Consider the following 59054-nt stretch of genomic DNA (forward strand, 5'->3'; position numbering starts at 1 on the left):
ACACTAAGTGGTGTCTCGGTGCTTTTTGCAAGGAGAGCAGTAACTGTCCCATTAAACTTTAATTAGTTTAATGCTTATCAAATGTCCAGTGCGCTTCCGATGCGACAATGTCCCATTACAGCAGAGCATTTCGCACAGCGGCTCAAGAAGGGCTGGAGAGTCAGCATCTTTTCAATAAAGGAATCTTGGAGCAAGCGGTTTGGAACTCAAATAAAAGGTTTATTTACACAAAACAAAAAACCCTGGTGAAGAATCACACATTACAGCAAACACGCCCCAAAGAAAGGTGAAGGGGGAAGGAGGAGCAAACACAGGAGTGAGTTGACTATTTATACAAACTCACATTCCTGGAAGCCTAACAACCTTCAGCTGCTCAGTGATTAGAGCGTCTTGACTAGAGCTTCTTAACCCTTTAATACCAACACCCCCTCTCGCTCGTAACACTGAGCCGTATCAACCTTAATTCAAATTTAAACCTGAACAGAAACATTTATGAGATTGCGGACTCAAAGCTTTTGTAAAACCGTCTGCGAGATTTTCTTGGCTTGGACAATACTTTAGTTCAATTAAACCTTGTTTTACACTTTGGCATACATTTTGATAACGGATATCCAAGTGTTTTGTGTGTGCCTTGAATTGACCTGATTTAGCTAGTTTAATACAAGGTTGATTGTCTTCCCACACTCTGATAGGTAGGGAACATTCTCCAAACAATTCTTGTACCAGTTGTTTATAAAATTCCAGTTCTCTACATACATCTGATAATGCATTGAACTCAGACTCAGTTGAACTTAAAGCTATAAGTGATTGTTTTCTTGATCTCCAACCAATTAGTGCATTTCCAAATTTTATCGCCATTCCTGACACTGATTTTCTATCTGGTCCAGCATCTGCCCAACTGCTGTCGGCCCAACATTCAAGTTGTGTGCTGCCCTCCGCTGATAGTTTTAAGCGAAACCTTTTGGTAGTTTGGAGATACCTTAAAACTCTTTTTACTCCTTGCCAAGCATGCATTGATGGTTTTTCAGCTTGTCTACAAAGCATGTTGACAGCATATGTTATATCGGGCCGAGTCCACTGTGCAATGTGGAGTAGACTGCCTATCGCTGACTGATAAACCCCGGGATTACTGAACTCTGCCTGTTGCTCAGTTTGAGCATCCTTTGTGTAACTTAACTCCATTGGGGTTTTAACACCAGCACAGTTGTCCATTTTAAACCTTTCCAGCAACTGCTGGATCTTAGCTTCTTGGCTGAGCCAATAGTTCCCATCTTCATCTTGCTGTATTTTAACTCCTAGATAAACAGATACATTGCCTAGTGATTTTACCTGAAACCTTTCTCCGAGCTTTGTGGCAAATTGTTGTGCAAGTTTATCGTCCTTTCCACTGTATAATAAATCGTCAACAAATATCAAGACTGCTTCTTGTTCACATCCCGAGCCTTTTAGATAAAGACACGCATCTGCTGCGCTCTGTCTGAACCCCATGCTCTCTAGAGCATCGTTTAAGCAGGAATTCCAATTACGGGCGGACTGTTTCAACCCATAAATGGATTTGTGTAGGCGCCAGACCTGGTTTGGCTTGTCTCCTTCAAAACCTGGTGGTGGCGTCATATAGACTTCCTCCTGTAAGTCTGCATTTAAATAAGCCACATTGACATCAAAATGAAACAGCTTATTTCCCTTCTTAGCTGAAGAGGCTAAAAGCATTCTTAATGACTCCGGTCTTGAAGTAGGGGCATAAATTTGAGAATAGTGAACTCCTTTGCGCTGCGAAAACCCTTTTGCAACTAGTCGGGCTTTATATTGCAACTCCTCAGTAGTTGTGGGCTTTAAACGATATACCCATCGACAACCTACAGCTTGTTGCCCTTTTGGAAGCTCTGTACTTGTAAACACACCGAGAGACTTCATTGAAGCCATCTCTTTTTCCATTGCTTCCTGCCACTTTACGGCTTCTGAGCTTGGAAGCTGTTGTACTTCCATATAGCTATCTGGCTCACACTGTGCCATATTTACGTATACACTTGTCACCTTAAACCGCTCTGGCGGCTTGCCCTTCGTGGCACGTTTTGACCTGCGCAATTGCTCCTCTTGTGCCCCCTCTGACCGTGGGCTGTCAGAATCTGTCTCAGACTTTATGTCTGGACGTGCCTCTAGGGATAAAGACCTCCGTTTAGATACCTCCCTTGGGCTTGGTGTTGCAGGCGACCTGCTTCGCTTTTGTTGTCTGCTAGGCCTACTGACTGGCGATGTTGGAACACTCTTAGATTCTGGCTTTTCTACCTTAGGAGAAGAACCTTGTGCCTGGTCAGAATCTGCATCTGAACCATGTGCACCATCCCCTTCTGGCTCATCACCCTCTGGACTTTCATTCTCAGCATAAATGCCTAAATCATCTCTCAAAATGTCAGGGTTAGCATGTAAGTGAGTCCATCCGGATTGCTCACAAAATTCAGCGCTCCTACTGAGGACCACTCTTGTAGTATCCCCATCTGGGTTCACGAACCTCCAAGATTTGGCATGTGGTTCGTACCCACAAAAGATGAGTTTCCTAGCCCTTGGACTTCCCTTCTTCCTTAACGCTTTTGGGATAAGTACATAGGCTTGAGATCCAAACACCCGAAAGTAATTAACTTTGGGCTTCTTCCCATATAAAGCAAAATATGGCGTAGTATCAATTACCGAATTATATACTCGGTTCAGAACATGAGTAGCCGTCTTCCAGGCTTCCGCCCAGTAACTTTGAGGAAGTTTAGCATCAAACAACATAGAGTTTGCCAACTCTTGCAGAACCCTGTTTTTACGTTCGGCCACGCCTCCTTCTTGGGGGGAATAAGGTGTAGACAGACGATGCTTAATTCCCTTTTTCTTAAAGAAATTCTGCAACACAGACCCGGTAAATTCTAACCCTCTGTCTGTCTGAAAAGCAAGTACTCTAGTACCGAATTCAAGTTCTACTGCATGAACCCAATTTTTAACTGTTTCTGCAGTATCTGCTTTTGTCTTGAGAGGAAAAAACCATGTAACCTTTGTTTTGTCATCTGAGAGACACAGTGCATACCTCGAACCTCCCATGCTAGCAACAGGCATTGGGCCACATAGGTCCATATGCACAAGTTGGAACACTTTGTCAGATTTCCTATTTGAACTGGGATAGCTGCATCTATGAACCTTCGCCCTTTTGCATGCAGTACAATCCAAATACTTAGCACATTTGTTCAATTTGCACCCTTCTGATAATTCAGGTTGTCTTTTAACATACTGAAAATTAATATGTCCCAAACGGCGATGCCATAAATGAACACAAGAATTATGGGTAGGCGAGTTCACACAACCAGCATGAACCTGTTCAACTTCATCTGGACTTGTCTCAAAATAATATAACCCATTTCTGCATTCCACCTGCAAAAGAGATACGTTATTCTTTGAAATAGTGCAAACCCCATTTTCAAACACAGTTTTAAACCCATTTCTATCAAGTTCTGACACAGACAAAATACACCCCTTCATTCCTTTTAACACGTAGGCATCAATTTCTGTTTGCAAACACTTCAAAAACACTGTGCCTACGGTCTCTAAGGAACGTTTAGTTGAATCTGCCATTGTCACAACTTTAAGGGTTTGCAAATGTCTGCAATTCTGCAAACGGACACTAGATGGCGCCACCAGGTGGTGAGATGCACCACTGTCGATCAACCAGCGTAGATTGCTGCCTTGGCCACGCCCTTGCATCAACGCCATTGCTGAAGCCATGTGCTGTGTGCTGTGGGAGTAGCCACGACCTCCTCCTCTTCTTCGACGTCCCCTGGAACTCCTTGTCTGGTAACTAGGGGTAACGGCCTTGGTGCTGTCTTTACCAGGTTCACGTGTACAATTCCTGATTAAATGGGAAGAGGAACCACAGCGAAAACAGTGTCTAGCTGCGAAAGCATTTACTGTGTTCTCAAACTCAGCATCCCCACTCTTAGGCACAGCATAACTCCCCTTTGAAGACAAACCTCTTTCTCTTTGCCTTTTATCCTGTTCATCAGCAAGTCGAGAAGAAATGTATTCAAGGGTTAATTCAGATGAAGGCATAGCTTCCAAAGTTAAAGCTAGAGTCTCATAGCTTTTATCAAGAGAAGACAACAAAATGTATGACTGCTGCTCCATAGAGAAAGGAATGCCCAGCTGTCTTAGTTGATTAAAGGCAGACACCATTTTGGCAATATGTTCTTTCACACACGCTCCCGGTTGGAGACGCAAATCAAACAAACATCTTGTAGCATGGATCTTGGCCCCCGCAGTGTTTCTGGAATTTAGCCGCTGCAGAACCGTCCAGACCTCATGCGTGTTCTTTAACTCAGAAACATAAGGCATTTGCTCTGGTCCCACTGCCAAAACTAGTAGACCTTGGGCTTTCCTGTCGCGTTTCTGTGAAGCTGCCGCTGCTGCTTTGTCTTCTGCAGATGCGTCTGCAGCTGCCTGTAAAGGCGGTGCTTCAGTACAACTCCACAACTCTTTTGCTTGCAACCAAACCCTTACTCTAGCCTTCCAATCTTGCCAATTTTTCCCATTGAGTCGCGTAAAGGGGACAGTAAAACTTTCCTGGGACTCTGCCATCCTCCCTGGGGCTTAGGAACGATACTCACAGACCTGTAGACCGTCTCCCAGCTGCTGAGGTGGCTCCTCGAGGAATAAGGCGTCTTCCAGCGAGTACAAACTGCGCAGTGCCTCTTTAAAACTTTTCCTAGGCACGTTGCAGGACTCAAGCTGCTTTGAAGGCTTTCGTTGTCGGCAACCGCTTCTGTCTTAGCTCCAGTCCTTTCATAAATCACTCTTAACTGCACTCCTTATCTCCTTCTTGACGTACAAACAGCCATAACCTGTCCCATTAAACTTTAATTAGTTTAATGCTTATCAAATGTCCAGTGCGCTTCCGATGCGACAATGTCCCATTACAGCAGAGCATTTCGCACAGCGGCTCAAGAAGGGCTGGAGAGTCAGCATCTTTTCAATAAAGGAATCTTGGAGCAAGCGGTTTGGAACTCAAATAAAAGGTTTATTTACACAAAACAAAAAACCCTGGTGAAGAATCACACATTACAGCAAACACGCCCCAAAGAAAGGTGAAGGGGGAAGGAGGAGCAAACACAGGAGTGAGTTGACTATTTATACAAACTCACATTCCTGGAAGCCTAACAACCTTCAGCTGCTCAGTGATTAGAGCGTCTTGACTAGAGCTTCTTAACCCTTTAATACCAACAGTAACTGCTGCTTTTTTAATCCTTTAGTCACAGGATTCAGTCTTTCAAGAGGTAGGTTGTTGGCCTCCTCTAAGTATTCAGTTTCTGGATCAGTACTCCAGAACTCTGGCTTCCCCCTCCTGTATGCACATGCAGTGGTATCTTGGGTTACAGACGCTTCAGGTTACAGACTCCGCTAACCCAGAAATAGTACCTCGGGTTAAGAACTTTGCTTCAGGATGAGAACAGAAATCATGCTCTGGCAGCACGGCGGCAGCAGGAGACCCCATTAGCTAAAGTGGTTCTTCAGGTTAAGAACAGTTTCAGGTTAAGAGTGGCCCTCCAGAATGAATTAAGTTCCCGAGGTACCACTGTACATGATTCAGTTCAAATGTCTTCAGGGGAGGGGGAGTTCTGACTGCTAGCTTAGGGCATCTTGTGAGCTTTCCTAAACACAATTCTGGGCTCAGAAACCTCCCTCCCCTCCCTCCAAATCTTTGATGCTTCTCATGGAGAGAAAGCTAATGGTGTGGCAAAACGCTGGCTACTTCCAAAAAAAACCTCACACAGCTGTTTTGCCAATGGAACTTCCCTGTATGAAGTTTACAACGCGTTTAACTGAAACACTTATTTGATGTGTATTGATCCAATCCTGCTTTGCAGGGTAGGACTCAATCCAGTGGCTTCATGTTACAAGAAAGAAGATTCTGAAATAAACGCACAGAAAAACTTTCTGACAGCAAGAGCTGTTTGACAGTGTAACAGTCTCCCTTGGCACGGTCTCCCCAAAAGCTGGATACTTCCCAAAAAACTCATGCAGCTGTTTTTACACTGGATTTTTATAGAAAACCTCTGGTTTTTTAAATAAAAGTTATTTTAATCTTTTTTTTATGTATGCAACAACAGCTGCACAAATGCTGTTAGCCCAGAGTTAGAAAGAAGATAAAGTTCCTAATAGAGAAGAATGGCAAATTAAACTGTTGGACTATGCTGAAATGGGAAAATTGACTGCAAAGCTCAGCAACCAAGAAGATCAAAACTTCAATAAGGAATTGGAAGAATGTATAATTAATCTTGGAGACTACTGTAAGCTGTTGAAAACATTAGCAGGATTGCAATAACACTTGTAATGTAACGAGAACTATGGAGACAATGGAGTTATAAAAAACATGGATTACAGATAAAGATGCAGTAGAAAAGGTTTAATAACAGAACCCATGGAGGGGAAGGTGGAAAGTCCAGAGATTTGGAGGAATCTTAATTGTGGATGTGTGTTGCGGTATTACTATAATTTTATATTGGTAAAACCACATAAAATTATTTTAAAAGAAAAAGAAAAAAGGATAGTGGAAGTCAGGGGAACGTCTATTTTAAGCTTCTCCCTCTTTCATTTCTTAGCTGTGATAAAGGATGTGAAGCCTTCAAATATTCCATAGTGCCTCCACACAACCTATTTCACTCCTGATACCATGTCTTGTCCTCAACATGAAGTTCTGGGTTCAATGTACTGATTTAGAAGAGATATTTTATTAACAAGCATACACGTACAGTATCCATCAAAGGAACTTAACCTTCTTCAACTGGACAAACTGACAGTCCTGCTCTTAGTAGTCTGCTCATCTTAAAGATACAATAACATAGCATGGGGGTGTTAGAAGGGGGCTGCAGAAGAGGGAGAGAGGAGGAGGTGTGGGAATGTGTGTGTAAGGGAGATTTGAGGAAAGTAGAGGGGAGGGGGAAAGGGTGTGAGAGTAAGAATGGGGATGCAAAGGAAGTTGTCAAAAAGGAGGGAGTAAGGAGGCATTGGGAGAGGGATGAAGATGAAAACAGGGGCATGAAAGGACCTGAAGAAATGGAGAAGATGGTATGAAGGGGAAAATGGATGCAAAGCAGAGCTGCAGAAGATAAGAGAGAAGTGGCTTCAGAAATGGAGCTGCAAAAGTGAAAAGAGACCTCAGTAGTTGCATGGGATGAGATGGGAAGGGGAAATGCTAGGGGGTTCATGTGTCAGGAGTGGCCAAGGGGTTGCTAAGTGGAGGAAGCAGGGGTGCAGCCCCTAATATTTTCCTATTTTCTTATGCGTTGCAACGGGGAACAGCACAGAGTTTATAAGGATAGGGATGTGCTGTAGCCCCTACTGTAGCCTCTTTACTGAGTTCTTTGACTCCTTTTGGTAGCTGGAAGCTGAATGCCCTCAGCAGGCTGGTCAGGAAGATGAAGATTTCGATCTTTGCCAGCTGCATTCCCAAACACATGCGAGCCCCTGAAGAGGAGACAAGAAGAAGGCAGTAAGTGAGCAAGAATTTACTTTCCCTTGTTCATTGCTTTGTAGTTATAAACATTCTCCTTAATACTTTGGAAAACTAGACATAGATAGGATAGCAAAATCATCAAGGCTCCTGTCAATTTCCCAGCCTGGTCAGTGCTAACCTTTCTTTCTTTCTTCTTATTATACTTATGTTTTGTTTGAAGTTCCCTATTTCCTATCAAAGAAGATACACTGAGGAAGGGGATGGACTGAAAATGAAGGGCTAGAAAATGAGGGAAGAGGGTCTAGGTCCCAAGTGGGAGCTGGGAGGGCTCACTTTTCTGTGTGTAGAATAAGGGTGAATATTTAATTTTGATAGAGGTAATCTGCTTTTCTTCTTTTCTTCCTTTCCTCATCTTTTTTCTATTTTTCTTTTTAGATTGTCATGATGTTTATTGTGTCTTATGTATAAAACATTCACTAAAACTTGACTTTAAAAAATGAAAGGAAAACTTTTCTCAACTGTCCAAATCAGCAATGCAGAAAGGGGTAAAGAGCATAAAGTAATTTTCCTGTCAGACTTACCTCACATTGGTAGGAACTAGATTTCTGAATGCTGTATGGAAAAGCACATGAATCTGACCTTTGGAGAATTTGTAAGTTAGCAGTGATGATGTCTGCTGAATTTCTGCAGGAACAATATTCTTTTGAGTAGGAGTAGGAGAAGTAACCCCTTCATGGATCACTGCCTTGCCGTGGCGAAGGGGCTTGAATAACTCAAACAAGCTATGAACTATGCCGAGCAGGGCACCCAAGATGGAGAGGTCATAGTGGAGAGTTTTGACCAAACGTGATCTACCTGGAGGAGGAACCGCCAAGCCACTCCAGTATCCCTGCCAAGAAAACTCCATGGACAAAGGCAACAGGCATACCAAAGTTATGACGCTGGAAGATGAACCCCTCAGGTCGGAAGGCGTCCAACATGCTACTGAGGAAGAGCAGAGGACAAGTACAGATAGATTCAGAGCTGATGAAGTGGCTGGGCCAAAGCCAAAAGGACTCTCAGTTGCGGATATGCCTGGAAGCGAAAGGAAAGTCCAATGCTATAAAGAAAAATATTGCATAGGAACCTGGAATGTAAGAACCATGAACCTGGGTAAGTTGGATGTGGTCAAAAATGAGATGGCAAGAATAAATATTGACATCCTGGGCATCAGTGAACTAAAATGGATGGGAATTGGCGAATTCAGTTTGGATGACCATCATATCTACTACTGTGGGCAAGAATCCCGTAAAAGAAATGGAGTGGCCCTCATAGTCAACAAAAGAGTGGCGAGAGCTGTACTGGGATGCAATCTCAAAAATGATAGAATGATCTCGATACGAATCCAAGGCAGACCTTTTAACATCACAGTAATCCAAGTTTATGCACCAACCACTGGTGCTGAAGAAACTGAAATTGACCAATTCTATGAAGACTTACAACACTTTATAGAAGTGACACCAAACAAGGATGTTCTTCTCATTATAGGGGATTGGAATGCTAAAGTAGGGAATCAAGAGATAAAAGGAACGACTGGCAAGTTTGGCCTTGGAGAACAAAACGAAGCAGGGCAAAGGCTAATAGAGTTCTGTCAAGAGAACAAGCTGGTCATCACAAACACGCTTTTTCAACAACACAAGAAACGACTCTACACATGGACATCACCAGATGGGCAGCATCGAAATCAGATTGATTATATTCTCTGCAGCCAAAGATGGAGAAGCTCTATACAGTCAGTAAAAACAAGACCTGCAGCTGACTGTGGCTCAGATCATCAGCTTCTTATAGCAAAATTCAAGCTTAAACTGAAGAAAGTAGGAAAAACCACTGGGCGGGTAAGATACAATCTAAATCAAATCCCTTATGAATACACAGTGGAAGTGAGGAACAGGTTTTAACGACTTAGAATTGGTGGACAGAGTGCTTGAAGAAACTATGGATGGTGGCTCCCAGCATTATACAGGAGGCAGCAACGAAAACCATCCCAATGAAAAGGAAATACAAGAATGCAAAGTGGCTGTCCAACAAGGTCTTACAAATAGCGGGGGAGAGAAGGCATGCAAAATGCAAGGGAGATAGTGAAAGATACAGGAAATTGAATGCAGATTTCAAAAAAATAGCAAGGAGAGACAAGAAGGACTTCTTAAACGAGCAATGCAAAAAATAGAGGAAAACAACAGTAAGGGAAGAAACAGAGATCTGTTCAAGAAAATCGGAAATATGAAAGGAACATTTCGTATAAGGATTACCATAATAATTGACAAAAGTGGTAAGGGCCTAACAGAAGCAGAAGACATCAAGAAGAGGTAGCAAGAATACACAGAGGAATTATACCAGAAAGATATGGACGGCTCGTACACTTGTACTTGTCCTCCGCTCTTCCTCAGTAGCATGTTGGAAGCCTTCCGACCTGAGGGGCTCATCTTCCAGCGTCATAACTTTTATATGCCTGTTGACTTTGTCCATGGAGTTTTCTTGGCAGGGATACTGGAGTGGCTTGCCGTTTTCTGCTCCAGGTGGATCACGTTTGGTCAAAACTCTCCACTATGACCTGTCCATCTTCGGTGGCCCTGCACGGCATAGCTCATAGCTTCTCTGAGTTATTTAAGCCCCTTCGCCACGGCAAGGTAGTGATCCATGAAGGGGGTGGCAAATGTAGGGAGGTCCAGATGGAGGCCACATAACTGTATGTGCTTGTGTGGATCCCCTTAACTTGCCACTCCCTGCCCCATTCTGCTGACCAGCGCTGCCACTCCAGCCAGAAAGACGCTGCTTCTGCTCCGGCCCACTCCCTCATGTGCTGCTGCTTATGTCATTTCCTGGAAGCAGACCAGTAAGCACATCTACAGATCACAACATAGCTTGGTCTTCTGCATTTACCTGCACCAAATGGCAGATATTCTTCTCTCTTCACGAATTGTCCATTCTTGTCCAAAAAATGATTTGGGTTGAACTCTGCAGGTGTCTCCCATCGTGTTGGATCAAGAAGAACAGAGCGCAGATCGGGAACAATAATAGTCCCCTGCAAATAAGAAACAAGTGACTTGGAATGCATTCAGATCAACACATTTCTGGATTGTCCCACACTATTCCAAGACTAATCTTTGCAGAGACACGTGATATATATATATATATATATATATGCAGGTTTTGGTGTCTTCGGGTGTCTTCCCGTGTAAGAGTTGGGGTGTCTAGGCGACGTTTCGACGAGGTCTCACTCGTCATCTTCAGGCTGGTGCTTTCGGCTTCTTGTTACTGGAAACAAGTTCCAGTAACAAGAAGTAACAAGAAGCCGAAGTAACAAGAAGTAACAAGAAGTAATATATATATTTGCTTTCGTAGATTTTCACGGGTACAGGAATGCAGGTTTTGGTGTCTTCGGGTGTCTTCCCGTGTAAGAGTTGGGGTGTCTAGGCGACGTTTCGACGAGGTCTCACTCGTCATCTTCAGGCTGGTGCTTTCGGCTTCTTGTTACTGGAACAGAGCAGGATCTCAGTGTTTGACACGAAGCCAAGCCAGAGCACAACTAAGTGCAGTACAGCCATCTTCTCAGAAATACTCTTCACAAGCTCAAGAGGTCAAGACACAAAAGCTTTAGCAACTAATCCACACTTAATGACCCTCCTAAGTGGTACTCAGAATATCACTCAAGAAATCACTCAAGATATCCCTCAAGTAATTAAGGAACAAAAGAAGAAAAGGCACACTAACCTGGGAACTTCCTCTCTGCCCAGAACGTTGGAGGCTATACACCACACCCCCTCAACAGTATTTATAGGAACTCAAACACTGAGATCCTGCTCTGTTCCAGTAACAAGAAGCCGAAAGCACCAGCCTGAAGATGACGAGTGAGACCTCGTCGAAACGTCGCCTAGACACCCCAACTCTTACACGGGAAGACACCCGAAGACACCAAAACCTGCATATATATATATATATATATATATATTTGGGGGGTGGTCTTGTATTCTTCACCTTAACAAAATTTCTGTACAGGCAGGAACACAAGAAGAATTTTCCCCACCTCTTTTAAAATGAAAGCTCACAAGCAGGCTGAGACCTCTGGCCACTACATGCTCCTCCCCTGCCACAATTGCCCCATGGAATGGCACTTGCTGATGGTGAAACATGTCTGCAGATGGAGCTCCTGCTCTTGCCCTTCAGATTTTTGACTAGACAGGAAGTTCCTGTATGCCTGGCAGCATCTCTCTCTCTTTTTTTTTTTAAAAAAAGTTTTTTATTTATACAACAAGAAAAACAAACAAACAAAAAACACAAATACCGTATTACACACAAATTACAAAAATAACCATAGACACTTAATATTCTTAGCAAACAATAAAACATCTATTGGTCTTAACACTAAAGACCCAACCTCCCGTCTATTCCATACTTCAAATTCATATTACTTATTGCCAATACACTTTTTTTTTCATAATTAAACTTATTCTCATTAAATCTAATTTCTTATATCTACCTTGCAACTATTACTGAAGTTCCTCGAATGCTGCAACAGAATTTAAACTACTATATTTATTTTTCAGATATTCTTTAAAAACCTCCCATTTAGAAACAAATTCCTGTTTTGATTTATTTTTTATTTTTTTCTGATAAACCATCTAATTCAGCATATTCTGTCAGCTTTTGGATCCAATCTTGAATAGAGGGGATTTCATTACTCTTCCATTTTGCTGCGATCAAAACTCTTGCTGCCGCCGTCGCTTATAAAAAACATACCCTTCCTCTTTTATGGAATATCCAAATCTGTTATTCCCAGGAGGTAGGTCTCTGGTTTTTTATTGAAAGAGATCTTTAGCATTTTTTGCAGTTCTGCATGTATACTCTCCCAGAATACCTGTATTTTCCTACATGTCCACCACATATGGTAGAATGTTCCTGAGTCTCCGCATCTCCAACAATTACTTGATACATTTTTATACATTTTTGAAAGCTTCCATGGTGTTAGATACCATCGATGTTGCATTTTTTGAAAGTTCTCTCTAATCGTGTAACAATTTGTGAATTTCCAATTGATCTTCCATAAATTTTCCCATTGGGCCATGGTTATTGAGTGGCCAAAATCCTGGGACCACCTCACCATTGCCACTGTTACCTCCTCCTCCTTGACTGTCCAGTCAAGGAGGAGTCGGTAAGTTTTGGAAATAGTTTTTCTTTTAGAATTTAGAAGATCAGATTCGAATCGGGAAATTTCTGTTGAGAACCCCTTCGTTTGTCAGATTTAAATTTTTCAAATAACTGATGGTATTGGAACCAGTCTGAAATGTGGTCTCTTGTTTCCTCAAAGTTTTTAAATTTTATTTGGTTATCTTCATTTTTTAGAAGTATTTTATATGTTGGCCAGCTTTCCTGAGTATTTTTCCATTTTACTGCTATGGCTTCTACTGGAGAAGTCCACCATGGGACTTTAGGCTCCATCAGGTCTTTATATTTTTCCCATACAGCAAAGAGTGACTTTCTTATTATATGTTTGGTAAAGTTTTTATGAATTTTTGCTTTTCCATATATCAGGTAGGCGTGCCATCCCCAACGGTTGTCAAAACCTTCCAGGTCGAGGAGGTCCGAATCCTGCAACGTGCACCAATCTTTTAGCCAGGTGAAACAGACTGCCTCGTAGTAAAGTTTTAGGTCGGGTAGGGAAAAGCCTCCTCTCTCTTTTATGTCTATTAAGATCAGGTGTTTAATCCTAGGTTTCTTCCCGTCCCACAGGAATTTGGAAATTTCTCTTTGCCATATCTTGAGAAAACCTGCTTCGGCCTGGCAGCATCTCTCAATATGCAACCTTCTGCTGCTCTTTGCTCTTGGGCTACAGGAGTGCAGTTGTATCACACTGTTATACCTTGGGAATGAGAAAACCACGCAGCTTCACATCCTTTGTACATTGCCTAGGAATCCCTATAAATAAGGCATATTTAAAGCGCTGCATTTCATGAATCACAGCATTGGTGTAGGGCAGTTTCTTCTTATCTTGATAGCAGACTGAGTGAGCAGAACCTATGACATCTTCTATTTCCTTGTGCATTTTATCTGAAGAGAATGATGGAAACAGAAGGTTTACTGTGAATACTGCATTTTATTTCAGATGGACATTTAATTCCCTTGAACACATTCCATAAATCTCTGTGAATGAGTCCCAGGTTCTTGCATTTTTAGCTCACCTGGTCCTCCAAAGAGCTCAAGTCTGTGTCCATGGTTCTTCCCCACTCTAGATCCCAGGTGCGAAATCTTTGGAAGTGAAGCTTATCTCAGATGCTTCTGCTGGCTGGATTTGCTGAAGGGCTGGGATCAAAGGCTATCTGTAATGTGTGTGTGTGTGTATTCTCCATCCCTGGTTCTCAATATTTCCTACATAGTTTCATTAATCCTCATTTCCTCACCTGATGTTTGGCTAATGTTATACATGTAAAGGTAAAAGTAAAGGACCTCTGGACGGTTAAGTCCAGTCAAAGGAAGGGATGAAGGAGACAGTGTTTGTCCACAGATAGTTTTCTGGGTCATGTGTCCAGTAGCACCTTAGAGACCAACTAAGTTTGTTCTTGGTATGAGCTTTTGTGTGTATCTGAAGAAGTGTGCATACACACAAAAGCTCATTCATACCAAGAACAAACTTAGTTGGCCTATAAGGTGCTAATGGACTATATATATATATATATATGCTTTTCCAGCTGCATTGGCTCCGAGTGGAGTATAGGGTCAGATTTAAGGTGTATTTATTATTGGTTGTTAGCGGCCCTGAGCCCGGTCTCGGCTGGGGAGTGCGGGGTACAAATAGAATATATATATATATATATATATATATATATATATATATATATACACACACACACACACACACACACACATATATTACATCTGGTGCAACTGGACACCATGATGAGTGCCAGAGTGCATGGAAACGGTGTTTATCTTCCCGCCACAGCAGTACCTATTTATCTACTTGCACTGGCATGCATTCAAACTGCTAGGTTGGCAGAAGCTGGGACAGAGCAACGGGAGCTCATCCTGTCACACAGATTTGACCTGCCAACCTTGTAATCAGCAAGCACAAGGGGATCACTGGTTTAGACCACAGCGCCACCCGTGTCCCTCATGTAGTGGAGCACAGAGAGGCAGGAGACCCTTGGGGTCCTTTCCAACCCTACAATTATAGGTTCCATAAAAGTGGAGGGAGAGAATGATCTTTCCAGACATGTAAGTCAAAAACTTTTAGCTTATTTCAATAACATTTGGCTTCCAAAACTTACATCATAAACTCACTTTTAACTCTTTCCAATATGAAAGCTTTAAAGAATTATGCTCCACCCTAGTGATCAAGAGAATTCCTGGCTCTCCTCTCTCACCTTGGATATCTGGATGACTTGCCAGGAGGAGAAGTGCCCACTTCAGAGAACACGTAGTTGAGTCTGACCCTCCTACAAAGAGGTCAAAAATGCACTGGGCCAAGTTTTCTTCATCATAGGTGGACTCTGGGTCATTCTTGCTCTGGTGTTGAAAATGGGGAAAGTGACATGTCATTTACATGTGTTACAATTTGTTCTTCAGCGCTTACTTTATTCCCCGCCCCCCCACACTTATTACCATACCACCCACACAGGCTTCGTGAGGGGTGGGGTGTCCTCTTACACCGCCTGAGGTGAAATGAGAAGATGTTGTCACCACCGCTATACTGTTGCTGCTGCTGCCTGCTTACCTGGGTTGCACAGCAGTGCCCACAAAGTGGCAACAGCAACTGGGGACTAGGTGAGATCTTGAAAGATTTTGGTGAAATCTTGCCAGAAGCTGCCCCCTTTGCTTCTCCACTAGCAGCTGGCTAGGCAGCACATCCCCAGAGATGCCTCCTGTTGGCATTCCACTGCCCAAGGCAGCTCTCACAGCCTGCCTCATGGGTGGACCGGCCCTGTGCATGCATTTGCCTTGCCCCAATTTGAATTACCTTTTACCTTTACCTGTTCATGTGTATTCCATGAATCCTAATCACACCAAAAACAGTTAGTAACAAGTAATAAGCAATAGAAACGTAATTATGTTTGTTAATAAAAACAGTTTCCTCACATAAGGGTTGTGCCTTGGTTTTTCACCAAATAATCGTCACACACACCCCTTTTTTGAAAGGAATAACTGGCATTAAAATGTGACAATTATGGTGAAATATGGTATTTAGCACTAAACATATTTCACCATTCATTTGTCATCATGATAAGCATTGTTCAGAGAGTGAAAGATGAATTTACATTTGTCCTTTCTAGTATATGAAGATAGATGAGACAGGAATTTGAAGTCATACTCTAGTTTAAGAGCATTTTGTTTAGGATTTTCTGTTTTCTCAGTCCACATTTGAATGTCAGATGAACAGCAATCCAAAGAAATTTATGTACCAAGGGAATGCTCCATAGGCAAGACCCCTTAACATACTTAGGCTTCCACCTCTTTCCACTCACATTTTTAACAATGCTAATGGATGGGTGTCAACTCACTTTAGCAACTAAATTGACTATGAGAAATATTTGGGGGGACCTCAATGCCATTTTCAACTGAGATTCAGGAAAAAAGATGCTGGTTTCCAGACAAGAGATTAGTATTCACTTATAACAGGGAATGTAATGATTCCTTGGATGAGCAGTATTTAGCTTCAAAGCTGATACTTACTTTCTCCATCTGAAGTAGATAGAAATCAACGAGATCCTGTGGATCATGCAGAGACTGATTCTCCTTATGCTTCTCTATCTCCTCCTTTGCAAATGAAAGCACCATCTCCACGCAGGACAAGGCCTTCTTGTGGGGTCCTGGGAGATGTTTCATGAGCCATGGGAGAATTTCACAAAGCTAAAGGAAAGATAGCAGAAATGCTGCCATTACCATGAGGAAGCTTGGTCACACCGTCTGTGCTTTGGATTAGCACTTTAAAAAACATGATTTGCATTATTCTTCAAGGCTAGCATATTAGTTTCTCACTAAGAAGAAGGAAGGGTGTCTATCGCTTTTCTGGAATCTCCCAAAGATTGGGTTATATGAATTATCCCTAGCTGAAAATGTAAAAGAAAACTATGGCTCAAAATATTTTCCCAGCTCCCAGGCATCATTCCAAAACTGGGCACAATCAGAGGACCCCTCCTGGAACAAGTTAGTGGCCTTTTATGGTAAGTGGGTGTGGGGGGAATTCAAGTAAGTTCACATTTAAAAGCAAATTTGCCTAATACACAAATGGAAAGACAGCCATTGTTCAAAATGTCCATTTTTTATTTTTAGTTGTATTTATTAAATATTCCAGTTTGCCAGTCAAGTAATTCTGATCTTCGATTACAAAAACTAAACCTTGAAGAAGGATGTTTTTTCTCATTCCTTGTTTTCTCATTAAAGATCAATTACTTACATTTTCTGAATACATAAGGAGCTAGAAAATAAAAATTGGACTAATATAAAGCAATGTTTAAAACTGAGATATGAAAGCTGGAAGTGAGCAGGCAGAAAAAGGTCCTCCTTTCCTTCCATTCTGCAGTTTTAATCTGAAAATTTAGGCTTAGTACTGTGCCCAGAGCTCAGAAACTGCTCACAGTAATAAAATTCCTTTTTGCAAAATGCGCCTTGAATTCTGATTTAAATTTGCCTGTAGTTTCCCAGTCAAGTGATGCTTACAAAAATGGAAATGCAATGATATGGTTTTGTGTGCCTTAAAATGCATACAATAGTGAAAATAACATACAATCCTACTGTCGGAGCCGGCCGTTACAAATGGTGCTTTTTAGCATAAAATAAAGACACAGAAGCCAGCAATATTTCCATGGACAGAGGGCAGCTCATTCATGCTTCTTCTCTCCCTCCAGTCCTTTTATTACCCCTTGTTCTCCCCAGCCGCATGGCTGCATTCTAATGTCTCACGTTACCTCACCCGGTCCTGGCTTTAACCCACCCACAAACCATATAGGGTTACACTGCCCAGAGGGGGGAACATAACTCCTTATAAGGTCAATGCATTCCAATACATTGTAAAGCTCAGAGTGCTGGTCAGCCGAGGTCAGGGGGCACCCTGCAATATTACAAGCCTTTACCGTGGCTATATGACTCCCACATCCTACAATATACTGCTTTGCAGAAATGTGTATATCAGGCAAAATTGCAAACAAATGTGTGCATTAGGATAAATTAGCAGAAAAATGCTGATGAAGTTTCATGAGTCCTTTTTTTTTTTTAAAGATCAGGAATGTATGTAGAAATGTGGAGAACCCAACTTAAGTTTGGAAAAAGGGTTTAGTTGAGTCATACAGAAGGGAGCTGCTTTCCTTAGCAGTAGGGACAGTGGTTGAGTTGCAGGTCTCTCTTACGTTTAAAAAATTCCAGCCAAGGCTGGCTGCAGGGGCCTCACCATGGACACCATCATCATTGTCATTGCTAAGTGGCTAGAGAGCAGATACATTTAGTTTTCCATGATGGCAGCAAAACTATGCAATTCCCACGCGGGGACCCTTAAAAATCACAGGCGGTGAAGCCTGTGAACCTGGTGACTCGGCGGGCACCATTTGCGCCCCCCTGACCCGCGAAGGAGCCTTTTTAAAGGCTTCGGAATGGGGACGGGGTGAGTGGTGTGGTGCTGAGAGTTGACTGCTTCTCCTGCAGAGTGAAGCCACATGCCATGGTCGGAGAGCGCTGACTTCTTCTTGTGAACAATTGGATTTTAAAGCAGCAACCCGTGAGTAGTACAGAAATTGGACTTAAGAAAAAAAAACTTTTTTTAAATTAGGCACGATCGGGGAAGGCGCAAACAGGAAGTCCGTCTCCCCGTCTTGTAGATAATTTAAAGCAAGGACCAGCTAACTATGGTCGAGAGGATTTTTTTCTTTTCTATTGGGTAAAGACATTAATTTCACGATTTGGCAGTTTAAGTAATTTTACTGGAGGATAAGAGCTAATTTTGGGAGCTGAAGTGCCACCCCCCCCCCGGACCCGGGAGTGATCCGCGAGAGAGCCTGTTGAAGAGATTTTGAAGAGTTTGACAGCTGTCAAATTAGCTGTCAAGATGGGAAAAGAGAACTTTGTTTTCTATTGCCTCTGCTGGTGATATTCGTTACAATTTGGCTATATTTTGTTGAAAACAAGGAAAAACTGATACAAACTAACTTGACTTTTGGATTTGAACGGGAAGGAATACTAAGTAACCAAAATCCCTCTAGAGGGGGTTTTGGGACATTACAAGAATGGCTGAAGGAGGGAAAATTCAAGCTAAATTGGACAGAGTTTTTTTTTTTTTTTTCTCTTGGGAAAGTTACAAGGCCAAATTGATGTTTTGGCTATCAACGTTGCAACTCTGGACTTAACAGTAAACAATTTCATTGAATTTGATAAGGACTTGATCCAGGAAGTTCATGCAGCTGGACAAGAGGAGAAATTTGAGAACTTTGAGAGTGCGGAGAAAGAGATACGTGTTGTTTTTGAGGAAAAGGAAGGAGGAGATGTAATGCAGATGACAAAGGAGAGCCAGAGGCCTGACATGATGGCTATAAAGGAAAATAAGAACTTGATGATGAAAACCTGGTCGGAACTGGAGATTGAAGAATGGAGAGATCTTCTTATGTGAAGATCTGAAGACCTAAGGATTACAAATTTGATTAAGGTGAAAGTTGGAGCTCTGGGGACATTTGGACTTGAAAGGAGTAAGAAACAAGATTTGGGCTCCACTTTTAAGTATGGAGGTCTGGCTGGAAGAATCATTGTCCCTATCGGGCCAGAGTGTCTCCGAGATCTGCTGTTTAATACTAAGGACTATCATAAAAACCGGCAGAGAGGAATTGAGAGAGAATTAAGAGCCTCTCCAGGCTGATAGCAGATTAAGACTGATGGACATTTGTTGGGGATTGAAACCGGGAAAGGGGATGGGGTGGGGTTTGGGGATCCAAAGGGTGTATAATTATAATCTGGTTTTTTTCCTCTTTATTCTGTTTTGTTATTAGTAGGAAAAGTGGGGAATTCGTGGAAGGGAATTTGGGTCGACTTTAGAAAAAGGATTTAAGAATGGGCATTGATGTATAAATTTAGACGTTGTAAAATTGGGTTTTTTTTAATTGAACTAAATACAAAAAGGTTAAAAATTGGGGATAAGAACTTGCTGAATTAACAATTCAAATTGGAATATAAGAAGGGGAGGTGTGGGGAAGTCAGGGAAATATGTCATAGAAAAATAAGGATTGTAAACTGTATATGTTTTCTTTTTTGTTTTTTGTTTTTGGTTTGTAATGTACTAAAATGGAAAATTCTCAATAAATATCTATTAAAAAAACACACAAAACTATGCAATTCTCTTCTTGAGAAGATTATTTTGTTCACCTCTGTCCCCTTTGGTGGGCTCTTGATGACCTGTTCTGAAGCTCATTGTTCCATTTTTGTCCCATCTTCCCTCCAAAGAGTCTCCTGTGGTGGACAAATTCTTCCTACTCCTTTTTTTAAAAAAAATCTCAATGGTAAACATGAGTAATTGATCAGGTTGTGAGACAGTAAATGGCCCTTATCTCAGATCAATTTCAAAATACTGAATTGTGGTATTTAGGGAGACCTCTTTGGCATAGTAGAAATGAAAATGACTACTCACACTATGAAAAAAGCTACATGCAAATTTTAGGACAAAATGAATGGCTTCTATCAGCTTCTGGAACCGTTCATCTTCAAGAGCAAACCGGTGCCCAAAAACCACAGCACATATCACGTTGGAGACTGAATTAGAGATGGGCATGGAGGGATCAAGTGGCTGTCCTGCAAAATAAAATTAAAATAATGTTAGTTCAGCTGCTCCTGTTCATACAGGAACAGTGGAATTTTATGGTGGCCAAGAGAAACTGCTAGGATCTCCTTTAGGAACCAAGAAAAACATATCACGTTCCTTTCTAAAATGGACAGAAGTAGTACACAAATAAATCTTCATACGCCAGCTCAGCACCATCACCCCTCCTCACATACCCTTTGAACGTGCAAAAACCTCCACGAGCTGATGGGCCTCCTCTGCTACTTGGTGCTCCATGCCTTTCTTCCCCAACCCCAACTTCCGCATAGTAACTACACCAAACTGTCTCTGTTGCCTCCAGGTGTGACCATTTGAAAATGCAATACCTATGGAAAATCAATGAGAAATTATTACTTGCAGAAATCAATGTAAAAAGTTGCCATCTCAGAACAATGTTTACTGAAGTTCATATCCTTGCATGTAAGAGCTACTTAGTCTCTCTAAAGCAAAGAATTACAAGATGATGCAGAAAGGATTCTGGGTACAAATTGGAGGGAATTTACAGGGGAAATCTATCAAGCTTCTGGTAATGCTATTGGGAAAAGAATGGAAGTGGTAGAAATGGAAGTACTTTTCTTTTTCTCTTGCTAAATTTCCTTACAGGAAATGCCATCGCAAGATATACAACTGGGTGTAAAATAATGAATATACAAATAAATAACTATGGATTATTTTAAAATAAAAGACTACAGAGGAGAGTTTCCTTTTAAAATAAAAATGATGGATTTATTGTTTTTAAACATGGAAGAATGGTTGGAATTTTTTGGGGGGGAGATAAGGTCATCATACAGGATTGGAAGAGTACTATTCGATCCACTTCCATCTGTATCTTGAAGTCTGTGGTTTCAACTACGGGTGCTACCACCAGCTGTAACTGTTCTGGCTTCAGAATATGTTTCAGCTCAGCGGCTGACTCCCCCTCCAGATACTCCAGCTTCCGGGACAGGACATCTGCCCTCTGGTTCTGGTGCTTCGGCATGTATCAGATTCGGAAGTCGAAAAGAGCAAAAAAACTGTGCCAATCTAATTTGCCTCTGGTTCAGATGCCTCACCATTAACCAGTGTTCTAAGTTCTTGTGGTCCATGTACCTCCACTTGGTGTTGTGCTCCTTTGAGGGAATGTCTCCACACCCCCAGTGCTTCTTTTATGGCGAGCAATTCTCTCTCCTAAATGGTGTAATTCCATTCTGAAGCGTTCAACTTTTGGGAGTGGAAGGCACACAGCCTCATATCTCTGTCACAGTCTTCTTGTAGCAACACAGCTCCTATGGCATTTTCTGACACGCTCGTCTCCACCACCATTGGCTGATGTGGATCTGTGTGGTGCAGGTACTCCTCCGCTGCTTCTCAAATGCATCTTGAGCTTCTCAAACACATCTTGTGCCTCCTCTGTCCAGAACAATGGCTTCTTGCTCCTCAAGCAGTCTGTAAGGAAAGCCATGAGCCAAGAATAATTGGGCACGAACTTGTGGTAATAATTAGCAATCTAACACCGCCTGCACCTTGGCTAGGTCTATGTACACCCCTTCAGGAGAGACGTGATAACCCCAAATTCCACCCCCTTGACATGAAACTGGCACTTTTCCAATTTCGCATAGAGGTGGTGTGTCCTTAGTCTATGCAGCACCTCCGTCATGTGTCGCACGTGCTCTTCTGGGTTCTCAGAGTAGATCAGCACGTCATCTAGGTAACACAAAACTGTATTGTCCAATAAATCGGCCAATACATGATTGATGAACACCTGGAATGTGGCTGTGCCCGATTGTAGCCCCAAAGGCATAACTAAGTACTCAAAGCTTCCAAATCTGTTATTCCGAGCCATTTTCCACTTGTCCCCTTGTCTCACATGTATCAAATTGTATGCCCCCCTCAGGTCCAGCTTGGTAAAAAATTTCACCGACTGTAACCTCTCCAGCAGGTCACCAATATGTGCCAAGGGGTATTGACTAGGAATCATGAGGCTGTTGGTTTTTCTGTAGTCCACCATGAGACGTCTTTCTGGGGTGTCTTTCTTGTTCACAAAGAACACTGGTGACCCACCAGGTGCTCATGACAGCCTAATAAACTCACGTTCCAAGTTCTTCTTCAGAAACTCCCGCAAGTTAGGGGGGCCACTAGGGGGCACATCGGAAGATAGCTGACAATAACATCTATCCGACCCACATGAGGTAATTTGGAGGCTATGATGGGGGTAATTAGCCTCCTTAACCCCTCCAGGATTGTGGGGGGGGGGCGGCCCTTGCCTGCTGTGCCCTATACCACCCCCGAATTTGTGGGGATGGGGGCACTAGGCACAAAGCCCTCCTGTGGGATTCCGGCACTCCTCGAAGCCGTCTCTGATCCGCGACACTAGCTGCAAGAATCTTCAAAAGAAACAATTTGGACGAGATAAATTGCACATACTTCAAGGAAAGAGGGGGAGTAAAGACTGCTTACAGAAGAGATCTCTGATAAAACAAGACAAGAATAAAATATGAGAAGATACGTCAAGATACGGTACTGCAAATGACTGAGGGGGGAGGGGGGAAAACCCTCCTTTACTTTTCTATGTGATTAAACAAGAATCCCCTCCCCTAATGAGTCAGAAATGTCGTTTTAAGGACTTAAACTGTGGATTTAAGGCTGTGTGGAGATAAATTTTCGAACCAAAGCAATGTTCCAAGACGAAGCTGGAAAGTTAAGAGTTTTGGAATGACGCAGTTAAAAATGCCGTCGCCATTTTGGGAGGCACTGTCGTAGCCCTTGAGTCTGGGAGGAGAAAGAGAGAAACAGAGTTGTTTACATAGCGTGGATTAACTCCTCAATGGGACTTAAGAGTGACAACTGCCTAATTTATGATGGAAAGAGCGATGTTATCTACGAAGGAGATGATATATGGAAACCATCTGGACTTAGACTGGAAGAACGGGAAACTCACACAGGATTATTACATTTGCTTATCGGCTTAAGGAGACTAACAGAAGAGATCGTAAAGGAAAAAGAGAAATTATATGAACAAGATATGATGTGGAACACCAAGATAAGATTGGATAGAACTATGAATTTTGTTTCAACTGATTGGGACTGATTTGGACATTAATGCAGTAATAAGAAGATGATTTGAATCCCCCTTTGGATCTTGAAGTATGGGTTCCCCCAACAAAATTTAAAAATTTGGCTTTGTAATTTGGAATTTATGTGATGTGATTTAATTTGATGTGATTGGCCAATTAATAAAAATTATTTTTAAAAAAACGAAACAGAAACTCCCGCAAGTTGGCTAATTCTGCTTCTGACATGGAATATAGATGACTGGTTGGCACCAAGCACCAAGTCTGTTTTGCAATCATAAGGTCTGTGGGGTGGGTAACCTATTTGCCTCCTTTTCACAGAACACATCCCTATAGGCCTTATACTGTGGGGGTATGGAGCTCTCCTCCCCCATGAGTTTCCCCCCCTACCTATGCCCCCTTGGCTTCTACCTCTATTGGCACTTTGAACCCTAGGCAGTGTGCTTGGCAGTAAGCTGAATCAAACGTTAAAGAACGCTGCGCCCATGCTATTACTTTGTGAGCTAACGTGGTGATGTGAAACATCATTGTCTCCTTGTGGCCTGACAACTCCACCCCCATGGGCCATGTGGCATAGGCAACTTGCCTCCCCAGCAAATGGCCTGCCATCAATTAGTTGCACTTCCAAAGGGGCTTCTTGTTGCTGTGTGCCCAGCTTCTGCTGCTCTACAAAGTCTGAGTCTAAAAAGTCCAGGGAAGCCCCTGAGTCTATGAGTCCCTAGACCTGCATCCTGCAGCTGTCTGGGAGTTGTAGTGTCACTGGCACCACCATCCCAGGAACCGCCGTTTCAATCTGAGGGCTCTTTACTGACTTCTTTCCCAGCTGCCGGCCTCCTTCATGGACTGGGGCTTCCCGTTTCCCGCCAGTGCTTCCTTAGATTTATTGCTTTTCTTCATCCGGCCATTTCCTCTGCGTCAACTCTGAGAAATACGACCACAGGTAGAAAAACAAATAGCAGAAACACAGCAGTCTTCCGTGTGAGAGAAAAAGGGAGTGAAAATAATCCAGGCACAGCTTCTTCTAACTAAAAGCTTTATTTACAAGCAAAACATTCCATTCCATCGGAGCTTAAACCCATCGTGTCTTTCTCCTCTCGCTCTCCGAGGAAAGTGAAACCAACTCTAACAGAACAAAGAGCTGTAACATGCAGTGCAGCATCAGTGAGACGCTCCTCCCCCAGGGCAGAACACAAGGAGGTTAACTCTATAACCACCAAACTCCACAAGCCCCGGACAGAAAACCCCCAGTCTTCTTGCTTGGACACTGTCTTGCCAAATGTCCAGATCGCCCAACTGCAAAGCAACGTTTGTGACGTTGCCCCCCCCCCGCCATTCAAGCTGTTCCAGGGTTCCCCCTCCCTGCTGAGCCCAGTTGCATCTGCTCTGGAAGGTCTCCCTGTCTGGGCATGCTGCCAACTCTCTGCTCAGGCATGTTAAGAATGTGGCTTCTCCAACTTCCACTGCTGCTGCCTCAGTCCAAGCTTCAGTGAAGCTTGGACTACATCATCCAAAGAGTCCATGGGCAGCATTCTTGCCAGTTCACATGATATCAATTCATTCAACCCCACCCAGTACATGGCTGCCAAAGGCTGACTGTTTGCTTGCCACCCAAGCTTTTGAACTAACAAGTTGAATGCAGTCCATAACGTGGAGACAGAATCACTCCCCTGGTGGAGGTTTAACAGTTGTTGTGCAGAGGTAGCATTCTGCAGGGGATCATTAAAGATTCCATCCATAGTTTCCAAAAACTCCCCCAGGTTTCAGAGGGTGCTGTGCGTGGCTGCCATTAGAGGAATTGTCCATCCTTTAGCATTGCCTTCTAACATGCCAATTAAATATCCACTCTCTTCTTATCCACTGCTCCCACGTCCAGGAAATATAGAGCTTCATTTTAAAGACAAGATACTCCACCAGGTAAGCTACGTATTTAGAGGGGTTTTACTGGCTCTGAGAGTCCTTTCTGCCTCTAAATGCAGTCTTTGTTCGCCCAGGGCCAGGTGAGGGTATCTAGCTGTGATTTCAGCTGCCAGCTGTACTGCTGCAGTTCATTTATGGCATCCCTGGGCTCTCCTGCCCCCACTCCCGCTGCTCCAGCCCCCATTGCGTCCACACCCTCTGGTACTTGCCCTTGCATTCTGCTCTCTATCATCTCTCGGTGTGTGAGAGAAGAGAGATTTGGCAAGCTGTCAGGTTGGTAGGCTCTCCCACACAAGAAGCAGTCTCTGACATTTTTATTATTGTTGTTGTTTAGTTGTGTCCGACTCTTCGTGACCCCATGGACCGGAGCACGCCAGGCACTCCTGTCTTCCACTGCCTCCCGCAGTTTGGACAAACTCATGCTGGTAGCTTTGAGAACACTATCCAACCCTCTCATCCTCTGTCGTCTCCTCTTTGTACCCTCCATCTTTCCCAACATCAGGGTCTTTTCCAGGGAGTCTTCTCTTCTCATGAGGTGGCCAAAGTATTGGAGCCTCAGCTTCACGATCTGTCCTTCCAGTGAGCACTCAGGAATGATTTCCTTCGGAATGGAGAGGTTTGATCTTCTTGCAGTCCATGGGACTCTCAAGAGTCTCCTCCAGCACCAGAATTCAAAAGCATCAATTCTTCAGCGATCAGCCTTCTTTATGGTCCAGCTCTCACTTCCATACATCACTACTGGGAAAACCATAGCTTTTACTATACGGACCTTTGTTGGCAAGGTGATGTCTCTGCTTTTTGGATGCTGTCTAGGTTTGTCATTGCTTTTCTCCCAAGAAGCAGGAGTCTTTTAATTTCGTGGCTGCTGTCACCATCTGCACTGATCATGGAGCCCAAGAAAGTAAAATCTCTCACTGCACCCCATTTCTTCCCCTTCTATTTGCCAGGAGGTGATGGGCCCAGTGGCCATAATCTTCTTCTTTTTTTGATGTTGAGCTTCAGAACATATTTTGCCCTCTCCTCTTTTTAACCCTCTTTAAAAGGTTATTTAATTCCTCCTCACTTTCTGCCATCAATGTTGTGTCATCTGCATATCTGGGGTTGTTGATATTTCTTCCGGCAATCTTAATTCCGGTTTGGGATTCATCCAGCCCAGTCTTTCACATGATGAATTCTGTATATAAGTTAAATAAGACAATATACAGCCTTGTCGTACTCCTTTCCCGATTTTGAACCAATCAGTTGTTCCATATCCAGTTCTAAGTGTAGCTTCTTGTCCCACATAGAGATTTCTCAGGAGACAGATGAGGTGATCAGGCACTCCCATTTCTTTAAGAACTTGCCATAGTTTGCTGTGGTCGACACAGTCAAAGGCTTTTGCATAAATGAAGCAGAAGTAGATGTCTTTCTGGGATTCTTTAGCTTTCTCCATAATCTAGCGCATGTTTGCAATTTGGTCTCTGGTTCCTCTGCCTCTTTTAAATCCAGCTTGCACTTCTGGGAATTCTTGGTCCACATACTGCTTGAGCCTTCCTTGTAGAATTTTAAGCATAACCTTGCTAGTGTGTGAAATGAGTGCAATTGTGCGGTAGTTGGAGCATTCTGCCCTTCTTTGGGATTGGGATGTAGACTGATCTTCTCCAATACTCTGGCCACTGCTGAGTTTTCCAAACTTGCTAGCATATTGAGTGTAGCACCTTAACAGCATCATCTTTAAAAATTTTGAATAGTTCAGCTGGAATACCATCACTTCCACTGGCCTTGTTGTTAGCAGTGCTTTCTAAGGCCCATTTGACTTCACTCTCCAGGATGTCTGGCTCAACGTCAGCAACCACACTATGAGCCATCCGTATCTTTCTGGTATAATTCCTCTGTGTATTCTTGCCACCTCTTCTTGATGTCTTCTGCTTCTGTTAGGTCCTTACCACTTTTGTCCTTTATTATGGTAATCTTTGAATGAAATGTTCCTTTCATATCTCCAATTTTCTTGAACAGATCTCTGGTTCTTCCCATTCTGTTGCTTTCCTCTATTTCTTTGCATTGCTCGTTTAAGAAGGCCTTCTTGTCTCTCCCTGCTGTTTTTTTGAAATCTGCATTCAATTTCCTGTATCTTTCACTATATCCCTCACATTTTGCTTGCCTTCTCTCCCCCGCTATTTGTAAGGCCTTGTTGGACAGCCACTTTGCTTTCTTGCATTTCCTTTTCATTGGGATAGTTTTCATTGCTGCCTCCTGTATAATGTTGCAAGCCTCCATCCATAGTTCTTCAGGCACTCTGTCCACCAAATCTAAGTCCTTAAACCTGTTCCTCACTTCCACTGTGTATTCCTAAGGGATTTGATTTGGATTGTATCTTGTTTAAGCTTGAATTTTGCTATAAGAAGCTGATGATCTGAGCCACAGTGAGCTCCAGGTCTTGTTTTTGCTGACTGTATACAGTTTCTCCATCTTTGGCTGCCGAGAATATAATCAATCTGTTTTCGATGCTGCTCATCTGGTCATGTCCATGTGTAGAGTCATCTTTTGTGTTGTTGGAAAAGCGTGTTTGTGATGACCAGCTTGTTCTCTTGACAGAATTCTATTAGCCTTTGCCCTGCTTCGATTCCCTACTTTAGCATTCCAATCCCTTATAACGAGAAGAACATTCTTCTTTGGTGTCACTTCTAGAAGGTGTTGTAAGTCTTCACAGAATTGGTCAATTTCAGTTTCTTCAGCACCTGTAGTTGGTGCATAAACTTGGATCACTGTGATGTTAAAAGGTCTGCCTTGGATTCATATAGAGATCATTCTATCATTTTTGAGATTGCATCCCAGTACAGCTTTCACCACTCTTTTGTTGACTATGAGGGCCACTCCATTTCTTTTATGGGATTCTTTCCCACTGTAGTAGATATGATGGTCATCCAAACTGAATTCACCCATTCCCGTCCATTTTAGTTCACTGATGCCCAGGATGTCGATATTTATTCTTGCCATCTCATTTTTGACCACATCCAACTTACCCAGGTTCATGGTTCTTACATTCCAGGTTCCTATGCAATATTTTTCTTTACAGCATTGGACTTTCCTTTCGCTTCCAGGCATATCTGCACCTGAGCGTCCTTTCGACTTTGCCCAGCCGCTTCGTCAGCTCTGAATCTACTTGTACTTGTCCTCCGCTCTTCCTCAGTAGCATGTTGGACGCCTCCTGACCTGAGGGGCTCATCTTCTGGCGTCATAACTTTTATGTGCCTGTTGTCTTTGCCCATGGAGTTTTCTTGGCGCGGATACTGGAGTGGCTTGCTGGTTCCTGCTCTAGGTGGATTGCGTTTGGTCAAAACTCTCCACTATAATCTGTCCATCTTGGGTGGCCCTGCACGGCATAGCTCATAGCTTCTCTGAGTTATTCAAGCCCCTTCACCATGGCAAGGCAGTGATCCATGAAGGGGGATGGTATTATTATTATTATTATTATTATTATTATTATTATTATTATTATGTCAAATCTTGGTTGTCGAACATAATCTGTTCAACTGAGGCACGGCTTCCGATTGGTTGCAGATGCTTCCTGCACTAAATTGGAGGCTGCGTTGGACATTCGCTTTCAGAAAACATTTAAAAAACAGAGCATTTACTTCTGGGTTTTTTAGCATTTGGGAGCCAAAACATTCCAAAATGGAGGCATTCGAGATCTGAGGTTTGACTGTATTTATTATTACATTTATATTCTACTCATCCTCCCAAAAGAACCGAGGGCTGAAAAGAAGCAAAACTGAGAAAGATCTAAACTGAAAAGGTTATTGGAAGGGGATATATTGATCTCAAGTTGTATAGGCTGTTTGTTCAACCAGCACCTTGAACTTAGCTAATTGTCAGCCAGTGGCATAACATGCTGGCTAGGTCCTGCCCCCATGAGCAGTCAAGCTACTGCATTTTTTGCCAGACACTGTTTCAAGGGCAGCCCCAAATGCAGCACATTGCTATAATCAGCCTGGAGGTAACCAGCACATGGATGACAGTAGTTAAGCTATCCTGATCCAGAAACTACTTTAGCTGCCAAAGCTGCCTTGCTAGCTGAAGCTGGTAGAAGGCACTAAGGTCACCTGGGCCTCTAGCAGCTAAGATGGATCCAGGAGCACCTCTAGTCTATGAACCTGTTCTCTCAGGGGGAGTTGAACTCCTTTCATAGCAATAAACTGAACAATTGACTAGACTCCAACCACCATGCCCCCATCTTACCAGGATTCAGACTGATGTAGGCATCAAAGCCTTCAGCAGAAAGAACTTTGAGTTCAAGCTCTTCATCCAGCACTGAGGGCTAGGATAGTAAATGCATTACAATTGCAACAGGCAACAAACTTCTACCTGCAGTTGAATCGAACCACAGTGCAGTACAATTGCTAATTCTTTGGATCTTTGGTGCTGGCATAGATGTGATCATACTCCCCCCTGTGGAAGTGACATGGTCTGATCACTGCACTCTGAAAGCCAAGATTGACTTCTTGCTCTTCCCCTGCTCAGGTGGCGAGACTATTTGGGCTCGCCCACGAAGGCTGATGGATCCTAATAGATTCCGTCAGGCCTTGCGGGACTCTGCTTCTCCTGATGACTCATTACATGACCTTGTCGAGGAATGGAATAACCGGTTCTTGGCAGCCATCAATAAGATCGCGCCCAGGCACCCTCTGCAACCCCGCTGAAACCGGGCCCCTTGGTTTATCTAGGAGCTCCAGAAAATGAAGCGGGATCTCAGACGGCTAGAGTGAGTATGGCGATGGACTCATGATGGCGCTTCAAGAACATCTTATAGGATGCTTATGAAAGTCTATGAGATGGTTATGAAAGCTGCTAAGAAATTTTACTTTGCAGCTTCCATTGCATCCGCTAGCTCTCGTCCGGCACAACTTTTTAGAATAATTAGGTCAATAACATCCTTAGGAGGACAAACAAATTTAAGCATAAATTCGACTCACAGCTGTGAGGCATTCGCGAACTTTTTGCAGAGAAAGTTCTGTTGCTCCGGGTGACTTCCGGGGTGGCCCCATCGGTAATGGCAGACTCCCTCTGATCTGGAGGGACTGGCTCTACGGAAATCAGGTCTGTTCCACTACGGTGAAGTGGGGACCCTTTAAAAAATCACAGGCGGGTGAAGCCTGTGACTGTGGGACTCGGCGGGCACCTTTTGCGCGCCCCCCCCCCAATTTGTAAAGGAACCCAATTACGGGCTCCGGAGCGAAGCGGGGCAAGCGGCGCGGTGCTGAGAGTCAACTGCTTCTTCCGTTGAGCGAAGCCGCACAGCCGTTACCGGAGAGCGCTGACCTTTTCCTGTGACAATCTGGCTACAAAAATAACTACCCGTGAGTAGGTCAAATTTGGAAATAAAGGAAAACAAAGACTTAATTCGGTACCGAGCGGGGAGGCATAAACAGGAAGTCCGCCTTCCGTTCTTTGTAAATAGAGTAAAGCAAAGAAGTTGTAAGCTAAAACCTGGAAAGTCGATTAAAGGAATATAATCCTAACATCAAAACAAGCGATTTCCCCCCTTGGCTGCAGGAGAGGAGTGGGGAAAGGTGTGAACTATATTTTCCTGCAGAAAGAGAGGAAAGGAAGTTAAAATCCACTGCTTAAAACCTGGGAACGGGCTGCCAATGGACAATAAGAATGCCGTACTGTGAAATGCGCTGTTGGTGAATAGAGTACTTTTTGACAGCTAACTCTGCAAAAGAGATACAAAGTTTCTGGCTGGCTTCTCCTGGTTTTAAAGTAACTGGAAACTAATTGAAACTGAAATTGTTGCCTATTTTGTGAATTGGGGGATTAAAAAGGGTTGTTGTTTTTTTAGCGCAACAAGTTTTGACTGCTACTGTGTCCCCCTAGAGGAAGTTTGAAATTGTTACAACATCTGGGCCAGGGGAATTTTCCACTTCAAAACAAATTTTGACCGTGGGATTGACCTGGGGCTTCAACTAGAGTGTTATGGCAGATGGAAAACAAAAGATAGAGTTGCTTCAAGAAAAAGCAACAAGGTCTGGTAGATCTTTCCACACAGACACTGGGCTGCAGCGAAGTGTCAGGAAAAAGCAGCAATGCAAGAGTGAGCTGCAAGTTGCTGGAATGCAAAACAGGATGTTGATGTTTGGGACTGTACTATTGGAACAAAGGGGCAGTCTATTCACTGTACTGAGCACCGGATGTTAGCTCAGAGTGTTATCTGACCTGTACTGGAAGTACAGGGGTGGAGTTTCTCTCTCTACTGTTGGAGTCTGGAGAGTGCAGACGTGTTTCTCTGTACTGCTGGAATGACAGAAATAAAGACATGTAAATAGATTTCTGTCTGTCTCTTTCCCCCTCCCTGAGAGAAGCAGGGAGGAGGGAGGAGAGGTGTGTCCCTCTCACGCTGAGTGGGATCGCCGATAGTGACCTTGCCTGTATCCTGCCGGGAGACGCAGATGGGGAGGTCAACAAGGATTTCAAGCCGAATGCCTGGAGTGTGGCCAGTTACCTCTGACTGCGGCCTGAGAATCCGACACGAAGAGCATCAGCTTCTGGCTCCTCTGCACCATTAGGGGCTGCATCTGTACAACCTAAACCAAAAGGAATGGCATCTGAAGATGTTTTAGCTCTGGCACTAGGCAAAATTAATGAATCTTTGGAAAAACTAAGTAAACAAGTAGCTGAAGCATCAATTAAAATTGATCAAAATACTACAAGCATTAATAATTTGGGACAGAAGGTGAACACTAATACAGAAACCATTGAGAAACTGCTACAGGAATCTACTTTGACCCGAAAGACAGCTGAAGAAGCAAAGGAAATAGCAGTTGCTGCAGAAGAGAAGATACCACCGATACATAGGCAACTCGAGGACCACAGGTCGGTGTTGTCTATGATTGAATTGAAGGAGAAACAAACGAATTTGAGGATCAGGGCCGTACCTGAACTTGAGAAAGACAATCTGATTGACTTTCTTATGCAGGAATTTGCAGACTTTGGGGATTTAGATTTGGAGAAGGAAGATTTTAAGATAGTGAGTACTTTCAGGCTTGGAAGAGGGGGGAAGAAGAACAGGGTGAGAGACTGTTTGATCACCCTCCGAACGAAAGAGGAGAGAGACAAAATCTTGAGTCTGCACTTTCAGAAGACTCTGGAAATACATCAGTCAAAAGTGGAGATATTTAAAGACATCCCGAAACATCTTTTGGACCTCAGGTCCAATTACAGAGATTTGGTCACCCTGTTGAGAAGCAACAGAGTTATCTTTAGGTGGGAATTTCCCCAAGGCCTATCTTTTAGCTTCAAAGGAAGAAAGATAAAAATAAGATCAGTGGACGACAAAGAAAGATTTTTGAAAGATCACAGGGAAGATTTGCAGAAAGAATCTGGAGAAGAGCTAAGAGCACTAGAAAGAGGAATACTAGACATAGCAAAACTACCTTTTGGACTGGACTGCTTAGAGAAAGCGATACCACCGACAGAACAAGAACAAACACTTGGCACAGTTGGAGGTAAAGCAAAGTAACTACATCATGGCTCTGCAACTATTAAGCTGGAATACTAATGGTCTCAACTCCCCCCAGAAAAGGAAAAGAATTTTTCATTTATTAAAAAAGGAACAATTGGACTTGATTTGTCTACAGGAAACACATGTGATAAGGCTACATAGAAAAGTATTGATCAACAAAAGACTGGGCCAGGAGTTCATCTCATCGGACAAAGTTAAAAAAAAGAGAAGTAGTGATTTATGCAAAGGAGAGTTTATCACCGAAATTTATCTTTAAAGATGAACAAGGAAGATTTGTGGCAAAGACTCTCCTCCCTGCAAGAGAGGGGAGTGGTTGTGGCCGAGAGCCGGACTCCGCCTCAAGCAGGGGGCATTTGCCCCCTGCCTCCCACTCACTTGGCTGGCGCCCATGCCCTCGGTCAGGCACCCAACCAGGTGCCTTTAAGGGGGCGTGTACAGCAGCCTGAATTGCTGCGGCACCAGCCTCCAGCCCTCACTTTTGTCATCCCGTCGCAAGCAGCCGCAGCGTGTTACAAAGAGAAGCAGCCCTTTCAGGGATGTCGGGGGTTCCACCATTCTAGCTCCAGAGGAGCCCCCGCAGCAGGGAACAGATGATAGGGACCCTCCGGGTCTAGCATTTTCACTGATCCAGCTCCCTCCTCTCCGCAACCTCTTGTCTAGCTATCCAGACGAAAGCGCAGCATCCTTTCGTTGGAAGGGTTTTGTCAGAGGGTTTCAGAATACCAGTAACCGGCTCTTTAATTGCAAAGGATTTCCCCTAACCAGATGTCAGTAAGGGAAAGGTTTGAGGTTGCAGAAAAAGGAAATAGCTAAGGAAGTGGCTGCAGGGAGGGTGGCTGGTCCATTCGTACACCCCCCTATCCCAAACCAGCATATCTCGCCCCTTGGTATTGTACCCAAAAAGACCCATGGTGAGTTCAGATTAATCCACAACCTTTCTTACCCTAAGGGTCTCGCTTTCAGATGTCTCGCTTCCGGTTGCTAGCACCTGGAGCTCAATTGTTGCCCAAACCCTTTCCGGAGGGTAGCTGAGGTTAACGCAAGTGGGAGCAAGTGCAGTTGACTGAAGCTAGCATGACTGTGCAGATACGTCAATCCATAACGGATCAGGCAGGTAGGGGTTCCTGCGTAAAACTTACAGCTTCAGCACAGCGGGGCCCATGCCCGGTCAAAGACACTAGATGGTACCTTTACCTCAGACTGTCCTGGCCCGCTCCTGGTTCACGAGGATGGGTCACCTTTGTTGAGACACCAATTCACAAGGGCACTCCGCAAAGCTATGGATTCCTGTGGTTTATCTTCCCAGGAATATGCGGCACACTCATTCAGGATTGGTGCCGCCACAACAGCTGCACGCTTGGGCCTGCCACCGGATAAGAATAAGGAAATGGGCCGGTGGAAATTCGACGCTTATAAAGGTAACACTCGTTAGTATGCACTCTGCTCCTTGACTTCCAGAACGCCGCAGCCATGGGAAGGAGCGCGAGCCTGCCCTTCGGGGGAGTCTTGAGCAACACAGAGGTCTAGAGGGGTCACGAAGGCTCCGTGAACCTCGTAACCCCAGGACGTTATCCTGAGGGTCAAGGTACCCAGCGACGCTGCTCAAGCTCCCCTGTATTGTCGGCGTTTAGCAGGGTTTGAGCTGCAGCACGAAGGGGATGTAACAGACTCTGTGTTGTGAAGCTTCATGCTCCATGTGAAAGCAGTGAGCCTCCGACAACAGTCATAAAACTGGGAAAAAGCAAACCAACTAAGCTGATAGAAAGATTAACTAAAGAACCCAGCGTAAAAGGATTACGAGAGGTAAAAGGCGAAGGAATCCACTACTGGCGGTAAGAGAAAATGGAGTACAACGTAAGGCTGGGAGAGAGGGAAAAATAAAAAAAAGCTGCCGCTAAGTGGTTGTAGAAGAGAGACCTCAGATACAAAGTATAAGGACTCTGAGGCAAAGTAACAAATGAAAATATCTTAAGGGACTAGAAAGAAGTGAAAGGAATTTTTCTGTTCTGCTATTTTACTCAGGCCAGTTAAAAGAGTGAAAAACAGATCGGCAGCAGGAGGAGGGAAGGCGCGGAGAGGCAGCGCCCTTCCAGTGACGTCTGGGAGGAAAAAAGAGATTTGTTTGTTTGGAGAAAGCTGCGAGCTTACGTACAAACACCTCATTTCTTGTTCTTCTCCCCGACAAAAAGAGTTATAACCTAATATTTTGGCCGGAGAAGAGGGGGTTTACTTTCTAGATTAATTCACTGCAACAGCGGAAAGAGACTGAGAACAGAAAGCGTAATCAGGACGGTGGGTCAGGACTTTTTGCTATATATAAAAGCTTCTCCCCCCCAGGAGACGTCCTAATTTGGTCCTGCCCCACACCCATATGCCTGCTTTTGGATTAAACCTCACCCCACACTCTGTTTAAGTTCCAGGGGACTATTGGTCGATGAGATTCAAGCCAATGGTCGCAGCAATTTTGGCGGCTATGTCTGTGTCTCTTATATAGCCCTTCTATGAACTTTGCAAGTTCCTTTTTTTGTCCTGTGCTACTTGTTGATATTTTGGTCACCCTCTTCCTCTTCTCATTGTTTGATTACCTTTATCTTGATCGCTCTTCCCTATCCTTCCAATAGGTTTCTTCTTTTTCTTTGGTACGGTACCTCCTTATTTTTAGCCCCCCCCCCCAATGGCCGATAACCAGTAACTTATGAGAGCAGTTATCGTGTGGTGTGGGGAGAGAGACAACTGGCCGTGAGACCCTACGGAAGATAATAGATCCAGGACTTGGAAAGTTTACAAGGCGCCACTGTGTGAGAGCGGAAGGGACTACTTCGGAAGGAATCTTCGGGAAGAACAGAGAAAGCCAGCAGGGGGTTTCAGGGACTGCCAGGGGAGGGAGAGTTTTCAATATGAAAAAGGGGGTGGGAACGCCATCAGAAAGGAGGCCATCTAGACAAGAAGATGGGAAGGAGGGGAGGGAAATCAAGGACTATGATAGTTTAATGGTTGAGATAAGGAAGGAATTTAAGCATAATGAGCAATATATTGAAAGAAAACTACTGGAAGTACAAGACACGTTGGACAAAAGATTGGAGGGGGTGGTGGGAGAATTAACAGGAAAAGTTAAAGATCTATCGGTAAGAGCCAAGGTGCTTGAGGACTCAATGAAAAGGGTGCAAAAAGACACAAAGGATAGTAAGAGGGACTTGGACAGGATTAAAGTAGAAGTTAAGGAGATAGGTAAAGTACAGGAAGAATTGTTGGATAGCATGGCAATGACCAAGATGAGACAGAATCAAGCAAATTTGAAATTTAGAGGGATCCCAGAGGAGATAAATGAGAACATAACATTTAAAATTGTGAAAGAGCTGGCAATCTGGTTAGATAGAAAGGAAGAAGAGATAAGCTACTCATTGGCAAATATCTTTCGGATAAAAACAAAATCAGCTAAAGCCAGGGGGAAAAGATTGCCAGGAGATGTATTAGTTATGTCCAATTCGATGGATATGAGAAACAAAATACTGAAACAGAATTATAACAAAAGGTTATATATTGGAGGAAATTCAATTATCATATACAAAGAGATTCCTTCGAGATTTCTTCGAAGGAGGGATGCCAACAAAAAATTAACTAACCAACTGAAGAAAAATGGGATCCTATATAGATGGGAATTTCCGGAAGGAATTTCATTCTATTTTAAGGAAAAAAGATTCAAACTGTCCAACCCTTCAGAATTAGAAAAATTTGCAAGAAGATATGAGAAAGAACTCGGAAAGATGGGGGGGGGGAGGAGGAGGGTGAACGATCGGGGAGTGGGGACGGAGGCGGAGAGAGTGGAGAAGGAGAGAGGGAGACAAATTCAGGAGAAGAGAGGGAAGGAGAAGAGATAGACGATAAAAAGCAGTAGATTTAATCTAGACTTGTTTTTTATTATTTGCATACAAGTCATGGCTCTAAGAGCTCTGACCTGGAACGTGAACGGACTCAACAATAAAAATAAAAGGAATCAGATTGCGCATATTCTACTAAAAAGGAACCTTGACTTAATCTGCCTACAAGAGACTCACGTAATAATACACCAGTGAAATTAGCGAAGATTTATAAGTTGAAGGATAAAAGATGCTGGAAATGTAGAGAGGTAGAAGGTGACCTCTACCGTATGTGGTGGTCGTGCTGCAAAGTGAGAGGCTTTTGGGAATTGGTCTATAATGAACTTAAAAAAATCTTGAAATATACATTTCCCAAAAAGCCAGAAGCTTTTTTGTTAGGAATGGTCGGTAAAGAAATTAAAAAAGAAGATAAGACCTTGTTTCTATATGCCACGACAGCTGCAAGAATTATGTTAGCACAAAATTGGAAATTAGAAGTAATACCTAACATAAGTGAGTGGCAGGTTAAAATGATAAATTATGCTGAGCTTGATAGAATATCAGGAAGATTAAGGGACCAAGACGAACAGAAATTTCATGATAATTGGAAGAAATATTTAATGTATATGGAATCTAAATCTCAGGTGACACTGGCGGGGTTGAAATAACTCTAACAGCGGGAAAGGCCTATGTAAAAGAGTTAAAAAGTACGCGACTATATAATTTATTCGATACTTACCAAAGGAGTGGACGGAAGTCCAAGGCTCAGTTGAGACTAACTCAGTTATATATTTTATTTATGATTTGTGAAGTGGATATAATTTGCATAAGGTATGTGGTGGATTTTTTGTTTATGTTTTTCCTGTATATATGTGCAAATATGAATAAAAATTTATGGAAGAAAAAAAAGAATACGCTCTGCTCCTTTACCTCGACTTATCCGTATTTTTTAATTTTATTTTTTTTTACTTTCCTTTATTCTCAGCCGTTCTCAGAAGCATCTGGATTTGTGGCCATGGTATAGTCCATTCGGCCCACGTCAGTTAGCTGTGGCCTCACCCCAACCTTGGATTACCACCTGGAGTGCGAGTTTCCTGGTTTTTGAGACAAGGCATTGCTTATGCCATTGCTGAGAGGGAGAGACGAGGCATTGCTTATGTCATTGCTGAGTGCGAGTTTCCTGGTTTTCGAGACGAGGCATTGCTTATGCCATTGCTGAGAGGGAGAGTTGCCACGTTTGGCCCTCCTGACATCCTTATCCTTCTATTAGGGAAAAATGACCTTGTTAGCAGAAGAAGTGTGGACTTGTCGTGGCACATAAAAGGAGATTTGGATGAGATTGCTGCCCGTTGGGTGCACTTTTTGTATGGCCGAGTCATCTCTCATGACCGTATCCGGATTGGCGACCAAGCCTTGTACCGGAATGATGGGGTCCATCTTTCAGCCCAAGGGAAGGACATTTGGTTAACTAGCATCATCAGCAGCATCAGGGATTGGTTACAGCTGTGAGGGTATTGGCGGCGAGCCCCTTTTGGGCTCGGGTGGCGGTTAGGCTTTGGAATAATGTGTTGTGGTGTCGAAGGGCTAGGTGTGGCCATCGCCTGCGCCTTCAATTTTTGGGTATTCCGTTAAAGGAATCCGGCGGTCGTGTATTCTGTCCGATGCCTGCTTGGCGGGAGGCCATGGCACGACCTTCGGTGACATCAGGGGAGAGCCTATAGTTGGATTAGCATCAACAGGCTCCACCTACTGGTGAAAAACCCCCTTTGTTTGTTTGTTTGTTTTTTAGACTCACCCCTTTCCGAGTGGGTGGGGTCAGCTGACGTAATCCAATGCCTAAGCCAATACCTTTTCACTTGCTGTAATCAATAAAGTTGTGGCCTTTTCTTGCCCATTAACCTTATATTACGTGTCCTTGTGTTTCATTCCACTGCGCGGGGTTCGGGTCCTCGAACCACAATTGAAATTCAAATACAAGGAGAGATTTTTTTGATAGTAGGAGTTTATGCACCAAATGAGGAGAAATCTGAATTCTTTAAAAAGTTGCATGAGACCTTGATGGACTATTTGGACTATAATGTGATTTTGATGGGGGATATGAACGGAGTGGTATCTACAAATATGGACAAGGCACAAAGACAAGTAGTCACTAAGGATGGTAGACTACCAAAAACATTTTTTGAGATGACAGACAATTTGGACTTAGTTGATATCTGGAGAACAAAGAATCCCTTGGGTAGAGTGGGAACCTTCTTCTCTGAAGCCAAAATGACATGGACAAGAATTGACTGAATATGGGTAACTAGAGGAATGACACCAAAGACAAGAAAAGTGGAAATTTGTCCAAAAACCTGCTCCGACCATAATGCCGTGAAGATGGAGATGAAACTAACACCAACTGGCATTTTCAGATGGAGGATGAATGACACCTTATTTAGAGACAAAGAAGTGACTAAGAAGGCCCAAAAAACCTTGAGAGACTATTTTGAGACAAACATGAACACTAATGTTGAAAAAAGAGTAATCTGGGACGCAAGCAAAGTGGTTATGAGAGGGTTCTTGATACAACAGAATGCAATAAAGAAGAGAATCCAAAATGAGAAGAAAGATAAAATTTTGGAGAAAATAAAGGAAAGTGAGAAGAAATTGAGAGTAAAACCAAAGTCGCAAGAGATCTTGAGAGAAATAAAGTTATATCAAGTACAATATATGAAAATGATGAATCAGAAAATAGAATGGAAAATTAAACAAATGAGACAAAAGACATTTGAGTCGGCTAATAAATGTGGGAAATTGTTGGCCTGGCAAATGAAAAAAAGACAAAAACTAAACACTATTATAAATCTAGAAGTGGAAGGAAAGAACATACAGAACCCTGGCGAGATTAGAAACTGTTTCCAGAGGTACTTTAAACAATTATATACACAAGGGCCACAGAAAGAAATTGATATAGATTGATTTTTGAAAATAAATGGATTACAAAAAATCTCTCAAGAAAACAAATTAATGTTGAATTAGCTAAAATCTGCTGCTTAAAACCTGGGAACGGACTGCCCCTAGACAAGGAATGCCACTCATTGGAAAGCCTATCGGTAAGCAGAGGATTTCTGACAGCTAACTCTGCAGAAGAGATACAGTGTTTCTGGACTTCTCCTGCCTTTAAAGTAACTGTTCAGGTGCACTGAAACTGTTGTTTTTAAGTGAATTGGGGGACTTATAAAGACCATCTTTGTTCTTAAAAGTTGCAAGTTTTGGCTTTTACTGTGTCCCCCTAAAGGAGGCTGGATATTGTTACAATAACAACTGGGTTAGAGGAAAATTCCATTCCAAAACAAACTTTCGACTGTGGGAGCGACCTTGAATTCTTATGAGAGTGTTATGGCAGATGAAAAAGGAAAGATAGAGCTGGCGCAGGAAAAAAATACTAGGTCTGGCAGACACTATCGGATAGATACTGCGCAGCAGCGAAGGGCTTCAACATCTGGAGCATCTTGAACATCAGGGGCCACACTCCTACAGGTCAAACCAAAAGTTATGTCGTCCAAAGATGTTTTGGCACATGCACTTGGAAAAATTAATGAATCTTTGGAAAATTTAGCTAAGCAGGTAGCAGAGACAAATAAACAAGTAGCTGAAGCATCAGGTAAAATTGATCTGAATATTACAAGTATTAATAATTTGGGACAGAAGGTGAACACCAACACAGAGTCTATTGAAAAATTATTACAGGAATCTGCTTCGACCCGAAAAATAGCTGAAGAAGCAAAAGATATTGCAACTGCTATTCAAGAGGAGATACCACCAGTATATAAGAAATTGGAGAACCACGATTTGACATTATCTATGATTGAATTGAAAGAGAGACAAAGAAATTTAAGAATCAGGGCTGTACCAGAACAGGAGAAAGATAACCTGGCTGACTTTCTTACACAGGAATTTACAGACTTTTGGCAACAGGACTTGGGGAAGGAAGAATTTAAGATAGTGAAGGCATTTAGACTTGGAAGAGGACAAAGCAGGAACAAGGTGAGGGACTATTTGATTACTTTTCGAACAAAAGAAGAGAGAGAGACAAAATTTTGAATTTGCACTATCAAAAGACAAGGAGAGAAATTTTTGATTGTAGGAATTTATGCACCGAATAAGGGGAAATCTGAATTCTTTAAAAAGTTGCATGAGACTTTACTAGACTATTTGGATTATAATTTGATTTTGATGGGGGACATGAATGGAGTAGTATCTACAAACATGGATAAGGCACAAAGACAGGTAGTTACCAAGGATGGTAGACTACCATAAACATTTTTTGAGATGACAGACAATATGGACTTAGTGGACATTTGGAGAGTAAAGAACCCCTTGGGAAGAGAGGGAACCTTCTTTTCTGAAGCCAAGATGACATGGACTAGAATTGACCAAATATGGATAACTAGAGGAATGGCACCAAAGATAAAGAAAGTAGAAATCTGCCCAAAAATCTGCTCCGACCATAACGCTGTAAGGATGGAGATGAAACAAATATCAACCGGATCCTTCAGATGGAGGGTGAATGACACCTTATTTAGAGATGAAGAAGTATACAAAAAGGCCCAAAAAACTTTGAGAGACTATTTTGAAATAAATATGAACACTAATGTAGAAAAAAGAGTAATTTGGGACGCAAGCAAAGCGGTCATGAGAGGGTTTTTGATACAACAGAATGCAATAAAGAAGAGAAGTCAGAATGAGAAGAAAAATAAAATTTTGGAGAAAATAAAAGAAAGTGAGAAGAAATTTAGAGCAAAACCAAAGTCTCAGGAGATTCTGAGAGGAATAAAATTATATCAAGTACAATACATGAAAATGATGAATCAGGAAATAGAATGGAAAATTAAACAAATGAGACAAAAAACATTTGAATCAGCTAATAAATGTGGGAAATTGTTGGCCTGGCAAATGAAAAAAAGACAAAAATTAAATACTATTACAAACTTAGAAGTGGAAGGAAAGAATATACACAACCCAATTGAGATTAGAAACTGTTTCCAGAGGTACTTTAAACAACTATACACGCAAGGGCCACAGAAAGAAATGGACATAGACCAATTCTTGAAGACAAATGGATTACAAAAAATCTCTCAAGAAAGTAAATTAATGCTGAACTATAAAATATCTGAACAGGAAGTGGAAGGTGCCATTCAAAACATGCAATTGGGCAAATCTCCAGGACCGGATGGGCTGACTTCTAGATATTATAGATCCTTGAAAGAGTGGTTATTACAACCTTTGAAGGAAGTCTGCAATGAAATTTTGGAGGGGAAAAGGGCACCAGAGTCGTGGAAAGAGGCGTACATTACACTTATACCTAAAACAGAGACTGAAAAGACTCAGCTTAAGAACTACTGCCCTATATCGTTACTTAATGTGGATTACAAAATCTTTACAGACATTTTGGCCAAGAGATTGAAAAAAGTATTGATGGAAGAGATTCATAAAGACCAAGCGGGCTTTCTCCCGGGAAGACACTTGCCTGATAATTTGAGGAATATAATTGATATTTTGCAAAAACTAGAAGTGAATATAAACACTAAAGCAGTTCTGATATTTGTGGATGCGGAGAAAGCTTTTGACAATATCTCTTGGAGTTTCATGAAGAAGAACCTACAGGGGATGGGGATAGGCCAAGGTTTTGAAAATGGTATAGGTGCAATATACTCTGAACAAAAGGCTAAATTAATTGTAAAATAATGTGGTGACGGAAGAATTTAAGATAGAAAAAGGGACACGACAGGGGTGCCCAATCTCCCCACTGCTTTTTATATCGGTCCTGGAGGTTCTGCTGAATATGATTAGAAGGGACCGGTTGGTTAAAGGTATACAGGTCGGAGCCAAACAGTACAAACTGAGAGCATTTGCAGATGACTTAGTATTGACGTTACAGGAGCCAGAATCTAGTACGAAAAGGGTTTTAGAACTCATTCAAGAATTTGGTCAAGTGGCAGGATTTAAACTGAACAAGCTAAAAACTAAGGTTTTAGAGAAAAATTTAACACCGATTGAAAGAGAGAGGTTTCAGAATGAGACAGGCCTGACCGTGGTTAAGAAAGTGAAATACTTGGGGATTAATATGACAGCCAAAAATGGGAACTTATTTAAAGATAATTATGAAAAATGTTGGATGGAAGTGAAAAAAGATTTAGAAATCTGGTCAAATTTGAAGCTTTCATTGTTGGGTTGTATTGCTGTGATAAAAATTAAATGTATTGCCTAGAATGTTGCTTTTGTTTCAGACACTGCAAATTGTGGACAAGATGGACTGTTTCAAGAAGTGGCAGATATATATTTCTAGATTTGTCTGGCAGGGCAAGAAGCCCAGAATAAAATTTAAGAAATTAACTGATGCAAAGGAAAGATGAGGATTTGCCCTGCCAGACTTTAAACTTTATTATGAATCAGCAGCTTTTTGCTGGTTGAAAGAATGGCTACTTCTTGAAAATACAGACATTTTGGATTTAGAAGGTTTTAAGAACGTATTTAGATGGCATGCATATTTATGGCATGATAAGGTCAAAGCACATAAAGCATTCAAAAATCATATTTATGGCTACTCATTGACTGAGCTTGTTGAGAGCTGGAATACCCAGCTCCTGGCAGCCATCGTTGAGATCGCACCTAAGCGCCCTCTGCGACCCCGCAGAAACCGGGCTTCCTGGTTTACCGAGGAGCTTCGGAAAATGAAGCGGGACCTCAGACGGCTAGAGCGAGTATGGCGGGGTACCCGTGACGGAGCCTCAAGAACATCTTATAGGGTTTTTATGAAAACCTATGAGATGGCAGTGAAGGCCGCTAAGAAGTCTTACTTCTCGGCCTCCATTGCATCCGCTAGCTCTCGCCCGGCGCAATTATTTAGTATAATTCGTTCTTTAACGTCCCTTGAAGGACAGCCAAATTTAAATAACAATCTGACACACAGCTGTGAGGCATTTGCGAGCTTTTTTGTGGAAAAGGTCCTGTTGCTCCGCCATGACCTCCCTGCCAATTTGGATACAATAAAGGAACTAGAGGCCCCTCGACTGTCCTCGGGTCCAGTATTGGACCACTTTGACCGGCTATCTCCAGCCGATGTGGACAGATTCCTCCAAGCTGGAAAGCCCACCACCTGTCCTCTTGACCCGTGCCCGTCATGGCTGATTAGAGCATGTCCAGACGAGGTGTGGGCCCCCCCTGGGGGATATCATCAATTTGTCCCTTGGCACCGGGATATTCCCAGGGGAACTGAAAGAGGCGGTGGTGCGTCCGCTCTTAAAGAAAACATAATTAGATCCCTCAGATCTATCCAATCACCACCCGGTCTCGAATCTTCCATTCCTGGGTAAGGTGATTGAGAGAGCGGTTGCTGAACAGCTTGGTAGGTTTCTGGATGAAACATCTGCTTTGGATCCATTCCAGTCCGGCTTCCGCGCTGGTCATGGGACCGAGACGGCTCTGGTCGCCCTAACAGATGATCTCCGCAGGCAGCTGGATCGAGGCAGGTCAGGGCTGCTGATTCTTCTAGATCTGTCAGCAGCCTTTGACATGGTCGATCACGAACTCCTGGACCACCGCCTTGCCGACGTGGGGATCCAGGGCACAGTCCTTCAATGGCTGCGCTCGTTTCTCTCTGGTCAGGGACAGAGGGTGGCGCTTGGGGGGGAATTGTCATCACGCCACTCCTTGGTGTGTGGAGTGCCTCAGGGTGCGATTCTCTCCCCGATTTATAACATCTTTATAACATCTTTATGCGCCCCCTCGCCCAGCTTGTCCGGAGTTTTGGGCTGGGTTGCCATCAGTATGCTGATGACACCCAACTCTATCTGTTGATGGATGGCCATCCTGACTCAGCCCCAGACACACTGACCAGATGTCTGGAAGCTGTGGCTGGATGGTTACGTGGGAGCCGGTTGAAGTTAAATCCTTCGAAGACAGAGGTCCTCTGGCTGGGGCGGGACGATATGGGATCGAGGGGGCAACTCCCATCTCTTGCGGGGGTGCAATTAGTGCCAGCACCGTCCATTAAGAGTTTGGGTGTAATCTTCGATACCTCCCTCTCTATGGAGGCGCAGATTACAGCTATAACAAAGGCGGCATTTTTTCATCTCCGCCAAGCTAAGCAGTTGGCCCCTTATCTCTCTCGCCCTGACCTAGCCACTGTGATCCATGCGACGGTCACCTCCAGACTGGATTATTGTAACTCGCTCTACGTGGGGCTGCCCTTGAGACTGACCCAGAAACTCCAGCGGGTGCAGAATGCCGCGGCGAGACTCCTTATGGGGTCTTCGCTGCGAGATCACATTCATCCGGTACTATACCAGCTGCACTGGCTCCCGGTGGAGTACAGGATCAGGTTTAAGGTGCTGGTTTTAAGCTTTAAAGACCTATACGGCCTAGGACCCTCGTACCTACGGGACCGCCTCTCCTGGTATGCCCCACAGAGAAACCTACGGTCTGCAAATAATAACATCCTCAAGGTCCCAGGCCTCAGAGAGGTTAGGCTGGCCTCAACTAGAGCCAGGGCCTTCTCGGCTGCGGCTCCAATCTGGTGGAATGCTCTGTCACAAGAGACTAGGGCCCTGCGGGACTTGACATCTTTCCGCAGGGTCTGCAAGACAGAGTTGTTCCGCCAGGCCTTTGATCAGGGCGCAGCCTGACTCCCTCCTCTGGCAACCTGCACAGAACTTTGCTTAATTGGTTGCCATCAATTTGATTTAATTATTTTTTATAATGAAATATTTTTAGATTGTGTGATTATTTGACTGTTGTTAGCTGCCCTGAGCCCGACTTCGGCTGAGGAGGGCGGGATATAAATAAAATTTATTATTATTTATTATTATATTGTCAGGAAAGCACTGTTCAATGTTTGGATAAGATACAAGGATTTATTGGAAAATAAAACCCCAAGGTGGCTGTCACCAATGGATGCAAAAGCTCTGAAAAGGCTCAATATGGAGGCCAAATGGCCGAAATATTGGGAAATTTTGGAACAAGAAGGAGACAAATTGAAATTGCAGAGTTTCGAGAAATTAAAAAACAAAGTGAGAGATTGGCTTCATTATTATCAGATAATGGAGGCATATAATTTGGATAAGAAAATTGGCTTCCAGGTGGAAAAATCAAAACTAGAAACAGAACTGTTAGAACCCAAAACTAAGAATTTGTCAAGAATGTATAACTTGCTGTTGAAATGGAATACTCAGGATGAAACGGTGAAATCTGTTATGATTAAGTGGGCGCAAGATGTTGGACATAATATCATGTTTGCTGACTGGGAACAGTTATGGACCACAGGTATGAAGTTTACGGCATGTAATGCCCTAAGAGAGAATATTATGAAAATGATATACAGGTGGTACATGACCCCAGTCAAGCTTGCAAAAATCTATCATTTGCCCGATAATAAATGCTGGAAATGTAAAGAAACTGAAGGCATATTCTTTCACTTTGGTGGACGTGCCCAAGGATTAAGGCTTTCTGGGAAATGATATATAATGAACTGAAAAAGGTGTTTAAATATACCTTCTTGAAGAAACCAGAGGCCTTTCTTCTGGGCATTGTCGGCCAATTGGTGCCAAAGAAGGACAGAATTTTTTTAATGTATGCTACAACAACAGCAAGAATACTCATTGCAAAGTATTGGAAGACACAAGATCTACCCACTTTGGAAGAATGGCAGATGAAGGTGATCGACTATGTGGAATTGGCAGAAATGACTGGCAGAATCTGAGACCAGGGAGAAGAGTCGGTGGAAGAAGATTGGAAGAAATTTAAAGACTATCTACAGAAATATTGTAAAATTAATGAATGATAGAATGATGTTGGATAGTAATTAAGCGGTTTCCAGCTGTACTGCTCTAAGAGAATATGAAAAAAGGGTTATAAATGGGTTAAAATCTAATGGTAAGGATTTGCTGAACCCATAAATTGAAGTGGAATACAAAAAAGGGAGGTACGAGGAGGTCCGGGAAACAAGCTAAAGGAAAATAAGTAATAGAAAATATGTGTGTTTTTAACTGTTTCTATTGTGTATTTTTCTCTTTTCTTTTTCATTTTTACTGTAATATTTCAAAAAACCTTAATAAATATCTTATAAAAAAAGAAAAACAAATTAATGTTGAATTATAAAATAACTGAACAGGAGGTAGAAGGTGCCATTCAGAATATGCAATTAGGTAAATCTCCAGGACCGGATGGACTGACTTCTAGGTACTACAGATCTTTAAAAGAATGGTTAGTACAACATTTAAAGGAAGTCTGTAATGAAATATTGGATGGGAAAAGGGCACCAGAGTCGTAGAAGGAAGCGTATATCACACTTATACCGAAAACAGAGACTGAAAAGACGCAGCCCAGGAACTACCGCCGCATATCACTGCTTAATGTGGATTATAAAATCTTTGCAGATATTTTGGCTAAATAGAGATCAAGCAGGCTTTCTCCCGGGTAGACACTTGTCTGATAATATGAGAAACATAATCAATATTTTAGAAAAATAATAAGTGAATATTAATACCAAGGCAGTTCTGATATTTGTGGACGCGGAGAAAGCTTTTGACAACATTTCTTGGAGTTTTATGAAGAAGAACCTACAGGTTCCCAATTGCTTTGGGAGTGCAATTTATTCAGAACAAAAGGCTAACTTAATTGTTAATAACGTGGTGACGGAGGAATTTAAGATAGAAAAAGGGACACGACAAGGTTGCCCAATCTCCCCATTGCTTTTTATTTTGGTCCTGGAGGTCCTGCTGAATATGATTAGAAGGACCAATTGGTTAAAGGTATACAAGTCAGAGCTAAACAGTACAAATTGAGAGCATTTGCAGATGACTTAGTATTGACATTACAGGAGCCAGAATCTAGTACTAAAAGAGTTTTGGAACTGATTCAAGAATTTGGTCAGGTTGCAAGATTTAAACTGAATAAGTTAAAAACAAAGGTCTTAGAGAAAAATTTAACAGCGATTGAGAGAGAGAGGTTTCAGAATGAGACAGGTTTAACAGTGGTTAAGAAAGTGAAATACCTGGGGATTAACATGACAGCTAAAAATGGGAACCTATTTAAAGACAATTATGAAAAATGCTGGACTGAAGTGAAAAAAGATTTAGAAATTTGGTCAAATTTGAAGCTTTCACTGCTAGGCCGCATTGCTGCAATAAAAATGAATGTACTGCCTAGAATGTTGTTTTTGTTTCAAACACTGCAACTTTTGGATAAAATCGATTGTTTCAAGAAGTGGCAGAGAGATATCTCTAGATTTGTCTGGCAGGGCAAGAAGCCTAGAATAAAATTTAAAATACTAACGGACGCAAAGGAAAGAGGTGGATTTGCCCTGCCAGACCTTAAACTTTATTATGAATCAGCAGCTTTTTGCTGGCTGAAAGAATGGCTGCTTCTTGAAAACACAGACATTTTGCATTTAGAAGGTTTTAATAATGTATTTGGATGGCATGCATATTTGTGGTATGATAAGGTCAAAGCACATAAAGCATTTAAAAATCATATTGTCAGGAAAGCATTGTTTAATGTCTGGATAAGATATAAGGACCTACTTGAAAATAAAACCCCAAGGTGGTTGTCACCGATGGAAGTGAAGGCTCAGAAAAAGCTCAATATGGAGGCCAAATGGCCGAAATATTGGGAAATTTTGGAACAAGAGGGAGACAAATTGAAATTGCAGAGTTTTGAAAAACTAAAAGATAAAGTGCGAGATTGGCTTCATTATTATCAAATAATGGAGGCATATAATTTGGATAAGAAAATTGGCTTCCAGGTGGAAAAATCAAAATTGGAAACAGAACTGTTAGACCCCAAAACCAAGATTTTGTCAAAGATGTATAGCTTTCTGTTGAAATGGAATACTCAGGATGAAACGGTGAAATCTGCTATGATTAAATGGGCACAAGATGTTGGACATAACATAATGATGGCTGACTGGGAACAGTTATGGACCACAGGTATGAAGTTTACGGCATGTAATGCCTTAAGAGAGAATATTATGAAAATGATTTACAGGTGGTACATGACACCAGTCAAGGTTGCAAAAATCTATCACTTCCCAGATAATAAATGTTGGAAATGTAAAGAAACTGAAGGTACATTCTTGCACCTTTGGTGGACGTGCCCAAGGATTAAGGCTTTCTGGGAGATGATTTATAATGAAATGAAAAAGGTATTTAAATATACCTTTCTGAAGAAACTAGAGGCCTTTCTCCTGGGCATGGTTGGCCAATTGGTGTTAAAGAAGGATAGAACTTTCTTTATGTATGCTACAACAGCAGCAAGAATACTTATTGCAAAGTATTGGAAGACACAAGATTTACCCACTCTGGAAGAATGGCAGATGAAGGTGATGGACTATATGGAACTGGCGGAAATGACTGGCAGAATCCGAGACCAGGGAGAAGAGTTGGTGGAAGAAGATTGGAAGAAATTTAAAAACTATTTACAAAAACACTGTAAAATTAAAGAATGTTAGAATGATGTTGGATTGAAGTTAAGTGGTTTTTAGCAGCAATGTTATAAAGGAATATGTAAAAATGGATTGTTAACAGGTGATAATCTAAAGTTATAATATACTAAGATAAAAGATTAAGATAAAATCAAAGAGGGAAAGGAATTGCTGAACTAACTAATTGTTCTGGAATACAAAAAAGGGAGGTGTGAGGAGGTCAGGGAAACAAGCAAATGAATGATAAGATATGGAAAGATTGATTTTTTTTAACTGTTTTTACTTTGTATTTTCATTTTCATTTTTTTCTTTTCTTTTACTTTGTTTCTCTTATTTTTGTAATATGCTGAAACTTTAATAAATATCTTATAAAAAAAAGAAAGTCCTGTTGCTCCGCCATGACCTCCCTGCCAATTTAGATACAGTGACAGAACTGGAGGCCCCTCGACAGTCTTTGGGTCCAGTGTTGGATCATTTCGATTGCATACTCCCTGCTGATGTGGATAGATTCCTCTGAGCTGGTAGGCCCACCACTTGTCTCCTTGATCCATGCCCGTCTTGGCTGATTAGGATGTGCCCAGATGTTGCACGGATCCCCCTGGTTGAAATTATCAATTTGTCCCTTGGCATGGGGACATTCCCAGGGCAGCTGAAGGAAGCAGTGGTGTGTCCGCTCTTAAAGAAAACTTCACTAGATCCTTTAGATTTATCCAATTACTGCCCAGTTTCAAATCTTCCATATCTGAGTAAGGTAATTGAGAGAGCGGTTGCTGAACAGCTCGGTAGGTTTCTGGAGGAAACATCAGCTTTAGATCTATTTCAGTCCGGGATCCGTCCTGGTTTCGGGACCGAGATGGCTCTAGTCGCCCTAACAGATTATCTCCGTAGACAACTGGATCGAGGTGGGTCGGGACTGCTGATTCTCTTAGATTTGTCAGCAGCTTTCAACATGGTTGATCATGATCTTCTGGACCACCGCCTCACCCACGTGGGGATACAGAGCATAGCCCATAAATGGCTGGTCAGGGACAGAGGGTGGCGCCAGGGAGGGAGATGTTCTCACGCCAATCCTTGGTGTGTGGAGTATCAATAATATTTATTATTATTATTATTATTATTATTATTATTATTATTATTATTCGGCTCATGCCCACCATTAGAATGGCAATTGTCATGAACTTAGAGGGAGCCTGGTGGTCCCCTCAAATATTTTAGGGGGGCACTGAAAGGACCTCAGCCCCTAGTTGTTCACTCCTAGGTAACCCATTTCCTGTTGAGTGCAACAATAATAGAGAACCTTTGCTCTGGACAGCCCTTTAAACGTTTTCTCTTGGGAAAATACCAGGAGAAATTCTTATTTTTCACTACTTACCTTTTCCTTTTGCCATAGCCCTAAGGAAAGGAGTCTGTGATCGCTCGTCTAATTCTTCAGAGTGGTCAGTGAGCGCCTCTTTCACTGCTTGGAATCCAGACAGTACTACAACGGGTAGATGTATTGTCCATAGGGTGAAAATATTTCCATGTTGCTTTGCCAGCTACCATTAGGGTCAAAAGAGAGGAGAGGAATGATGTGTTTAAAAACTGCAGTTGGATATTTCAACTTAATACAAGAGCTTCAGTCTCCCTCACCTTTGTAGATTCTTCCGTATGTCCAGAGCTCAAGTTATGGCTGCTCCCTGCTGCTTCTCCCTTCCCTCTGCATACCACTCTTATATGTTTGCTCTCTATGCCTGCATTCTCATTCCCTGTCAGTGAAGCAACATCGCTGACACCAGGCTTAAGAAATTGAATAGCACCTGCAGGTTAATTCCATGTTGAGAGGCTGCCATGAATGAATGCTGAGGACCTATGTGGTCAGTCAATTTTTTTAAATATAATAATATTTTATTCTTTTTTCCTTTTAGAAAATTATATCTATTATACAACAATTATATTCCAATTCAACAAAACAAGTGACTTCCCACTCACCCAACATCAATGTTTATAACTTGAATTACATACAATTGCATTTTAAAGTTCCATCGTATCTAATTTCATCCTCTCCAACATGTTTCTTAATATATTCTGCTGTTTTCTTACACTTCAAACCACACTGTGGTCTTTACATATGGGAAATAACTTTTTATATAGGCTGCAAATGTTTTCCAATCTTCTTTACAAGATTCTAAATTAGTATCTTTTATCAATTTTTGCCATCTCTGCATATTCCAACATTTTCGTAAACCATTCTTTCTTTGAGGGTGTTCTCTCCTCCTTCCTCAGTTTAACAGTATACATTAAATATTTTTGATCAGTAGTTTTTAATGCATATTTTCAACTTTTATATGATTTTCTGCTTTTCAGTATTAATAATAATATTCTTTGTATTATCCCTATTATTTGTATATCTTACTGTTTCTTACAAAGGAGGCTTATGGCATTTACCATTTGATGCTATTGTTTAAGCTGAAATATCACAATTGTTGAAATCAGACTGAATTATAACTAAGATGTAAGTACCTTAATGAGAGTATCTTCATGAATCTTCAATCCAAAGTTCCACAAGACTACAATGAGAGGAACCTTAGGAGGGCCTGGAGGGTAATGCCTGTTTGACCAGAGCAGTTTCTTGGAGTTCAGAATCAGAAGAACCACCAGCAGAGCAATCAAAATTGCCCATATCTCCATCCTTCTCTTACTGTCTCTTTCTCCTTAATTCTTTCTAGGTTGCCTGGTCAGGTTCAACTCTCTTTCTCTAAGGGCTTTTTGCTTTCCTCAGAGACATCAGCAGTACTCTCTGCTTATATATGCTCAGTTATTAAAAACAAATAAGCAACAATGGGTGTGATACCATGTGCAAATAGCTTTGGAATGTGATTGCAAGTCATGTAATACAACTGAACACTATAATCATTCTTATATGGGTCACACAAATGAGAGGGTGTTTGATGAATTGTAATTAGAATCCAAGCTATCTTAAGACCGATTTTGTGACACAAATATTTGAGAAAGAATTTTGTACCAAATATTCATAAAATAAAAAATGAATAGGGGGCCGCCAGGGGCGCATTGGAAGATGGCCGACAATACCATCTCTCCAGCTCACACGGGACAATTAAGAGGCTGATATGGGAGTATGCAGCGTCCCTTGTTTACCCCAGGGAATGGGAAAACACTGCCTTGCCTGCTGTTGCCATAAATCACCCCCGAGTTCATAAGAAGGGGGTGAAGGCACTAGGCACATAGCCCCTGCGTGGATTGGCTCTCCCGGACGCTGTCTCTGATTGCGTGAACTGGTTGCAGGAGTTTGATATAAACAATTAGGAGAAGTAAATGCACATATTTCAAGTGAAGAACGGGAGTTAAGACTGCTAATTGAAGTGACCTCTGTGAAGTAGAGCAACGGGTTGGATTTAACAGGAATATATCAAGAAGAAAACATCAAAGGGTCCGTATGTCAGAATGGGACTGGATGGGGGGACTTTCCTTTTGCTCTTTTATGTGATTACCTAATAACCCCTCCCCAAGAAAGAACAGTTGCATAATTGACATTAGCGGGATGAGTAAAAACTGTGTGAAAAAGAATTAATAACCAAAGGCTTGGCTCATGGAGATCTAGAAGAGTGGGGGCTTTTGGAGTGACGCAGCAATAAAAAGAGAGTCGCCATGTTGGCAGGTTATGTCGAAAGACTGGTGGCTGAGGAGGAAGTTAAGGATTTGTTATTATACTGGATTCCTGGCAGAACCTCCTCAGAAGTTTGAGAAAGGGAGTGACAGACCTGCGAAGATTAACGACGGTAAGAGTGTTTTTTTTATGGAGGTGATGAGAAGAGGCAGCCGTCTGGGTATGACTCTTGGATGAATGGAAAAACTCACACAGGATTATAAAGGAAAAATATATGAAAACAACAAAAAGAGATGTGGAAAACAAGAAGAAAGGATTGGATAGAATTGTGAACATCATTTGGACAGAATTGTGGACATTAAAGCAGTAGCAACAAAATGATTGGATCCATTTCGGAACTTGAAATATGGGTACCCCCAACAAAAAATTAAAATTTGGCTTTGTAATTCGGAATTAATGTGATGTGATTTGATTGGTCTGTTAATAAAAATTATTTTCAAAAAAATAAAAAATGAATATGAGAAAAGCTCCGCTGGATCACACCGAAACCCTCTCTTGCGCAAAAAGAGGGATTACCTCTTTTCTCCCTTGAAGAGTGCATAGAGCTGGAGGAGGAATTTGAAAGAGTGATAGTCTTTCCTGCTTCCTCTTTATGATCTATATGTACTGGATCCAACTTTTACCCAGACTCTTAGGAAAAGCCAAGTGTGCATGTGTACATTCTCTCTCTCTCCCTCCCTCCCCCCTCTCTCAGGGGGCTCATCTGGGAGAGTGAGGACTCACGCAAATGTATGGTGCCTGCTTGTAAGTGAAAGAATAACACTCCTGAATAATTTAATTCCTTATAAAAATTCATGATTTACACCAAGATTCTGAATATTCTTTATTTGTCAAGGCTTCTGTCTCAAAATAGAAGAAAATGTTTGCTGATATTGAAGGTATGGGCTTCTGTGCAGTCAGTTTGAAGCGGGACCTAAAATCCACTTTTTTTCCTTTTCCAAGGGAGCATTTCTAATATGCTTTAACGAGCTCTTGAGCCAAAACCCAGCTGTATAAACTAGTGCCCAAAGCTCTCTCCCTTATCAGTCCATGAAGGCTGGTAATGACGGATGGCCTTGACCAGGGATGACACTCTGGGCCTTATCTTACATCCTTACCACAAAGACCACAAAGACGCACAGACCTAGTCCGGGAACAGTGCCAGAGTGTGTTCTTGAAGTTGGTGACCTCTTGCTCCAAGATAAGAGTATAAGAACAGGAATACCCTTTTATGGTCAGAAGTGCAAGAAGGAATACTCTTTTATGGTCAGATGTACAGGAAGGAATACCCTTTTATGGTTAAGAGTGCTGGAGGAGGAACATCTGTGATGTCAACCTGCGTGTACAAGCTGATGTGCTTGGATTCCTGGGGAAGTGGGAGAGGGTGCCTGGAGGATATATATACTGCATGAAATCTCTCATTTCTTTGGACTTGCTGTGGACTGACCACGCAAGTGCCTTCTGCTATCCGGAGAGCAGAATAAAAGAACTCTTTCTCTGAACCAACCCTCGGTGTCATTTGACTTCCTTCCTCCTGTTCGGGAGCAATGCAGAGCCCACCAATTGGTAAAGTCTAATAAGGCTACAATATTAAAATAGTTTAGGGAAACAATAGGTAAGAAGTGTAGATGCCAACTTCTTTTGGACCCCCTAATAAAATATTTTGGGGGACCTTCCCCACCCATGTTCAGTATACACCTTTAGGCGCCAGGCAAAAATGTTCCTTTTCAACCTGGCCTTTGCCTGACTTGATCTACCTTTTTGAAAAATGCTGGATTTTTTTTGGGGGGGGTTATTGGGTTGTTGGTTTTTGTCAGGGGTGTAGGAGCAGAGGCAAGGGCAAGGGAGGAAACAGAGAGCGAAGGGGAGGAGGCAGAAGAAAAGATGAGTGATGACGACGACCCGAGATCTCCGAGACTTTCCAGTGAATCAGAGGATTCACAGAAAGGAGCACCAGTGGCCAGGGCAAGGGGGGAGTCTAGGGGGGCACCCCAGGAAGATAGAGCCAGAGGGGACTCAGAGGAGAGCAGTTGGAAATCGGGACCAGCGTCACCGCCAGAGAGCAGGGAAGAGGAAAGGAGCCAGGGGGCAAGCGCTGGCAGCTCACCACAGGAGGGAGGGCACGAGTCAGGAGTGGCCACACCTCCATCGGGGAGCGAAGAAACGGTTAAGCGGAAAGTGGAAGGTTGGGCGCGCGCGCCAAGTTCAAATGCAGAGGAAGGTGGCGCAGTAAGCAGCCCGGAAAGGGAGCCAGGTCCTAAAGCCCGGCGCAAGGAGACAGGAGGGTCCGGGGGGTCAGCGTCAGAAGAATCCCGGAAGGAAGAGACCCCGGGGGGTAGAGGGACCCAGAGGAGGTCAGTCAGACGGAAAAGGTGGAGCCGGGCTAGGATATTAAGTTGGTGCACACGGGGCGGAGACTCAGACGGAGCTTCGCCGATCTAGCTACTAGACGTAGAGTTGCGCGCAGCAGCGTGAGAATGGAAACTGTAACTCAATAAAGACTTTTACTTAATGATCGCTGGCTAGCGTGATCCTCTGTGAGCTAGGATCTTCAAGCAGCTCTGACAGTAAGCTCCGTCTCTCAATTGTGGGCATCTACAGCCTCGAGGAGGGGAGAGAAGCAGGTGCCTACTAGCGAGCTCACGAACGGCAGACGACATGACGGCTGAGCAGCAGATAGAGGAACTCAGAAAAGCAGTGTCACAACTGAATGCCGAGGCTCTCGCATCCAGGAAGAGAGAGGAGGAGGCAGCTGCCGCCTGCAGGGATCTCCAGGTCAGGTTAGACGTGCTGACAAAGCAGACACCCAGGCAGGAGGGAATTGGGTTGGCGAGACGAACAGGCGGTCTGGTCTCTCACTTCGATGGGAACCTGCAACAGTATCCCAACTTTAGAGCAGACGTACTGTGCGCACTGCAACTGCTGAATAAAGACTTTAGAGATGAGCAAGAGAAAGTGGGATTCATCATGTCCCATTTGCATGGGGATGCTAAAGCATGGCTGCGCAATTTATGGAGAGATAAGGATCCGGCGCTCCAAAATGCGGATGCCTTTATTAAAGCGATGGATGGGTGTTTTTTATCAAGCATTGACGTGGATCTTGCCCGGAAGGAGGTGCATGGACTAAGGCAAGGGAGGGCCAGCGTGAGGCAGTACCATGCCCGCTTTTTCGCTTTGGTCAGTGCCCTGGAATGGGACAGAGATTCGGCCCCTGTAAGAGACCTCTTTTGGGAGGGGCTGCACAGCTCGATTAAAGATGAGATCGCGAGGGGGGAGAGACCCCGGACCACCCAGGAGGTCGTTCAGAGGGCACTGGCAGTGGGGGTGCGGCTGGAAGAACGTCCGTGGAGCAGGGACGAAGGGCGTGGAGGGCGCGAACCAGCCAGGGGCTCCTCCTTCCTTCCCAGAGAAGCAGCGCGTGCGCAATCCACGCCTCCGCCAGGAGGAGGAGTGGAACCTATGGAGGTTGGAGGTGCAAGGGCTCAGTCAGCAACCAGAGCCCTAGCACCGGCAGCAGTGAAAGCGAAGCCTCCTAGAGGGAACAGGAAGTGTTACATCTGTGAGGAGCCAGGGCATATGGCGAAAGAGTGTCCCCAGAGGCTCCACAAGCTCACTGCAGCCTCAGCAATGGTGACTGCAGCAACACAGCAAGGAGGACCACAGCAGGGAAACGACGCAGTCTGGCTGGAGGAAGAGGCCCTGGGGCCCAGCCAGACGTGTTAGTGACGCAGTCCCCAGAGATTTTACAGCCCGTGAACCCCCTCCCGCCCAAACCAGTAGTGAGGCTCACCGCATCTCTCCAGCTGCCCAATGGAATCACCATGGACGTGCCAATCACAGTTGACTCGGGCAGCAATGCGGACTTTATAGGGCAGGACTTTGTCGACAAACACGCTATACAGTTGCTGCCGGCCACACTGCCCCTGCAGGTTGTCACGGTGGATGGCAGGGAGTTGCTAGGGGGGCAAGTGGTGAAGCAGACGCCACCGATGGCGATGCGACTTGGGAATCACAAAGAAATCATCAGCTTCAATGTCACTCAACTATCGGATACGCCCATTGTATTGGGAATGAGTTGGCTGGACAAGCACAGCCCAACGCTGGCTTGGTACAAGAGGCAGCTGATCTTCGGCTCTTCTTTTTGTGCTGAACACTGCATCGTGCCCCGGCAGGAAAGAGAGGAAGAGGAGTCACAGCTGCTGCTAGGCACGCTGCAAGCGATTCCCCACAAGTACGCAGAATTTTTGGAAGTTTTCTGCGAGAAGGAGGCAGACAGGCTACCCCCTCACAGACCATATGACTGCAAAATTGACCTGCTGCCGGGGGCGGCGCTGCCTAAAGGGAAACTGTATTCCATGTCAGAGGACGAACTGCAGGAACTCAAAGAGTTCATAGATCATAATTTGGAGCGCGGTTTCATCCGAGAGTCCAAGGCAGCGGGGGGCAGTCCTGTATTCTTTGTTAAAAATCGAGACACGCCCCAAAAAAGACTGGTAGTGGACTATCGCATTTTAAACAATGGGACCAAGCCATCGGACTTCCCCATGCCCCGAATCGACGACCTCCTCGCAAAGGTACGCAAGGGAAAAGTGTTCACCAAGTTAGACCTGCGAGGGGCGTACAACCTCATTCGCATGCGGGAGGGAGATGAGTGGAAGACGGCCATGTTCACGCCACTGGGTACCTACGAATATAGAGTTATGCCTTTTGGATTGCAAAATGGCTCCCACGTTTTTCAAGCTTTCATGCATCACGTGTTGGCGGGACTTCTCTACAAGACGTGCGTCTGTTTCTTAGATGACATCCTGATCTTTTCGGAATCGCAGCAGGAGCATGACGGACACGTCAAGGAAGTGCTGAGCAGGCTAAAGCAACATAGGCTCTACGCCAAGCTGGAGAAGTGCCAATTTGACGTGACGGAGGTGGATTTTCTGGGCTACAAGTTGTCTGACAAGGGGCTCGCCATGGACAGCGCCAAGGTTCGAGCGGTATTGGATTGGAAGAGTCCCCGCAACCGGAAGGAGGTCCAACGGTTTGTCGGCTTTGCGAACTTCTATCGCAAGTTTATCAAGGGCTTCGCTATGCAGACAGCGGCCATCACAGACACGCTTAGCTCCAAGAAAAAGAAGTTCGTTTGGACAGAGCAGGCGGAGCAGTCCTTTCAGGCACTCAAGCGTCTCTTCGCGTCGGAAGAGCAGCTGCTTCACGTCAACCCCAGCAGGCCGATGAGGGTGGAGACAGACGCCTCGGACAGAGCCGTGGGGGCGGTCCTGCTGCAAAAGGACCAGCAGGGGGTGTGGAGACCGGGAGCGTTTTACTCCAGGAAGCTCAGCAAGTCCGAGCAGAACTACACCATCTGGGACAGGGAGTTGCTGGCCATTCATGCAGCGTTCAAAGCGTGGAGGCACTTCCTGATCGGCGCCAAGCACACGGTGCAGGTTTGCACGGACCACAAGAATCTGGAGCACTGGCGCACGGCACAGTTCCTAAACCAGAGGCAGATACGTTGGGCTGAGTTCTTTGCGAACTTCGACTTCCGCATAGAGTATGTCCCGGGGGACACCAACATCATGGCGGACGCTCTCTCCCGTAAGCCGCAGTATCTGGAGGACGCAACGCCAGCAGCCGCCATGCACATCTTCGCACCAACAGTGTGGGCGTGCGCCGCGGCAACCGTGGACCTGGAGGCGGTGCGACGAGCGTTGCAGGATGACTCCTTCACGCAAGCAAAGATGGCAGAGGTGCAAAGGGGCAAGGCAGCGGCCGACGGTTTCCAGCTACGAGATAGTTTGCTCATCCGTAAAGGGGCCATCTACGTGCCGGGAGACGACCTTCGCGCCAAGGTGCTGCAGCAGCTGCACGACGCGCCCACTGCCGGGCACTTCGGCAAGGAGAAGACGGTGGAATTAGTCGCCAGGGATTTCTGGTGGCCTGGAATGAGAGGGGAGGTCGCAGACTACGTGGCGAGGTGTGACACCTGCCAGAGGGCCAAGCCAGTGCACAGACCACCGGCCGGACTGTTGGAACCGCTGCAAACTCCGGTCGAACCTTGGGAAAGGGTGGCCCTGGACTTTGTCACGGATCTGCCCAGCTCGAGGGGCAAGACGGCAGTGCTGGTGGTGGTGGACCTGTTTTCCAAGATGGCACATTTCATTCCGTGTGCTAAGGTGGCCACGGCGGAGCAAACCGCCAGACTGTTCATAGACCACGTGTTCAAGGTTCACGGTCTGCCACGGTCTATTCTGTCTGACCGGGGGCGGCAGTTCATCTCGAATTTCTGGCAGAAGCTGATGGGCTTCCTGAACGTCAAGATCAACCTGGCG

The 59054-nt window shown here is 43.5% G+C and overlaps 1 protein-coding gene and 1 long non-coding RNA gene across 2 annotated transcripts; one reads left to right on the forward strand and one right to left on the reverse strand.

Annotated features, from left to right (window-relative positions):
• Positions 1-6277: 6277 nt before the first annotated feature.
• On the reverse strand, positions 6278-51845 carry LOC310707296 (cytochrome P450 2J2-like). Its single transcript, XM_083504312.1, has 9 exons — positions 51588-51845; positions 50461-50623; positions 20480-20629; positions 20115-20275; positions 16184-16360; positions 14878-15019; positions 13377-13564; positions 10400-10541; positions 6278-7491 (listed from the first exon to the last, which is right to left on the reverse strand). The coding sequence occupies exons 1-9, from the start codon at positions 51753-51755 to the stop codon at positions 7304-7306; spliced, it is 1479 nt and encodes a 492-aa protein (XP_083360438.1). The 5' UTR covers positions 51756-51845; the 3' UTR covers positions 6278-7303.
• On the forward strand, positions 41433-49470 carry LOC310707568. The gene is made up of 2 exons (XR_014526588.1): positions 41433-42701; positions 47641-49470. It is a non-coding gene; the product is annotated as an uncharacterized lncRNA (long non-coding RNA).
• Positions 51846-59054: the final 7209 nt, after the last annotated feature.

The sequence above is a fragment of the Podarcis liolepis genome, assembly GCF_965112155.1.
Source record: "Podarcis liolepis genome assembly, chromosome: 5".
In the NCBI taxonomy this organism is placed as follows: domain Eukaryota; kingdom Metazoa; phylum Chordata; class Lepidosauria; order Squamata; family Lacertidae; genus Podarcis; species Podarcis liolepis.

Coding starts and splice junctions, on each gene's coding strand:
- LOC310707296 (XM_083504312.1), bottom strand. CDS start 51,755: ATGGAGATATGGGCAATTTTGATTGCTCTGCTGGTGGTTCTTCTGATT. Junction 50,624..51,587: donor ATGAAGATACTCTCATTAAG/GTACTTACATCT, acceptor CCCTAATGGTAG/CTGGCAAAGCAACATGGAAA. Junction 13,565..14,877: donor AAGTCATCCAGATATCCAAG/GTGAGAGAGGAG, acceptor CATTCTCTTCAG/ATAAAATGCACAAGGAAATA.